This window comes from Doryrhamphus excisus, chromosome 2 (genome assembly GCF_030265055.1).
Source record: "Doryrhamphus excisus isolate RoL2022-K1 chromosome 2, RoL_Dexc_1.0, whole genome shotgun sequence".
Classification (NCBI taxonomy): Eukaryota; Metazoa; Chordata; class Actinopteri; order Syngnathiformes; family Syngnathidae; genus Doryrhamphus; species Doryrhamphus excisus.
The window spans coordinates 6,578,607-6,639,554 of NC_080467.1; the positions used below are offsets into that span (position 1 = coordinate 6,578,607).

Below are 60,948 nucleotides of genomic sequence, written 5' to 3' on the forward strand. Positions count from 1 at the left end.
GCTATTTTTGACAATTTAGGCTGATCCTTCAAGGCACACAGACTACTGTGTAGTATGGTTATATAAACGTATATACACATATGTAAACATATATAAACATATGTAAACATATATAAACATATGTAAATGTATATATACATATATAAACGTATGTAAGTGTAAACAAATGTATGTAAACGTGTATATAAACCTGTGGAAATGTGTATAAACGTATGTAAATGTATATGAACCTATATAAACATATATAAATGTATGTAAACATATATAAACACATATAAACGTATAAATATATGAACGTTATAATATAAATATATATGTTACGTTTTTGTCAAAAATCACAAAATTCAAACTCTGGCATTTTATGCAATTTTTGGGCGCTTCTGGGGCCCCTGTTGAGCGTGTGGGAGGTTTCCACTGTGTTTTTGACCAGAAAGTGCATTTGAAGCAAGTTGAAAAAAACTGAAAAAAACGATACACCCCCCCCCCCCCCCCCCTTACGTTTTTATCAAAAATCACAAAATTCAAACTCTGGCATTTTATGCCATTTTTGGGTGCTTCTGGGGCCCCCGTTGAGTGTGTGGGAGGTTTCCACTGTGTTTTTGACCAGAAAAGTGCATGAGAAACAACTTGAAAAAAACTGAAAAAAAAGATACACCCCCCCCCTTACGTTTTTGTCAAAAATCACAAAATTCAAACTCTGGCATTTTATGCCATTTTTGGGTGCTTCTGGGGCGCCTGTTGAGTGTGTGGGAGGTTTCCACTGTGTTTTTGACCAGAAAAGTGCATTAGAAGCAAGTTGAAAAAAACTGAAAAAAACGATACACCCGCCTCTTACGTTTTTGTCAAAAATCACAAAATTCAAACTGTGGCATTTTATGCCATTTTTTGATGCTTCTGGGGCCCCTGTTGAGTGTGTGGGAGGTTTCCACTGTGTTTTTGACCAGAAAAGTGCATTAGAAGCAAGTTGAAAAAAACTGAAAAAAACGATACACCCCCCCCCCCTTACGTTTTTGTCAAAAATCACAAAATTCAAACTCTGGCATTTTATGCCATTTTTGGGTGCTTCTGGGGCCCCTGTTGAGTGTGTGGGAGGTTTCCACGGTGTTTTTGACCAGAAAAGTGCATTAGAAGCAAGTTGAAAAAAACTGAAAAAAACTGAAAAAAACGATACACCCCCCCCCTTACGTTTTTGTCAAAAATCACAAAATTCAAACTCTGGCATTTTATGCCATTTTTGGGTCCTTCTGGGGCCCCTGTTGAGTGTGTGGGAGGTTTCCACGGTGTTTTTGACCAGATAAGTGCATTAGAAGCAAGTTGAAAAGAACTGAAAAAAACTGAAAAAAACTGAAAAAAACTGAAAAAAACGGAAAAAAACGATACACCCCCACCTACGTTTTTGTCAAAAATCACAAAATTCAAACTCTGGCATTTTATGCCATTTTTGGGTCCTTCTGGGGCCCCTGTTGAGTGTGTGGGAGGTTTCCACGGTGTTTTTGACCAGAAAAGTGCATTAGAAGCAAGTTGAAAAAAAACTGAAAAAAAACGATACACCCCCTCCCTTACGTTTTGGTCAAAAATCACAAAATTCAAACTCTTGCATTTTATGCCATTTTTGGGCGCTTCTGGGGCCCCTGTTGAGTGTGTGGGAGGTTTCCACTGTGTTTTTGACCAGAAAAGTGCATTAGAAGCAAGTTGAAAAAAACTGAAAAAAACGATACCCCCCCCCCCCACTACGTTTTTGTCAAAAATCACAAAATTCAAACTCTGGCATTCTATGCCATTTTTGGGTGCTTCTGGGGGCCCTGTTGAGTGTGTGGGAGGTTTCCACTGTGTTTTTGACCAGAAAAATGCATTAGAAGCAAGTTGAAAAAAAAAGAAAAAAAACGATACCCCCCCCCCCCTACGTTTTTGTCAAAAATCACAAAATTCAAACTCTGGCATTCTATGCCATTTTTGGGTGCTTCTGGGGCCCCTGTTGAGTGTGTGGGAGGTTTCCACGGTGTTTTTGACCAGAAAAGTGCATTAGAAGCAAGTTGAAAAAAACTGAAAAAAACGATACACCCCCCTCTTACGTTTTGGTCAAAAATCACAAAATTCAAACTCTTGCATTTTATGCCATTTTTGGGCGCTTCTGGGGCCCCTGTTGAGTGTGTGGGAGGTTTCCGCGGTGTTTTTGACCAGAAAAGGGCATTAGAAGCAAGTTGAAAAAAAAATGAAAAAAACGATACACCCCCCCCCCCCCTTACGTTTTTGTCAAAAATCACAAAATTCAAACTGTGGCATTTTATGCCATTTTTTGATGCTTCTGGGGCCCCTGTTGAGTGTGTGGGAGGTTTCCACTGTGTTTTTGACCAGAAAAGTGCATTAGAAGCAAGTTGAAAAAAACTGAAAAAAACGATACACCCCCCCCCCCCCCCCTTACGTTTTTGTAAAAAATCACAAAATTCAAACTGTGGCATTTGATGCCATTTTTGGGTGCTTCTGGGGGCCCTGTTGAGTGTGTGGGAGGTTTCCACTGTGTTTTTGACCAGAAAAGGGCATTAGAAGCAAGTTGAAAAAAACTGAAAAAAACGATACACCCCCCCCCCCCTTACGTTTTTGTCAAAAATCACAAAATTCAAACTCTTGCATTTTATGGTATTTTGGGCGCTTCTGGGGCCCCTGTTGAGTGTGTGGGAGGTTTCCACTGTGTTTTTGACCAGAAAAGTGCATTAGAAGCAAGTTGAAAAAAACTGAAAAAAACGATACACCCCCCCTTTACGTTTTTGTCAAAAATCACAAAATTCAAACTTTTGCATTTTATGCCATTTTTGGGCGCTTCTGGGGCCCCTGTTGAGTGTGTGGGAGGTTTCCACTGTGTTTTTGACCAGAAAAGTGCATTAGAAGCAAGTTGAAAAAAACTGAAAAAAACGATACACCCCCCCCTTACGTTTTTGTCAAAAATCACAAAATTCAAACTCTGGCATTTTATGCCATTTTTGGGCGCTTCTGGGGCCCCTGTTGAGTGTGTGGGAGGTTTCCACTGTGTTTTTGACCAGAAAAGGGCATTAGAAGCAAGTTGAAAAAAAATGAAAAAAACTGAAAAAAACTGAAAAAAACTGAAAAAAACGATACACCCCCCCCCCCCCCCCCTTACGTTTTTGTCAAAAATCACAAAATTCAAACTCTGGAATTTTATGCCATTTTTGGGTGCTTCTGGGGCCCCTGTTGAGTGTGTGGGAGGTTTCCACAGTGTTTTTGACCAGAAAAGGGCATTAGAAGCAAGTTGAAAAAAACTGAAAAAAACGATACACCCCCCCCCCCTTACGTTTTTGTCAAAAATCACAAAATTCAAACTCTGGCATTTTATGCCATTTTTGGGTGCTTCTGGGGCCCCCGTTGAGTGTGTGGGAGGTTTCCACTGTGTTTTTGACCAGAAAAGTGCATTCGAAGCAAGTTGAAAAAAAATGAAAAAAACGATACACCCCTCCCCTTACGTTTTTGTCAAAAATCACAAAATTCAAACTTTTGCATTTTATGCCATTTTTTTATGCCAGGTTTCCACAGTGTTTTTGACCAGAAAAGTGCATTCGAAGCAAGTTGAAAAAAACTGAAAAAAACGATATATCCCCCCCCTTACGTTTTTGTCAAAAATCACAAAATTCAAACTCTGGCATTTTATGCCATTTTTGGGTGCTTCTGGGGCCCCTGTTGAGTGTGTGGGAGGTGTCCACGGTGTTTTTGACCAGAAAGTACATTAGAAGCAAGTTGAAAAAAACAAAAAAAAAACGACATACAACCCCTTACGTTTTTTGTCAAAAATCACAAAATTCAAACTCTGACATTTTATGCCATTTTTGGATGCTTCTGGGGCCCCTGTTGAGTGTGCGTGAGGTTTCCCCTGTTTTGTGAACCCCCATTAGAAGCAAGTTGTAAACCCCCCCCCCCAAAAAAAAACAACGACATGAGCGAACCAAGCAGTTCAGGTCAGAACAAGTGAATCTGCAACATGTTTGTGAAACAGGAGGATCCAAACATTAGACAAAGTGATATCGCCAACTACTGGCCTGGCAGGCGTACTGCAGCCTTTTGTCTTAGTCTTCCGTGGTCACCTTACGCTGTTGTTACTCGATGGAAGTAAGCAAGCAACCACCTTCATCTCTCCATTTCACGCCCCTCCCTCCTCCGCTCGAGCAGCCCCGTTACGAGATACGAGTGGCGCTCAACGAAAGAGCGCCGCCCGACATTGGCCTTCGTCCATCTCGCTCTCATTGAGTACCACGTGAAGGAAGAAGAACAAGCCAAGTCTCGCTCGGAGGAAGATTCATGGAGGAAGTGGCACGTGTCGATCACGCAAGGCGCCGCATCATCACGACGAGCTTGCGTCCGAAAAACATCACAAGGCTGAGCTCAAGAGCGGCGTCTGTACACCTCCGAGATGTTGGCGCTCAATTCCACACATACTTCCGAGGCTGCAGTTGCCTGGCAACAGCAGCGCCGTATCGCCCTCCGCCGACGTCCACGTTTTGTTTCTGCATATTCCGCTTAGCATTCAGGCCTTACCAAGTTAAAGAGGGTGTTAAAGAGGCACCTTGGGGGGTTTGGGGGGGGGGGGGGGGGTACATTTGTTAGCCGCTATGCTTGTGCATAAGAACGGAATAAAAAATTAAAGCAATACAAAACGTATCGTAGAATGGAGGACTTCTCCATTCCTGTACGGGACTCATGTTACATTTGGGGACCACGTCACGGTGAAGGGGTCTCACACAGATAAAGGTGTTGCCTGCCTCATAGTTTTGGTCAGACTCTTTCCCGGGAGAAGTGGTTGGAATCCTCGCAAGACTCATTGTTTAGCCACTTATCCAACGAGCTAGAGATGGCTAATGCAGCCGCTGGGTGGAAAAGCCCTTGAGGCCCCTGAAGGCAGCTTCCCTGCTTCTTACCTAATCTTCCTTCAAGTCTGGCCGCTAATGCTCGCTCACACCCAAACACACAGGTAGACGAGCCATGTGGAGTAGCGAAATGGAAGCTGGAGCCTACCCCGGAAGATACCTCCAACATGGCCGCAGTGTAAACAATAGAACTTCCAGTAAGAGAAGAAGCGCTTTACCGCTGTTTCTTGCCGTCTTTCTCATAATACTACACCGGCAAGACCATCATGATGGTTCGGCGTGCCCCCCCAACCCCCCAGATTGACTTTCTAGGTACCGTCTGCTAATGTGCGTTCACGTGGGTGTCAAAAAAAGAAGAAAAGCCATCCTGATCAGACACCCTGCAAATAAAGCGTGGATTTGCCCAGCGTCAACAAGATGAGTTGCTAAGCTAGGCCGCCCTGCTGTTTGCCACACGGCACACGAACGCATCCTCCGCCGTCCCTTGACGACCACAATCACACGCCCATGTGCCTTTCATCACGTGCACCGCTTCGAGACGTCACATTATAGCGTTTATGCAATTTGTGAGGGCCGGAACGTGGGAGGGCCGGCCGTGGGAGGGCCGGCCGTGGGAGGGTCGGTGCCAAGCTTTATTTAGATCCACTTGATGTCTTCCGTGCGGAGGCTGGCCTTCACTTGTCTGAGTTTTTCCAAAAATCCAGGATGCTTTTACACGACTATCATCTCTTCTTTTAGGTTTTCAATCAACCCCAACTGACACAGACCTGCAGTAATATGCATGCCGGGCCACAAGGTGGCGACATTATTTTGTAAAGACACATCATGACCCCTAATATGGGTGTTTAAATGTGGGGGGAAAAAATGAATATTGAAACAAATGGTCCAAATGAAGCATTTCAAACATAAAAATGTCTAAATAAAGGAAAAGATAAATAAAAGGCATTCAGAAATCACATTCAACGACATTACGATGAAATGCAGTATTCTACACTGGTCACCAGGTGTCAGTAATGCTACTGTAGGTTCACTGAGACACACGGGTACCAGACTTCATCGCCGGATCAGGCTTTGAATTATTTCTATTTATATAATTTATTTTTATTTATATAATTATTTATTGGCGGCACGGTGGTCTAGTGGTTAGCGCGCAGACCTCACAGCTAGGAGACCAGGGTTCAATTCCACCCTCGGGCATCTCTGTGTGGAGTTTGCATGTGTGGTTTTCTCCGGGTACTCCGGTTTCCTCCCACATTCCAAAAACATGCTAGGTTAATTGGCCACTCCAAATTGTCCATATATGATGGACATATGACATATGATTGTGAGTGTGAATGGTTGTTTGTCTATATGTGCCCTGTGATTGGCTGGCCACCAGTCCAGGGTGTACCCCGCCTTTCGCCCAAAGCTGGGATAGGCTCCAGCACCCCCGCGACCCTCGTGAGGAAAAAGCGGTAGAAAATGAATGAATGAATAATTATTTATTATTATAACAGCCACAATAATCCCAGTAAAAGCATGGGCTACTCAACTCAACCTGAACTCTGACCTCCCGACGTCACGTCTTATTCTGGTTCTTATTTAGCCACAGTGGCACAGTCTTTCATTTAAGTCAAACTATGCACTTAACATGCAATCATGCTGAGAAACAGAAATTCATTTTAAAGGATAATCATACTGAAAAAAAATGAAAGGGGCACCAGCACAGAGCCAAGTGGCACACCATATGATGAGAAGATCATTGATGGCCATCCTTGACCATCCTGTTCAGCTGAAGCTATGCTGCAGTTGAAGTTGATCGTATACAAAATAGAAAGACAGGGGTCTAGTATAGAGCCTTGTGGCACGCCACATGCCAGAATCCTGTTCATTCTTCTTTTATCTTTTGTATTTGTCAGAATTTCAATGTGTTAATCTAATTGATTGTTTTTATTCTAATTGAAAATAGAGAAAAGTCATTCATTCATTCATTTTCACGAAGGTCGCAGGGGGTGCTAGAGCCTATCCTAGCTGTCTTCGGGCAAGGGGTACTGATGGCCAGCCAATCACAGGGCACATATAGACAAACAACCATTCACACTCACATTCATACCTATGGACAATTTGGAGTCACCAATTAACCTAGCATGTTTTTGGAATGTGGGAGGAAACCGGAGTACCCGGAGAAAACCCACGCATGCACGGGGAGAACATGCAAACTTCACACAGAGATGACCAAGGGTGGAATTGAACCCTGGTCTCCTAGCTGTGAGGTCTGCGCGCTAACCACTCAACCTCCGTGCCGCCCACATGGCCTACAATGAACGCATATCGCATGTCACGTCTTAGCTTTGGCATCGTATGTCACGTAGGACACTCGAGTTCAACTCCACCCATGTGGAGTTTACATGTTCTCCCCGTGCATGCGTGGTTTTTTTTCCCCCCCATTCCAAAAACATGTTAGCTTCATTAGCCACTCCAAATTGTCCATAGGTATGAATGTGAGTGTGAATGGTTGTTTGTCTATATGTGCCCTGTGATTGGCTGGCCACCAGTCCAGGGTGGACCCCGTCTCTCCCCCAAGACAGCTGGGATAGGCTCCAGCAGCCCCACCCTTGTGAGAATAATCGGGAGAAAATGAATGAATTAATGAATGAAGGAACTGCGTTGTAAATTGGAGAGCAAACCAGGAAGTGAGCCCAAAACGGGCATACTGGCCGACTCACGGCTTGAGACAATGGAAACAGAAACGCTAGACGTGCCAACAAAAAGGCCAAAACGCACCGTTCCAGTTCCACTTGGTGGACACCGCCTGCTAGCACCACCTCTCTACCGACTCCGTTTGGCAAAAACGAGTCCAGACGGCGCCTTTTCATTGTTATTTATCGAAATGGGTGAAAACAGCATACGGCATTTTGCTCTCATACCACGGCTGGGAAACCCGAGCGTAGAAGTGAGTCAACAGCGACATCCCGATTCAGCGACGGCGTTGCTGCCAGCTCACCCGTGAGTGAACTCTGAGTGTGCGACACACATAGAGTGTGAGACGGAGAGGAGGTGTGAGCGCCAGATGAGAAATGAAGCGGTTTGTGGCGGCGTGTGCGTCTGCGTTTCTTTGTCAGTTTGTGCAGCACGACTGGGGATTTGTCACAAGTACTCAGTTGGCCAGATGAGATTGGAACATCCTTTTTATCAAAGCACAATATATGGCAGTCCGCTGGTTCCATTTCTACCTCTCAGTACTTGTACTTGTACTTGTACCTCATGCCCTCGAGAGAGTTTTCTTCTGAAGGAGGAATCTTATAAGCATGCTTTGCGGGTTATAAATCGGTGTGTTTCATTTGTGTTGACTTGTGTGGGTTTTCTGTGCAAAACAAGTTTGGGGTGGGCAAACATTTTGATTCGGGGGGGGGGGGGGGGGGGGGCGTCTCGACATCCCGCCATGGTATAGACCAAATAATGGCTCATAAGGGTTTCATCCAAAACCATAAAATGCCAGAGTTTGAAGGCGCTGATTTTTGACAATAAAAGTAAGGGGTTAGTATGTTGGGGTTTTGTTTGTGTTTTTTTCAACTTGCTTCTAATGCACTTTTCTTGTCAAAAAAAAGGGGGGGGGGGACTCACACACACTCAACAGGGGCCCCAAAAGCATCCAAAAATGGCATATGGCATAATAAATGGCATAAATGGCATAATGGCGTATGTCGTTTTTTTGTTTTTTTTCAACTTGCTTCTATTGCACTTTTCTGGTTTAAAAAAAAAACGGGGAAAATTCACACACACTCAACAGGGGCCCCGGAAGCATCCAAAAATGGCATAAAATGCCAGAGTTTGAGGGCGGTGATTTTTGACAAAAAACATAGGGGGTTAGTATGTCGTTTTTTTTGTTTTTTTTTCAACTTCCAATGCAAGCACTGCATCTACAGCATCCATTCCTTCATTTTCTACCGCTTCTCCTCACGAGGGTCACAGGCATGCTGGAGCCTATCCCAGATGTCTTACAGATTCAGGGTTGTACTGCCAAAACATCAACTCGTATGAGCTATTTTTCTCGCCTTGCTGTCTTTCTGTTGTGGGTCGTATGTCCAAACAAAGCTACCTTGAGTTGTATCGGGCGTTCCAAGGAACAACAAATCATATCGTCATTTTTTCCACGACTGTAAGTGTCATAATGCTCACGGTGCAACGAAACCAAAACACAACACATCCACGGCAAGTTAACGCATCGCATTAATCAGAAACAAAGTTATAAACATAACATGTAACCGCAAGGCATGCTGGGTAGTTCACCTGCACCAACAATATGAACTATGGACAAGTGGATAATGTCACCCCCTCCATGTATTGGTAGGTTACTTAGTGCGACGTGTGTCGCCATGGCGACTCACAGTCAGTCAGGTTGCCAGCTACAGCTTGGATGCCAAATGTTTGGAAACGCTGGGCCTGATGTGGCCCGCAGGGCGCAGTTTGCTGATTGGGTGGTTCTTTGCGTGGATGACCTCCAGTCTTGCTGGAGGTCCTGATGCTTCTACAAGCTATGCCTCGACGAGACCCCGCCCCCTGCTCCGCACCCCCACCCTCCACCCCCCTCTGCCTTGTCCTTGTCACGGCACCCGTGGTCCCCTTTGGGAGGGCAAGATAGCGGCCCCGGGGAGAGGGGGGGGGGGGTCCACGACGAGGGCAGCCTCTCCTTGACCTCACTCAGTGTGTGTGTGTGTGTGAGACCTTCCTATGACGTGTTTTGTGCAGGGGGGGTTGAGGTCAATGAGGTGGGGGTCATATAGACAAAGTACAAAGTACATAGTTTGTCTGACTTTTCCTCTGGAGGTATCTTTCCTGTTGGGGTTGGCGGGAAGGGCGTAGGAGGAGGGGGGGGGGGGATTTGATAACGCAAGGTGACAGACACGCAAACATGCAAACACGTTTGACAGTCAAGAGTTTTGCACATCATACGTGTTGGTGGAGGTGAGAAATGAAAAGGTGCAAAGAGGATGACGCAGTTGGTACATCAGGTGGATAGATGGGAGGAGTTTGGATGATATACAGAACCTTGGAATATACGGGAATACTTTATACTCCGTATATTCCAAGCTATATCAGCGAAACCATACAAAGATGAAAAACCAAATATAATGTATAGTATTCATTCATTCATTCATTTTCTACCGCTTTTCCTCACAAGGGTCACGGGGGTGAGGCAGGGTACACCCTGGACTGGTGGCCAGCCAATCACAGGGCACATATAGACAAACAACCATTCACACTCACATTCATACCTATGGACAATTTGGAGTGGCCAATTAACCTAGCATGTTTTTGGAATGTGGGAGGAAACCGGAGTACCCGGAGAAAACCCACGCATGCACGGGGAGAGGGTAGGATGGAACACAGGTCTCCTAGCTGTGAGCTGCGGCTTTTTCGCCGCGTCCCATATATAGGCAGTCGGCCATTTTGGTATGCAGATGCCATTGGTCAGACATTGCGTTTCCTCCGGCTGCCTCCCATTAGTACCTCTCTCCGAGACACGACCTGAACCTGAAATCTGAGCCACGTTTCTCGTCCTCCCACACACTTGACCTACAACGTGCCCCCCCCCCCCCCCCCCCCTCGCTGCCCGGAGGGCCGGAGCTCACCAGTCGGCGGTCAGAGCGGCGGTGCTGAAACATAAAGTAACTTCTCATAGAGCTAACTTTTGAGGACATCCTGTAGCCTCTCAGGAGACACTTGACACCAGTTTTTAGGTGAAGCTTAATCCTGGTATTTGGTGTCAAAGGTCATCCTCATCTAGTGAAGACCCTCAAGACCCTTCCTGCCTGCTCAGGCTTCAGTATGACAATAATAATAATAATAACCAGCCTAATGAAATCAAATGTTTCCCCTAAATGTGCCGTTTCCTGTCCATTTAGCCGCAGTTGAATAGACGTGCTAATTATAGCGTGTGGGCTGGAGCATCTCTTAGCTCCTTACAGGCTTTCACAATCTACCCCCCCCCCCCGTGTCATGTCTGTGTGTGCTGGCTTAATGAGATCTCCTGTAATGTTTCAATGCGCCCCCCCACCCTCTCCAAGCGTGTGTGTGTGTGGCTGCACTTGAGACGCGGGGCAGCAGACAAAGCACCATTCATCGCCCCCCCCCCCCTCGGTCACGCCGAGGCCGCCGGCGGGCGGTGTGGCGATGGTGGCGAGGCGGCGACAATGGCGACATTGTTTGATGTCAGCGAGACAGCGCCTCGGGCTTCGGCCTCTAGCTGTGAATATCAAACATCAGCACGCTAATGGAATTTGGAGGAGATGCAACCTGATTGGCTGCCGATTTGTTGCCACACCCCCCCACGTGGCAAGGTGACATTGAAATAATGTTGAAGTTTCAACATCGCCTCATCAAATCAAGGCCGGATTCCAACGTTGGTTTAGCATCCGTTAGCTGTGGACAGTGTTGAGTCCAATTTCGGCCATTTCCACCATCAGGGTGGACTCAAACACGCCCTGCTGGTCTACAGGAAGGATGGCCCCGAATCTTCTCATGATTTGGATGGACAATCACCATGGTTTCAACACTGCCTTGCTCTTTTGGTTGTTAGCCATTGGTTGTTAGCCATTGGTTGTTAGCCGTTGGTTGTTGGCCATCGGTTGTTAGCCATCGGTTGTTGGCCATCGGTCGTTAGCCATTGGTTGTTGGCCATCGGTCGTTGGCCATCGGTTGTTGGTCATCGGTTGTTGGCCATCGGTCGTTAGCCATCGTCATCAGCCATCGGTCATCAGCCATCGGTTGTCTGCCATCAGTTGCCAGCCATCGGTTGTTAGCCATCGGTTGTTAGCCATCGGTTGTTGGCCATCGGTCGTTGGCCATCTGTTGTTAGCCATGTCGTTAGCCATCGTCATCAGCCATCGGCCATTAACCATCGGTTGCCAGCCATCGGTTGCCAGCCATCGGTTGTTAGCCATCGGTTGTTGGCCATCGGTCGTTAGCCATCGGTTGTTGGCCATCGGTCGTTAGCCATCGGTTGTCGGCCATCGGTCGTCTGCCATCGGTCGTCAGCCAATCGGTTGTTAGCCAAATCGGTTGTTAGCCAAATCGGTTGTTAGCCAAATCGGTTGTTAGCCATCAGTTGTAAGCCATCTGGTGTTAGCCATCTGTTGTTAGCCATCGGTTGTTAGCCATCGGTTGTTAGCCATCAGTTGCCATTATCCTCAGCATCTTTGATGACAAAGGAGAATTTTTATTTCCTACCTTTTTTAGAAGATGTTTCTCTTTCACTGGACGTGTCCATGAAGCAGGAAGTGGCCTGCTAACAAAATGGAAGCAAGTGAGTATTGCACATATACGTAAGTATTGCTGGAGAATTTACTTCAGCTTTGTAACATTTGCAAGTCGCCCCCCCCCCCAGCCCAGAAGTCATATTACTGGTGGCATCCTGTAGGACGTCAGGTGTGTCCGTCCACAGACAAAGTAGCACCTTGTCTCCGTCTCCATGTGCTACTCTAGCCGACCTCTCCAAGTGTGTGTTTACATGGCCTACGCTGGGAACGCGCCTTTGAGCCGCGTGCCAGCGGGCCTTTGATTGGCGAGGCGGCACGCCGCTGGGGCCCCGTTTAAAAGTCGTCCGAGGTATTTTTGATGACGACAGCGCTCTCGGCTTCAAAGCTTTTGGTGGTTAAGTCGTTTTGTCTCAACTTGTCGCAAAGCGAGAGAGAGGTTGCCTAGCAACAAGGTCGTGTCTGTCGCAGCTTGTCGCTTGGCGGGAGCACGGCAACAAAGACATCAGGTGTGACTTCCCGCCGCTCGCTCGTCTGCGGACACTTCCAGCGACCTCCATGATTGTCTGCCAGCGAGCGGGACGCTAACTGGGCCGCTTGCCCGTTTCTAATTATAGCGTGTGTTTGCCAGATTGATGCAGCTGCCAGCCACAAGGGAAGACGCTCTTCACGGTCATAAACCTGAAAGTCGGACTGAAGGAATCCCTGAGTTCCTCAAGCTTTTGCCCCCCCCCCCCCCCACCCCTTCAGCACCAGCTTCCATCTGTTAGCGTTAGCGTTGGCAGCCGGCGTGTTGCTGCTGGCAGCCGCCACCAGAAAACAGTCGGCCACAAAGACGTCATGCGTCCTCGCCCTCAAACGGCGACTGTTTCTGCAGCACGAATGATGCAAGAGCAGAGATTATAAAAACAGCCAAGAGCTGCTGTCGTATAAAGGATCTTTGACCCGTGTCAACATCATGCTTCGTCTTCATTTGGACTTGGGACTATATGAAGCATTTCGGGTATGTGGGAATGGAGGAATGAGTGTTTGACTCCATTTCAAGTTGATTTACTGGCTCAGGAGTTCCAACCCCCCCCCCTTCAGGTCCCAATAGGGCCACTGAGACAGTTCATTCAGGAAGCGCAAAGGTCATGATGTCATTTCCTCCACTGCCAGTCCAGGAAGCGGCGACACAGCTTTACAGTTTCCGCTCGGGTTGACATCAGCTTAGAAACTTTCAAAATGAAAAATATTCAAAAGGTTGTGAAAGCGCAAGCAAGGCCTTGGAGGATTTGAGTGAGCTCATGTGGCGTTGTAGTGCCAAACACGGAACCTTCTAAACATCCTGGAATATTGGCTGGGAACGTCACACGGAAGCAAGTGAAGCCCGACATTCCTGAAAGTAGCAACAGCCTATCCCAGCTGTCTTCGGGCGAGAGGCGGGGTACACCCTGGACTGGTGGCCAGCCAATCACAAGGCACATATAGACAAACAACCATTCACACTCACATTCATACCTATGGACAATTTGGAGTCGCCAATTAACCTAGCATGTTTTTGGAATGTGGGAGGAAAGCCACGCATGCACAGAGAGAACATGCAAACTCCACACAGAGATGGCCGAGGATGGAATTGAACCCTGGTCTCCGAGTTGTGAGGTCTGCACACTAACCACTCGTCCGCCGTGCCGCCCCTATCTTCCACTTCTTCAGCTTCCTAATTCCTTCGTCACACACTTTGTCAGTCTCTCTCTCGCTTTTGTTGTCGCTGTTCATCAAGCAGTTGTCCAACTTTTCCAAACCCCTCTGTGATGGTGGATTCTTGACACTGCTCCTTTGACGTGAAAGCTTTCATGAGGAGGTTGTGTGCATGAAGCGCAAAATGGCTGTTGGCGAAGATTAGAATGCAAGTAGAAATTAGCCGCACATCGTATATAGTCAGCAGGGTTACAAGTGTAAGAAAAAAAAATGATCTCAACATTTTTATAAATACAGCGGAGACGCAATTGAATGCAAATTGTCCCAGATGAACGGAATTTCGGTGCTGGTACGGGTGGAATACACTAGCATGGTGTCGACGTTTGCTGACATGAAAAGGTCAAGAGTTCGAGTTGAAACCGTTCAGTAGCTCACAGTTATCGATTTCTCGCTGAGAGGAGTGGAAGGAAAAAAAAAAACATCCGGGGACGATTCTACGGCTTTTTAACTCCCGTTCTTTTACACGGCGCCTGGCCTTGGCGTCATCAGCTTGACATCAGAAATAAGGCATCCATGAAGGCAATTAGCTGGATTCCTGCTGGTGGGCTTCCGGAATGCTCTCTAGCATAAAACTATTCCACGGTCGTGCATCGGGTTCGGCAGGGAGGTGAATCATGCAAGACTTTCAGTCGATAGAACTCGGACAGGAAGACGGGTACCGCGAGACATGCCTCGAGCATCTCGATTGGGAAGACCATGGTGTTTTTGTTTTGGTGTGGAGAAAATAAGCTCTACAGATCATCTGAAGTCCTGCCCACGGCATATACGCCAACCTTTGACCTCATCTACCTCGAGCAGGAAATCAATAGGGTCACGGGTGAGCTGGAGCCCGTCCCAAGCGGACTCGGCTGAACCTGGACTGGTTGGCAGTCTGTAAGAGCACACAGATGCAAACAAGCATCCATTGATCTGTAGTGGTTGTCCTGCTGAGGGGCGTAGAGCGCCGGAGCCCACCCCAGCTCACTTTCAGTGAACCAATCATGCTGAAGTTGTTAGCGATGGAGCTTATCACGCTTTGACTGGGCATCAGTGACGGGAATCACAAGGCGCAGCAGCTATTCTTCCGTTTCCTGTACTGCTTATTCCGCTCACGGTCGCAGAAAGTTGGAGCCTACTACGGGCAAACGACTGGAAACCCTCCACTTCTTCCCATTATCGCTGTCTTTTACGTACCGAGTACTTCAACAAAATGAAATTCATTCATTCATTTTCTACCGCTTTTTCCTCACGAGGGTCGCGGGGGTTGCTGGAGCCTATCCCAGCTGTCTTCGGGCGAGAGGTGGGGTACACCCTGGACTGGTTGCCAGCCAATCACAGGGCACATATAGACAAACAACCATTCACACTCACATTCATACCTATGGACAATTTGGAGTGGCCAATTAACCTAGCATGTTTTTGGAATGTGGGAGGAAACCGGAGTACCCGGAGAAAACCCACGCATGCACGGGGAGAACATGCAAACTCCACACAGAGATGGCCGAGGGTGGAATTGAACCCTGGTCTCCTAGCTGTGAGGTCTGCGCGCTAACCACTCGACCGGCGTGCCGCCCCCAAGTACTTCAACAAAATGAAATTACGTGTGTTAATGTTTCCAAAGTCCAAGGGGCGGTCGTGCTGAGGGCGCCCCCAATTCTGGTGAGTACACGTCGAAGTACATCTGGGAAGTATTGTGTGCATAAAGAGTGCAATGTAACGGCCGGCATGCAAATGAGGCTGCCATTGTAAGCATAATGACCTACTGCGGTGCGACAATGGTCACGCACTTGATTCACTCATAACCGAGGGGAACAATGTGGGCGTTTCTTTTGTGGCACCGCGCACCCTAAAACAAAACAAAACACACTTTCCTCCCATCACGTCTTTTCCCCTTTTTCTTTAATATTCATGACAATATGCAAAAATGGGGGTGCGACCTATTCATACGTAATGTGACCCCAGAGACCCGATGATCGGGGGTTGTTGGGTATCCCTGTCCCTGCCTGCCCCCAATCTGGTACGTGCATGAGAACAAGGCTCCTAAAACACAGGAATATAACACGTACCTGCAAGCTAGGTACCATAACTGTTTCAGAAGTCCAACATTAGAAGGACAGAAAATACAAATTGTTGTTTTTCTACCACAAATGCTCAAAATAATAATAACACAAAGACCTGAAAACAAAGCATACACTTGGAGTGTAAGGATACTTGACAATAGCAAGTTAGCAACATGCTAGGCTAATGCTAACTGGCAACTATAAGGCCTACAAGCTGGATACAATTTGGCTCCTCTGTCCAATTCTGTGTAAGGGACTAGAAAGAACGTCAATAAAGTTAATTGGTTAGCTTAAACGAGTGCAGAATGAGGACGTCTCAGTAGCGTTACACTCCAACGTGTGCAAGCAGTGCCAATTCAGGGGCCGCATCGTAAAGCAGAGTTCTTCAAGCAACAAATTCCTTCAAATTTTCACCTTTGTTGGTAGGATGCATCGCTACTCTTCTTCTCCTCATCAAATATGGCGGTGGTACACTGGTGCCCGTACCTTCTACAATACAGCTACAACGTGATAATGGTAATAGCTCAACGTGCGCAACATGAGTTTTGTCCGAAACGGCTCGAATTTTTGATTAGGATTTGATCTCGTAAATGACCTCATGTTGCCTTCATGAAACATTGCAGCTTTCCTCCCTAAATATGACATAATATTCAGTCGTAACGTCACCAGGCTTTATCCACGTAATATCTTTATTTCTGACCGTGTTAGCATCGCAACTTTGTTCCGCCTTTGTTCTGGTTCTCAGAATTGGAACATTTTGACTTTTTTGCATAAATGGCGTCTTGATCCATGTGACATAACAACTTTATTACTTTTAAATTGCCATTTTACTCTCAAAAACATGGCAAGATTTTTGTAGCAAAATAACACATTTATTCTTATGATATTCTGACTATGTTCCATAACGTATAGTCACGTAATAATACAACACCAGATGGAAAACAACATTCAAGATGTATTTATACGTCTTTTTCAACCCCACCACTTGCTCCCAAAGACCGAATTATACTTTTTGAATGTTTTGTTTTTTGTGCAAGAGGCACAACAAGGTGATGATGCAACTCCACAAGTGAAGAGAGCATGTTTGGTGCAGTTTTAAGCCCTCAAAAAGGAGTGCAATTTGTGCAGAAGGCCCTGATTTCTTCCCATTGAAATACAGGATATGCTCTACAGTAACCAGGAAGTGAAAGGATATTATGTGGCATCCTTGTTTACACATTTTGGCTACATTTGTGTTCAAGTGTAGGTTATGCTTCACAAAAAGAGTGCTTTTTTTGCTGAACTTGAACTTAACTATGTTCTACTGCAGATACTAAGGAATGGAAAACGGTAGAAACAAACTTGAGAGTCTAATCGTTCTTTTGACATGCACCATGTCAACGTAGCAATATTCTTATTAATATTAATAGTGCTTGAAAAATCTGTGAAAATCATCAAAAATGGCCGCTCCTGAGAGGGGGATTGAATGAGTTAACTCCAACTTTATTTGTGTATGATTTTGGCATAGGAGCCCAAACAGTTCTTTGAAAGAACGAGACAGCAAAATATAATAGTAATATACAGTATATAGCTTTTTAAAAACGCATGTAATATGAACATTTCTTCACATGCAGCTTTTTTTTTTGCCATTTTTGTAGGATGCATCACTACTTTACTTTAATGGACTCCCTTGTCATTAAGGAAGGGAAAAAAATATGGCAGCACAAATGTCAGCAATCTGAATAAATATGCAAAATGAATAATGCTAACATGAAGCCACTGAATTGGAACACTGTTTCTAATTCCTGGTCAAAATGCACCCATCACATTTGGTGTGCTCCCTCCTAGCACTTCAATTATATTTAAATACTTGCAAAATATACTGGATGCGGACTCCCGAGAGCCCACTGACAGATGCTACATGAGCGACAATTGGGCACGTTAGCCCTGTATATACGTACAGCATATACGTACATGGCTATGTCGTATTCAAATACACAGGTTCATACATGTCCATAAAAACAACCAGATAGTGTCAATATTGAATGCACACCAAATATCAACAGCTACATTTCATTTGCAAAATCCTTCATTCCTCATTTTTTTTTGGGGGGGGGGGGGGGGGGGGGGGGTCAACTATTCCTTTCTTGCTTTCAAGCTAAAGGCCTCCTCACAACAGCGTAAACAAGTCTACGGTGTGCACCGATGCCTTAGCGCTAATAATATGTCTCATACATCCTGTATATGTTATCGTCATGAAACAAGGCTAGACAGTCCGGGGGGGCGTCCAAAACGACGGAAATGAGGTCGCTACGGTTGCCGATTGGGAGGGCCATTTTCCGTGAAAGATAACTCCTTTCTTCTGGTAGTAGTACAAGTTAACTGGCATGCGTACTCTAGCATCCAATTGCAGTTTTATTCTTGTAGTATTCCAACTGATCTGTGATGTCGCAACTTTAGCATTCCAATGTTTTTCTAGGAAACACTCCACTTAGCCATGCCTTTTTTTTGGTCTTATCCTGACTGACATAACATCAACGCTCTATCTTCAAAGTCATCATTTCTTTTTTTTTTCATATTACCCAGTTTTATTCTGGTAAAAGATCTGACTTATTTTCGCTTAATATCGCTTTTCATGATTGGGAAGAACATCAGATACCAATATCAGCTGATTTTTATGCTATATCGGGACGATAATTATCACATATCCCAAGTATTCCATCTTTCTTCTTGAAGTACAACTTCTTTTGAGCAATATGGCTCGTGACATTCACGGCTATGTCATCGTTACGGTAATATCAAAACTTCAAACTCGGAATATTACAACTTTATATCACCGTGACTTGGAAATCATATCCTGTTTTTCATCACAGCCTCGGCGAATGATGACCTAATTCATCACATGACCACGTTCCTATTTTACATGTAGTTTCTAAAAAACGCTTCATCCCTTAAGATGGCGACCAAGTTCTGGTCTTGTCAGCGTGGCCCCCAATAGTCCTTGGGAAGAATCACATGGTAAAATACAATCTATAAATAAAAAATGAAAAGGTTGCTGTTCTAACGGAGAACACACACACACGGCTTGGGAGACAAAAACAAAAAGATTTAACAGCAGTGGGTGTCTTTTTTAATTCTCTAATGCTGCCGATCCCCCAATTTCCTCTTTTCCTATGAGGATCGGAACGCCTGGAGTGTGTGTAGTGTGTATAGTGTGTATAGTGTGTAGAGTGTGTAGAGTGTGTAGTGTGTGCGTCTCACTAGGGCTCAAGCCGCCATCTGCCGCCCTACTCTAGCCAGCCTGATCCTTATCCTGAGCCCAGCCTGGCCCAGCAGGCCGGCTGTCTCATTCGCACAAAAAGGCTTCCTGCAAAAGGAGTGGGGGCGGGGGGGTGGGACAAAGGCAGGGGGAGGAGCCACGTGGGAGTCCCGCGGCGAGACCTCCTGACCCGGGTCCATGTGGAAGGGAGGGCAGACGGCCCAGACATGCAGACAGACAGCACCGTGTCTGCTCCCTGCCTTTTATCAGCCATGGGGGCTGGCGATGGGGGGGAGGGGGGGTGGGCGTTGGACAAATGAACACAATGAAGAGACCGACACGGACACCCCTACCCTCCTCCTCCTTTAAAATCTCTCTATTCCCAACGGACAAGCTGCTGCCATCCTCCCCTACACAACCCCCCCCGGGCCCCTGTTATCCCAGCATCCATATGGGCAACACCGCCCCTAGTGGCCAAACACCATGCTGCCCCCACACCTGGCACTGCACATGAAAGGGTCCCATTAGAAGCTAGGCCATGGTGGTGAGCTTTCGGATGGTGCGGTCGTAGTACTGCGTCGTGAGCGCCTCCAGGGGGCTCCAGCGGTGGGCGTGCATCTCCACCACCTCCATGAGGAGCGAGCGGGTCAGCGGCGACTCGGCCGGGCACAGCATCTTGTCTCGCACGGCCGCCAGGAGTTCCGTCATCATTTCGGGGAGCTGCTCCTCCAGGAGACGCCCCGTGCTCTGTAGCTGTTGGACGGGAGGGGAGGGGGGAGACGGCGGGAGGAGGAAGTGTGAGACATGGTCTGGCACCTTGTTACCGTGGATACCGTCAGCGCGGCGGAGGTTCACGCCGCCTCTGGCCTGTCTCTCCGTTCTAACCTCCCCTGCTGTCTTTCCCCATGTGCTCAGAATCAGGTTTCATCTAGAACTGCTTCCTCTGCGCTATTGCATATTCCCAACCCCGGAGAGGACGGCCACGGTGGGAAACACCCGGCGTGCCGTCGGAATAACAAAGTGCGACATTACACTACAGTTGTTCATTTACATAAAACACACACTTTAATAAGCAGCTCGCTGACTGGCGTCTCGTGTGTAGTATGTGTGTAACCGTGTGTGGACGAGCGTGGCCATATGGTCTTGTGTGTAGTGAGTGTGTAGTGTATGTGTGTAGTATGCGTGTGTCGTATGCATGTGTAGTGTGTGTGTGTGTAGTATGCGTGTGTATGTGTGTGTGTAAGCATGTGCGGACAAGCGTGGCCGTGTGGTCTTGTTTGTAGTATGGGTGTGTGGTATGTGTGCGTAGTGTGCGTGTAGTATGTGTGTATTATGCGTGTGTCGTATGCGCGTGTGTAGTATGCGCGTGTGTCGTGTGCCTGTGTCGTCGTGTGTCGTGTGCGCGTGTGTAATATGTGTGTACTATGCATGTGTCTTATGCATGTGTGTAGTATGTCTTTACTATGCGCGTGTAGTATGCGTGTAGTATGCGTGTAGTATGCGTGTAGTATGCGCGTGTAGTGCGTGTAGTATGCGCGTGTAGTGCGTGTGTAACCGTGTGCGGACGTGCGTGGCGTGTCTAACCTCCATGGAGCAGCACAGCACGGCGTCCTCCTTCACGTCTTTGCTCTGCAGCAGCTACATGGGAAAAAACAAGAACAGACGCCGCGTCAATTTGAATCAAGACGTACGGGAATGTGGGAGCATGGAGTTGACGTAAAGCACAGCGAGGATGAGGGGGTGGGGGGGATTCCGAGGCCAGCACATATGCAAATATACCGTACTGCATGTAAGGAGGCTGGACATGTTAGCGTGGTTCTAATACCATCGGACATTAAAGGCAGACCTCATAGAGCTCATAGGGGCCAGGTTCTTCTAGAATGCTACCACTTGACGTAAGACTTACGTAAGCCTCCTTTTCACCTAGCAATACTATTTGCTTCATTAGTCTATTTTGGAGCCGGTCCATCAGCAGCCTCTTTGTTGCAGAAAGAGGCTTCTGTCAGCCGTACCACACCAAAACATCATCAGCAAATTCAACTCTCCTCTTTGCATGCCGCGACACGCAGTCAGGACTCATGTCACGTTCAAAGACAGCCAGACATCACAAAATCTAACACTACAGTACAAAAGGACGGCCAGGTCGGTGCGCGTCTGAAAGTCATAACTTGGCAGTGTAACGGTGGTGTGACTAATGTAGCATTCCATTCCTGCATTTAATGTCCTAACGTCTCGTGTGTTGCTTTCAGGTACTATAATTGGGTGTACAGTCCAAATGACAGCAAAACTAGGAACAGATCTTGTATACGTAAGCAGAGCACCCCCTTACAGTCTGCATTTAGCAGAACAACACGGCCTACGATAACCAGAGGAATGGGGACATCTGGCCACTCCGGAAAATGTAGACTTTGGGTTATAATAATAATAATAATAATAGACAGATAGGATATTTTGTTGGATTCTTGACGCAGCTGATTTACCCATTGGTGCTATCCGGTGCCAACTGGACCGTTCCGTACTTATTTGGAGACATATAAAGTCGTCTTCGTGTTAGCCAACTCTTCTACTCTTCAACCACTGCACACACAAGGGTGAGAAATTGTCAAAATATACACCCCATAACGGGGGTCCATCCCAATTGTCACACGGTCTTGAAATTTCTCACACAGTGTTTTAGCCCAATCACAGTAAACGCACTGGCAGGCAAGTTCGGTTACAACCATGGCCGCCATCAAGCAACCCATGATTTTGATGCTTGTTGTGCTTCAAAACAAAACAGATGGGCTTTTCTATGAGCAGAAGGCGGCCTTGAGGACGAGGTGAACCTGGTCCCAGTCGGTGGGCCCACCAATTTGGAGCACAGTATAACAATTCAAGCACTTTCCAAGCCTTTAAGCAAGGCCCATAAACAATAAATGCTCATTAGGTAACACACATTGCTGCATCACATTGTTGGCTCACTGACGGCGTCCATTGGGGAATGCACTGGAAGAAGAAAGTCAAAGAGTCTTGTAGTCTCAAGCTAGAAGCATAATGATACCCCAACTGTCACTCAAGTCCAGAAACTGCGGGAGTCACCTTCTCAGCATGTGTGGATGGACACAATGGCAGTTCTGAGAAAGGAAGTGCAAGCGAGATCGACTCCTAATGAGTTCTCGGGGGAGCCAATGGTGGCGTTTTCAAGTGTACTTTTCATCAGTTCATGTCTTTACGCTTCCTGTTTGTTTGTCTCTGACGTGTGTATTAGCTTGGCTATTAGCTTACTCTGCTCAGTAAGTACACAATCTCCTGACAAGGAGGCAGGTATAGAACTCCAGCCGGGGAACCTGGGGAATCTCTGATTCCCATTTTCAAAAGATGTTTGATCAAGAACATGAAAAGTGACAAAAAGGAAGACAGCTGTGATGTTACGGAAAAATATTCATATTCAGGTAAGGCTTTTCTGCCGAGGTCTTTGAATATGTGCTTGAGAGATCAATCACTCAGAAATAAAAACTGACATAACACTGATGGTTATGGAAGCGGGGGGGGGGGGGGGGCAAAGCGTACAATTTCCAAGCGAGAAGCAAACATGTTTCATCGTTATACTAATGACACACACGCACATGCACACGCACGGACACGCACAGGCCGCGTTGGATGTTAGAACCATGACTACTTCAACTTCAGATGGTTTCCAATAGTTGCATAGCAACAAGACCAGCCTTGTTCATCAAATATTCGCTTTTTGCCATCTATGATGAAATGTTCTATTAAAAGTTCTATTAACCCTTAAGGGGTTCCGTAAATTTCACTACACATTTGTCCCCCGGTGACACAAAATGGTAGCTTCCTAAATCTCTACCTTTCAAAATGAAGTCATATCAAACAGTAATATATAGATTTCTTACCAATGTTATAACATAACTCTACACTTGTTTTATGAAGAAAGACAGCTGGGATAGGCTCCAGCATATCGGCGACCCTGGTGAAGATAAGCAGCATAGACGGAACGTGGAGAGTTTTTAAATAAAAACACAAAAGCACATTATTGAAAGGCATTTAGTTAAATCCGTTTTGGATTATTTATTTCATTGTCTTTGTCATGTCACCAAATGATGATCAGAATGCGCTTTATCCACAACCGGCGTGAAGGAAGTATTCAATATGTTTGCATCTTCTGACATTGCCTGGCTGCTCAATCCACATAGAGAAGATGTGTGGGAGAAGATTCATGACAAATGCGGTGAGTGTATTGTTAAATAGGAGAATACGCTCCAACTAAAGGCCTTTGTTTGAAGAGCGTGCGGTGCTAGGGGGTTGCCAGATCCAGGAATCCAGCCCGGAACTATTCAATTTCAGGCAGCAGGAAGAAGCATTTTCTGGTGCTTTTTGGGATCTCCTTTCGCTGCAGTTACGAGTGTGAGTTCATGTTGAACAAGAGAGTCAGTTTGCTCTCCTTCTCAGAACCCCCCCATGTTTTAGCAGAAACAGACCTCGTCATTGAGACTGTGCCCTAAAATCAGGTGTGCAATATACGGAGATAAGTCACGTAAAACCTTCTCCGCTGCTGAAACTCTCATCCATGCCTTCATCACGTCCAGACTACTGCTACAGCATCCTCTATGGCTCGTCATCTCAACAAACCGTAGCCACACCCATGGCCCCCAGAGGCTCCGCTGGCTCCCAGTCCCATATAGCTTCAAAGCCCTTTTTAAAATGGCTTTTAAATGTTTTTATTCTGTGTGTAGCTTGTTTTTTATTTATGGAAAGTGTCTTTGACTTCCTAGAAAAGTGCAATACAAATAAAATGTATTATTATTATTCTTATTATTATTATCATTATTATTATCATTATTATTATTATTATTATTATTAATATTAAAACACCGTCTGTACCCTTGAGGTGTTAATAACACACACACACACAATTACACACACACACAGTTACGCACACATTTAAGGTGCATCCTCAGATAAAGCATCAATAGGCAGGAAAATATTTTGGAATCATAATACTACATGTATTATATAATATACTACATGTTCACCTCCACTGTCGATCATGCTTGGGGGGCCTCTAGAAAGAGGGGCATGACAACGTCTACATGCGCTCCCCTGCACTTCATGCCGCACATTAAAATGAATACCTGTCAAGTAGTGAACAAACTTCCTGCTCAGTAACCGTCCACCTGACCGCAGACCCCACAGCTTCCTCTCCCCTCCCCGTCCTCGCCAACCACGTCTGCGGTGGCGACCCTGTACGGTTTCCGTGGATACCAAGAAGTGTGTGTCAGACAGCGTGGCCTGCTGATTAGCACTAAACCGGGGTCAGGCACTTTCCTGGAAGGGATGTGCAACGCTCCGACTGCACGTACCGCCAACGAAAAGCCGCTGCGGTGTCTCGCGTCTAGACTGCGCCTGCACTCAAAAAACGGAAACTGAAATGGTGTGGTTGCGATGTACATGTCAGCTGAGTGCTTTGGTCTGAATGGAAACGTTTACAAAATGATAAATGAGACACGAAGCGTGAACAAGCTCCTGTTTGTACTGCAGAGCCACTGTAGAGCATAGTGGGGCACGTTTGACTCCTTGTTTGGTTCGGGTTAAAGGTACAGTACGGGCGTTAACGTCAACACAAGAGGTTTAAGACGGCTCCAGAGATACGTCTCGCTCCGATCGGCAAGTCAGTTCTGGGACTTTGCGGTTCAGTTGAAGTCAACTGTGAGCACAGGACGGCCCAAAGATGCTGAGCAGGGTTGACCAATCTCTGTGCATGTGCTCTTTAAAAGTACATTATACAAGCTTTTTGTGAAATCTAAGGTGGTGAAAATAGCACAATATCAAAACAATAAACCCAGTAGACGCCATTTTGGTGGGCCATTTTTCAGTGACGTAACGTAAGACGTGGCGTAGTATTTACTTCACGCATGTTCTTGACTGCTCAGTCTTTGGTCACGTCACCAAGAGAAGCACACCAAACTATGCACCAAGTATCATTTAAAAACCATTTTGGTCCACAAAACCACTTTTGTGTCGCAAAGTGGCAAAGTTCCTCCCATCACAAACTTGGGGCCATACTGATGATTCCTCACATTTAGCTTTAGACCGTAAGCACTTTCGTGCTAATCATTTTAAAGTACAACCTTTTCATCGTCATTAAACCGAATATTTTCTTGAAAAAAGGGGACTAAAGGGCCAAAAAGGGACTAAAAAGGGCCAAAAAGGGACTAAAAAGGGCCTAAAAGGGGCCTAAAAGGACCTAAAGTCTGACTGTCACGCCAAGCTAAAGTTAGCATTGTAGTTAGCATTGATTTCAGATGGTTAAACAACAAACTGCCCTTTCCGATTGCGTTCATTTTGCAGCTAAAAATACACACCTCTCGTAGGCAGGTATAGATGGGACACACAAGAACCCGGAACGGCTGTCCGGAACTGCTCCTCATGGTCCCAAACACCTCACACAGGAAGGTGATGAAACCTAACCACATCTCCACATCTGACTGCTGAATCTCCTCCCGGTGGGCGAAGTCCCGCTGTGGGTTGGCAATGGAGGTGGAGTGGGGGGGGAGAAAGAGAGAAAGATATTAATCTGTGGTAGGTGTATATTAATCATGTTACATTATCACCATGTTTCCGGCCAGAGCTGTTAGTCACCATTACCATCTGATTGGAGGATTTGGAGGTGGCTAGAAAGCTAAAAAGCAACATTTGTCCAAGGCCAGGATGACAAAACATGCAGCAATAAAAAAAATCAGGTTTGTGTCAAATACAAAAATGATTTCACAAAAAGAAAGGCAAAATACAACAAAAAACAACCCCCCCCCAATTTGCCAAGGCCCGAGGTAACACTCATCATCAATACAGTATAAAACTGTAAAGTCCATCGACTTGATCGCTATCTGTATCGGCTTATCTCACTCCTGGATGTTGAGTATCGGCATCGGCAGTATCGGACCTGATGGCAGCCTCCCTACAGAAAACTCATCCTTCACTCTTTGAATACGCCATGATACCAGCGACATGCACAGCATGTACCAGCCCGCATGTCAGTAGGCTTCACTGACTATGTACTCCTTTCTTGCTTTCGCCTTCTTCCTGTTTTATTTACAGCAATTGGAACGTGAACCCCCGCCCCCTTGCGCCAAAAGCCAGCATCATTAGCCGCTGCGCTAGCCTTACATAGGAAGCTGCATGTATAAGCATTTCTGTGTGAGAATGAATGGATGATGAAAGGCTTTGGCAAGGCCTCGTGAGGACCCCCGCTACAGGCCCCCCACCTCTACAGCAGCTTTCTCTGCTCTGAGGGACCTTGCACATGCCCTTGCTTTTTCCCTGGTATCAGGGAACCCCCTTCTGTGCAGAATACATGTACCAAGTGTTTTAATATGGCTTCACATGTTGTTGCACTGCCAGTCAAAGTAGAAATATATGAACCGGCAGCCTAACGGCTCACTCTGACATTTTGAACTAACAACTCGCACATCTTCTGCGAGGTGTTATCTGCCTCACATGACGCCAGAGGTGGGAGATGGAAGATGAGAGCAGAAAAAGAAGGCCAATGCTCATGTTGCGCCACCTCCGTAGCCAAGCTACACACTACATGATAAACCATTAGTGCGTTTGCTTTCTAATGAGCCCAGTGGTCACACAATAATGGCCCTCATATTGGGAAACAGGGAGTCTTGAAACAACATCATTAACAGAGGCCTTCATGAACCCGCATTTGACATTTACAAAAAGGGAGCTCCTAGGAATGATGAGGGCAAGGAAATACAATGAAATAATGTATTATTATTGATGGGGAAATATTAGCCAACACACCTCACTTTTCAGGAATCATTTTACCATATCTTCTCATGGGACACACCAAAGCGCTTCCCTCAATGAACCGAGGCTCCCCAGTGGCAGCAGCACTCGTGCCGCCTCAGACGTCCACCATACCCTTGTTCTATTTTGGGTCTACCCAAGCTTATTTAGACACAATAATGGCACATGCTGAAACGTAAGGGTGGGTTTCAAGCCATTTAAGCTGATTCAAGCCATTTTGAACTTAGTTCTCCTAGTGGAGATGACTTAACAGCGCCTCTGCTGGTTACAGCCAGTCACTATCACTCTCTCCGATGGTAATTATGGCCGCCCCAGGAGCTCAACCCAGATCGGGAGTCCAGAAAAGAAAAAGAAAAGAAAAGCAGTGGAGGTGACTTGGTGTGGCCACTGGCAGGTTGACGTTTGACCTTTTCAATGTCGCGTGAAGACAGCCTGGACGTGTTCGTCTTGGATGACCACCTCAAGACACTTTCCCGTCGTCCGACTCGCCGGACCGAGAGAGGGACTTGCTAGGCATGGATAGAGGGGAGGGTCGCGGGTGAGGAAAGACAGGGGGGGCACGGGTGCACAGAGCTCATGAGGGCTGCGGAGGCTGGGTAGGGGGAGAATGCTTGAGATGAAACTTTACAACAGTGGAGAAGTTGGCTGGTAAAAAAGGAGGGGGGGGTGAAATTGGGCTTATGACACCAAAAACCAAACTAAAAGAGGAAGAAGAAGCTGATCGAATGAAAGAGAATGCAGACAAAACACGAGGACCAGGATTTCCATGGAAGCTTAAACTTGTAAAATCAATGACTAAACAACAGTGGGATCTTGAAGATCAAGAAGGAATTCTGGATCCGGAATATCTAAGGCTAAGCTGTTAGGATGCATGTTCTGTGTGGGTTTTCTCCGGTTTCCTCCCACATTCCAAAAAACATGCTAGGTTAATTGGCCACTCCAAATTGTCCATAGGTATGAATGTGAGTGTGAATAGTTGTTTGTCTATATGTGCCCTGTGATTGGCCGGCGACCAGTCCAGGGTGTACCCCGCCTCTCGCCCAAAGACAGCTGGGATAGGCTCCAGCACCCCGCGACCCTTGTGAGGAAAAGCGGTCGAAAATGAATGAATGAATTTCTAGACCCAAAAATAAATACATAAATACATTTTTAGACAGGCCGTCTCCTTTTTTGGGCGAATATGGTGAAATCCTGGAGAAATAAAGATTACCTGTAACATGTTGAGAAGTAGCGACCTAAACTTGGTGCCTTCCACCATGAACAGCGCCATCTTGTCGCATAGCTTTGCAGCAGTGGCAGCGAAGCTCCGGTCTGAGACGGCCTTGCTGTAGATGGCGCCGACCACCTGACACAAAGTCTCCTCCGACCGTGCAGAGTTCTGGGCCTCCTCCATGAAGGAGGCCAGCTGCTCTTCCACGCCGCTGCTGTTGCTTCTCATGCTGTTGAGCAGCTCGACCAGGCGGTCCACACTCTGCCAGCCGGACGCCTCTGTGGGCGCATCCTCCTTAGGTAGCAGACACAAAGACGCATTCATAGTGGGCCCCAAAAAAATCAGATTTTTGTATCAACCTAAAGCTAAGTGTTTACAGATTGGCAGCAAGACTTGAGCCATGACCAATTGGTACTTTTTATTTAGCATTTTGCTTATTGATCGTTTCTATGCAAAAACAAAAAACAGACTGTGTACATATATTTATACTGTTTATTTTGTATATTTTGTATTTTTCATTCTTTTTTTAATAGATGTGTCTGCACCTACTATACCAAAACAAATTCCTAGTATGTGTTTGATCATACCTGGCAATAAACCCTTTTCTGATTCTGATTCTGTAGCAAAGCTCTTGCCCCGATTCAGAGCCGTCACTGAGGATTACTGCTTATGAATTTTCCCTTTAGCTCCTGCTGAGGGGTCCCATGCCGTCCCCTCCAAGCAGCCAAGCAGCAGTCAAAGCTGACTCACTCACCAGTTGAGTCAAAAGCAAACGCTAAAAACCAAGTGGCTGCATGACTAAAAGTGTGGCGGGTTTGAGAGACGCAAGGAGCGTGTGTACAGAACGCACTAGTCCTGATTGGCTTAATCGTGAACGACAGGAAGTAAGCAGCTTTTCGGTACCTTGTCCTTTAGTCTCCTCCTCAGCCTCTCCTTCGACGACTGAAGCAAGCTGATGTGGGGCTCCCGGGACTGCCCCTTGCTTGACGTGCTGGCCCCCCGCGGGCTCGGAGAATCTTTGCCTGTCAGATCTGAAGAAGCGTTCGTGTCGAGCGCTGACTCAGATCTGGATGAGTCACCGGGACTCTTGCGGTCTCGAGGCTCGTCCATCTGTCGGATCTGCTTGTCGCCCACTTTTACATTCTCTGTGGTCTCTTTGGTTGCTCTCGGAGGTAATCCTTTATCAGAGTTTGACAGGTTTTGCTGTCCGTGACCTTTTTGACTGGGTTGCCAACGTCGATGCTGGCTGTATCCGTGCGGGGTTCCCCCTTGGCGTGGCCCGTGCCCCCCTTGATGCTGGCGAGGCGACCGCCCAGCGCCATTGTTTCTATTGTCTCCTGCTTCTGTTGGGTTGGGTGACTGCTGTTGGGTTTGATCCCGTTGATGTTGCGGGGACGGTTGCGGGCTCTGGTTCTTCCCTCCGCCTCGCTGTTGTCTCCTGGAACATGAACATGTTTTGGTTAGCGTTGCTGTCATGCAGCATCGTGGCTGGTCAACAACCTCTAAAAGAGTGCCGAACAAAAAACAGCAACCACCACTACTCCGCCATTCACGGCATGTCGCTTACATTTGGATGCAGTTTTCCAGTCCTGCATAGTTCCGTCCTTTAGCTGCACTGCCTCTCGGCTTGACACACCACCGACATATGGTGCAGGAGATTAGGCACCTTGGCACCACAAAGGTAACCTCAGCCACCTCAACATAAGTAGAAGTATGAACAAGCACAAGCCCAGCCAGTACGCCACCTTTACTTGGGATTTATCTGTACAAATCACCGCATGAAAACACATAATAATGTCGCTTCGGGGGTTTGCATTTATCTTTTTCAAAAAATGTCTGCTCCACTGCAGAATTTCTAAAAGGTCAAAAGGTGACAAACTGAGAGGCAAACTTCTTTTAGACATCAAACAGTCTTTAGTCTGTGCAATTTTATCGCTGCGTGAGCAGGGGGTGAAGAGACTAAGTCAATGCAAATGTATGATATTTATAGCCTATTTTGTATGCATTCATTTGGTGTACGTCCTTTCCGGCACCTCGGTTCCACTCTCCTGGGGAGCTTCGGAGACAGTTCATCTTCCGGTGAGCAAACAACGGCCTCCGATATTCAGCATCTTTCTAAGACTGATGTTCGTTAGGCTAAGCTTTCCCATGCTATGGAGCGCTGAGCGAACACGCTTTCTTCGCGGTTTCAAAAGAAAGTGATGGCTACAAAGCCGCTGTCAAGGTTGCAATACTTCCACTGAGGTTTTGCTTAATCCCAATCAATCTTAATGCCGTATCTTAATGCTGACCGACAGAAATTGTTAAATCGCTTTTAATGGGGCCCAAAGAGGGCAAGCAAGGGGTCGCTCAGTGAAGACAACCTGAAAGTTGAGTAGGACAATATCAGACCGAAACACACGCGGACTAATGATTCATTTGATCTTTATGACAGCTGTTAGTAGAGGCTCAAGCCTCATAAACCTTTCCCCGAAGAGCTGGAGGCGAGGAGGTGAAAACGAGCCAGTAATAAAATGTTCATCATATTTCATTGCTCACACTCTCCTAACCGTCCATCACTACTGGCGTGACGGCAGAGGGGTAACGTGTTTGCATTAGAGAGACGATGGGGGCCGCTGATGAAGTTTTAGCTTTCAAGTGTCTACACAGAAACACGCTTGTCTGGGAAGCCATCGACAATCTAATTAAAACGGAGAAACATTCGAGGATAACGAGTCTCGTAGCATCAGTGTGGTCATCATAATGAAATCGTTTCATGTTAGCTGCTTTTTTTTTCTCCCTTCTAAAACTAGAATGGCACACAGGAGAGGCCAGACAATGTTCATTTGGCTCCGTGTTTAACTGTAGACCCTTAAAGATGCCCACCTGCTGCATATGCATGAATGTCATTAGGATTCATACATTATTCACTCAGGAAATGGTGGAAAGAAACCTAACGTTTCTGCCATGTAGGCAAAACTGAAAGAAAACTTTGCGGGTTATGAAAGAAAAAGTCTGGATAGATTCATATAGTGTTCCATCTAGCTGATAATAGCTCTTTGGTGGAAGCAACAGTAACAGTGTGTTGGTCAAAACTGAACATTTCATGCAAACATCTTCCGTGTGAATATTTCCACTGGCATGGCTCCCAGTTGGCATTCTCTTGTATGTGTTGTTTTATAGTCCTTTTATAGGACTTGTCAGGAGTCATTCTATTTTGTTAGCCAGTCTGAACAAGCGGACGACGACCGCGGCTTCTCTCGTCTGTGGATTTGGTATGTCCGTTTACAGTGCCACGCACTGTATATGCGTGCCATATAGCTTTCCACCAGAGATCCGTTTCCGTGTGAACATGACTCTTTACTGATTCGACGCAGTGGGGGCAGCAAAAAAACAAGAAAAACAAAGCAAAAGTGCTCTAACCGGGGCATACGCTAACCGAGGTTTCACCGTATTCGATTTGATGTTGTCAGGCTCATACACAACATTGTCATTCGTGCTCCAGGATGGCACACTTAAAAACATAGCAAAAAAGATACTTTGATGTTCAGTACAAATGTAAACGTTAACAGGAAATGACTACAGGAGCTACCCATTGTAGATGCCATATTGAATACATTCTTTACATTCACCCACATTCAATATTCATTCTATATCCAAACGGCTGATATTGTTTCTTATCACATACTGCAGTATTAATTGGCCCTGTACCCAAGAAACCGCCCATGAATGATACGGGAAAAGGCCGAAATGATACTGTGTCAAAGCCCAGGGCAGTGATACTGATAAAATATAGAGTTTAACCATGTCCAGTATCAGCCCCCGTAGCTGTCCACTCAGAGCGCGCTGCTCTGGTATCGTGCCCGTGAAACAACCAATCAGAGAACAGCGCACGAGCGTGAACACACCGCGTTTGTTTTGCTGCCAAAACTTGATTAATGGAACTTTAATTGTCAGACATTGATAAGACTGTTGATAAAATATTATTGTTGAAATATTTTTGCAATTATTGTTTTTACACTGTTTAGATATAATACATGTTATAAACTGAACATTTTCTGGAAACAAAATGGTCTTTTGATTAAATAGTACGTGATAATAAGCTCATGATTAAATAGTATGTGATAATAAGATCATCACATGGTTTGTCTGGTATCAGGCCCAGTATCATGATACCAGCCCGGTACCAGAGAAACCATGTGATAACCTATAAATACCCCTTTTACAGTGTGGGTGGGGCTCCAGCCAGGTATAAAAAGTATTTCTGGACAGAAGTACGGTGAACTGGTCGCAGTGATCTAGCGCTCTAGCAGCAGGAGAGGAATAAGTCGGGAGAGGCAAGCAAAGAAGGAAGAAAGAGGATGAATATTAATTAATATCATTTAAACGACATGCATAGACGATAAGAAGGCAACTTGAAGAAAGGTGAAATGAATTATGGATCATGGGATGCATACTGGCGATCAATCAGCGCCTGGATACAGAACTCATGCGTGGACACATCGGGCCATCGGTCGAGCCAGACAGATTGATTGGCACAGGGAGAGGATGGGGGCGGCGATGGGGGGGTGCACCGCCGGCAGACAGTCGATAAGTGGGTCTAAGTTTCACACGGACCACAGCGGGCTGCTTTCATGGAGTGTGGGGAGGCGGGGCTAGCCTGCCTGGCTGAGCATTTGCATTCCGGGCGGAGCCAATGAAAGGATACAGACCTCCACAGTGTATCCCACCAGGCAGGATCATGCACATGATTATGTACCGTGAATGAAACATTCAATTCTAATAATAAGGTTGTTGACAGTCTTTTGAAGGAGGGTGACTCCTTCAAAAACTTGCTCGAAGTCAAAGAAATGGGACATTTTGGCCCGGGTCAGGATCTGGAACACCCAACAGTGACCTATGGCCTCAATCAAGCAAGAGCTTCAAGACAGGAAGTGGCGAATCGTTGGAGACTACCCCAAGGTATTCCACTGGACATCGTCCAAACATTTGCCAACCAAAATGTCCAATATAAGAAAGAGTAGAAAGCGGCATCATTTTGGCAGTGCATCACATGACATGCACGTTTTCAAATAAATCCCACAGGGAATGGCCGACAGGAGGCATGACAAGCTGTTCGCTGTTCAACATGTATGTACCACTAGGTTGGGATTTAACATCCAGTGGCAGGGATGCAATACGGAGAAGAACTCTTAGAAATGTGGGTGCGAGAAAGGAGCATATTGAGTGGTACTTTGTACCCCCCCCCCCCCCTTGGCTGTGGGAACAGCAAGCTGCACATTCCAGTAAATCACAGCTAATTTCAGCCCTGCTCGACGTGCCTTCTAAAGTAGAAACACATGTCGTATCGCCCCCTTGCCTTCTCCTTCCCAGCCAGGCAGCATTCAGGTGGCCGTGTCACGGCACGTTATGGAACACAAAGCATATCATCTTCTCGTACGGTTCCGCTCACTAGTAGTGATCAGGTTGGAGCACATCAGAAGAGAAAAACACAATACACAGTAATATATATATAAACAGAATTAATATACAGAGTGTGCTTTCACTCACACAAACTCACATTCGTTTCAACACTTGCATACTCCCTCGTTTATCACGGTTAGTTGAATTTCCACCAAATAGGATTCCTTCATCATCAACTGAATATTTTCACAGTTAAAACCTGTTTCATATTTTTTTTAAACAATTATTAGTGGCATCTAGACCCTTTACTTTCGTATTATAGCAAGTGATGTCGGGGGTTGAGAGTTGTTATGGGCTATGGCTGCAACAGTTATTATGATGATGATTACGTTATGATTATTGTGCTTGTTGTAGGATCATTTAGACCTGCAATAAAATCCAGTCGTTTAAGTTTGGTGCTTTGGTGGTCACCTAATGGCCAATGTAAACATTTGCAGGTTTGTAGTCTTATCTGTATGTATATAGGTATTTGTGTGTATTTTGGATGTGTATGCCATTTTATTTCGGCAAAGAATATGCACAATTTACGTAATCATAATAGGCCATAGTGAACCATGACCATATCAATTAATTCATGCTTGAAAAGCGATGCTTGAAGCGGGATGCAGCGAGGGACGGCTGTATAGTCCATCCAGTGCAGGCAGCTTGAGGTTGACCTCTGATTTGTTCATCTGTAGAAACTATTTTAACAGCAGCAAAATAACCCGACAATAAAACATTTCAAACGTCTACAGTCTGAAGGATTTGGGAACGTTATTGACATTTCTTTATTGGTTTGCCCAACAACACAATTGACTTTAATGACCTTCGAGAGGATGACTTGTTGTTGCCATTTCTAAATTCCAGAAGTCAGTGAAGGCACCTTCAGGAACAGCGTGTTCTGACAAAGCCCACCACCCTCTTGGAGGGGCAGGGCTAAGCTAATGATTGTGTAGATTGCATAGATTTCAACCAATATTTGGTGCTGTTCCCTGTGCCAACCCTGCTCTTAATCCAGCGCCGTGGACACAATAGTTCTGGTCCACAGAAATCATTTACCTTGATAGGACAGAAAAAGACAGACGAAAGCCAGTTTGTCCGTTTGGTACAAAAGTTCATTTCTCTAACCACAAATACGTCCCAAATATTTTCTCCTTTCCTTGTCTCTTAGCAACTGGAGAACAATTTTCCAGTGACATCAGGGCATGCAGCGAGAGAAGCAGCCTGCTTCACTTTAAGAAGCTGGTTTCAATGAAGTCACAAATTCGATTTGACTGTGTATACAATAGGAGCAGATGTGCCAGCGCTAACTTTAGGGGGCGGACTGAAAACTTTCAATGTTGCTAAGCATGAAAAGTCAAGTCACTACGATTGCGAGGCAAAAACCTTGAATGTCTCCGCTTTCTTTTTCCCTCCCTTCTTTGTGCTTGTCTGCGCTCAAGTGCGGAGCCTGCATTCCTGTGTTGACATTATCTGTTAAGGCCCAAGGATTGGCTGTTTGACATCTGACATCACCACATTAAAACCTTCCCTCTCGCTCAGCCAGACGTGTGTGTGTGTGTGTGTCGACTTCCATGCGTCATTACCGGCGGTCATTCCTCCTGCGTCGGAAGAGCTTTTTGGTGTGTGCGATCTCAGCCTCATTAGGAAGGGGTGGGAAGACCTGTTAGGAAGCAATAATAGAGACAGCGGCTGTCAAGACCAGCAATGTGCAGCACATCACCAGATGAAACATTCTACAGCAGTAAAAGTGCATGAGAACATGCGTGTTACACGTCGAACCCAGGGACTTGTTGGGGCTGCTTGGAACCCATCCATTTATTGGACTTCTGAAGGGCTTGAGAAGAGCCGATAAAATGGATTCGTTTTAACAGTGACCTTTACAGCGGAGTTTGGTCACTCTTGTGGCTTTTCCAAAATATATATTCAGGAAAAAATAGGAAGCATCTTTGACTTTATTTGTTGTTGCCTAAATGAAGCATGTTCAAGCATATCAATGAAGTCAAATAAACAGTTGTACCTCAGTTAAGCTCCGTCCCACATCTTTGCTAAGGTTTTGCCTCGGTTTGCATTCGCCTGCTTGGTTAGTGTGCAATATGGCGCACAGAAACTGGCATATTTGTGCTTGGATTGTTTACGGCGCCATCTTGGACCACACATCGAGACGAAATCTCACCATACTTAGTTCACCCCTCACAACGGCAGCCTGCAAGTCATTCATTCATTTTCTACCGCTTTTCCTCACAAGGGTGCGGGGGGTGCTGGAGCCTATCCCAGCTGTCTTCGGGCAATAGGCGGAGTACACCCTGGACTGGTCGCCAGCCAATCACAGAGCACATATAGACAAACAACCATTCACACTCACATTCATACGTATGGACAATTTGGAGTGGCCAATTAACCTAGCATGTTTTTGGAATGTGGGAGGAAACCGGAATACCCGGAGAAAACCCATGCATGCACGGGGAGAACATGCAAACTCCACACAGAGATGGCCGAGGGTGGAATTGAACGCCTGCAAGTCAGTTTATATAGGCTTACTTATACACAAGCTCGCAACAATCGGCGACATCCCCTGAACTGAACCCCCACCGGGCACGGAAAAAGTCAAAACCCCCTGTGGGTAAGGCATCCCCACAAACAGTGGACCCTCAGCATCATTGATTGTGACGAACTGTAAATAAGCTACTATGAATACAAAGAAGGTTGCGGTTGCCGGCAACATTTCAAAGATGCTAGAGCCCACTGATGAATTCAAGACATACGCGAAGACATGGCGTCCATTTTGCCAGGATGTAGCGGAAGTACATAATCAATAGGACACCAAGTAGCACCCATTCATTCATTCATTCTCTACCGCTTTTTCCTCACAAGGGTCGCGGGGGTGCTGGAGCCTATCCCAGCTGTCTTCGGGCGAGAGGCGGAGTACACCCTGGACTGGTCGCCAGCCAATCACAGGGCACGTATAGACAAACAACCATTCACACTCACATTCATACCTATGGACAATTTGGAGTGGCCAATTAACCTAGCATGTTTTTGGAAAGAGGGAGGAAACCAGAGTTCCCGGAGAAAACATGCAAGGGGAGAACATGCAAATTCCACACAGAGATGGCCGAGGGTGGAATCAAACCCTGGTCCTCCTAGCTGCGCGCTAACCACTCGACCGCCGTGCCGCCCCACCCATGAATAACATTGTGAAAGTTGTACCGGTTTTTAACGAAGGAGACGACAAAGCATGGAAGGTGATCCAAAGATCCAAGCTGATGTGGATCACGTCAGCGGACGCTAGCGAGGGACAATGCGAGGATGCTGTGTATGGAACTAATGAGTATGCTAAAGAATTTAAAGCAAGCAGAGGCTGGTTCCAAAACGCTGAGAAAATAACGGCCATACGCAGCATTGTCGTCACAAGTGCAGACAAGCGTGCAAACCTGGGTAAAAGGGAGGTTAAACGTTCAGCTGTCCATTCATTTGTCACAATTTGTCTATAAAATGTGTTTTGTGTTAAAATTGTTGAGATGAATCGGACTGACATTATTTTCTTAGGTCTGGAAGCCATGAGCTGCGATAAAGGAGGTATGACTGAACCTGACGGCTGACTGACAGGTACACCATGATGTGCGACTCTTCCACCTCCAGATGCGTGTGGTCTCCTAATCATGGATGAGCTGGGAAACGAGCGCTGCCAATTAAACTGAACACTTCCAGCGGCAATGTGTGTCGTTACCATGGTTACCAGACGGCCTGCCACCAGTGCCAGTTCACAAGACTAAAGCAGTTCTACTTCTTCCTGGTGGGCCTACAGTATATAATTATATGGGTGACATGTCTTCAATAACCATGCGGTGGAAAATAAAATAAGTTGTCTTCTTTGCTGATGGGAGATGAGCTGTGGTCTAGCTCAGCTACAGTCCTGGATTTTATGGCCTCCCTTAAGCCTTGTCATCTTTATTGCGGCGCTTCTCAAAAGCAAGGGTCAGCGTCAAGATGGCTTTTCTGGAGGTCAAGCGTGGCTGCACCATCATCATTCTCATTCAGAGAGCCTTGATGATCGGGGCAAGTGTCGACTCATCACATTGTGGCCTCTTGAGGTGCAGTGCGGGCCCCGCATTAGGTACACACCCCCCTCATACCGTCCGATACAAGCTATGCATTTAAATATCTGCTTCACAAAAGATATCGACGCTCAGCTGCAAATATGAATATTCTCTCCAGAGGTAGCAGTCAGGCCACCTCAGACCCCGTAAAACCCGACCAGGAAGTGGCAACAAGACCTGGTGCACAGCCATCAAAAAGACTTGAGATTTTGGTCTGTGTGGAGAAGAGTGCACTGAATAACAAAAGCGAACATTAGGAGAGACGAAAGAGGCTATTGGGTACTTTTGAACAAGGCGTACAAGCGGGGTGCTAATGGGAATGAAGAGGGTGGTGATGAGAGTAGAAAGCCCCTTCACCCGATGGTTTGTCAGAAAAGCACCAGTGCACATTCAGACAGAAAATAAAAGTGCATTACCAATTACCAATTGGAGAGGAGGACAAGTGGCTGGTTCGGGTGCACGTGGATAGCAGGAATGTTTTCCAGGATTGTTTTTGGAGTTGGAGGTCGCTGTGCTCTTGGATGATCAGACAGCCGTACATCACACGGGGCTTAATTTGCCGCACAGTGGACAAGTGGTTGAAATGTAGACCACAAGGTCAGGAGATAGGAAGACCTGATTCCACCCTCGGGCATCTCTGTGTGGAGTTTGCATGTTCTCTCCGTGCGTGTGTGGCATTTCTCCGGGGACTCCGCTCCCCCCATTCCAAAAACATAGCTGTCCCATTGAAATGGGACGCACAAATCATAAAATACCTTGGGGTTAACAAACTATACAATGCCAATTACGTTAAGGTTGACGAAGCTATTTGCAGCAATAATCAAAGATGGGAAGTCCTTGTACTGGATTTTAGCTGGGATAGAGACCGTGAAGATGAATCTGTTCCCAAGGCTTCTCCGTCTATTCCAAGCACTACCAATTAATATTCCAGAAAAACAGTTTGAACAACACATCACATGACTGTATAGAGTAGATTGATCTATATCGACATTTTTGCATGTGGATCAAACCCTAAGCTTCATGGTTGTATCATGTACTCGCATGTGTTCGTGTCAATGACAGGATGTTGGCATACGGAGCCGCAAGTATTCCTAGAAAAATCATGTATTCCTAGAGTATTCCTAGAAAATCATGGAGACTAAACCATGCAACTCTAGGGGAACAATATAGAATTCATTTTGAAAAGGCAATCAAAAATCGAGCAACATGGAGATATCTCAAGCATACTGAGAAAGTTCTTGACCTCAACGCCATTGCTAATCCCTTCATTTGAATGATGCCACTGTGGAAGCAAAGCAAGGAAGCGGGCAACCCGGTATAGAAATGGAGACTGACACTAAAGACAGTAAAGTGCATCGTCTTCCCGTCCCTTCAAGTGCATCACAACGCTGAACCACGCGGCGTCAGCTCGCCATTGCTTCCTTCTTGGAACTCTGGCTTATTTGTGTTGCCGGGGGACTGGGCCAAAAGCGATAAATACCAAACGTGCCCAGGAGTGGCATTACAGGACAGGTTGTTGAGAGTAGCGGAGCAGTGACAACATGGGTGATTGTACGTTTAAGGCAGGGAGCACATAAAAGCTGGAGGGAGACACTAAAAAACAACAAAGGAGAAAAGACCAAGAACGGAGGAAAGGCAGCGACTCTAAACGTTGGCACGATGAAAGGAAAGGGTGGGATGGCCAACCTGATGGAGAGAAGGAAAATGTAAACTGTGTGTCCAAGACCAGATGGAAAGGCAGCATAGGTGCATAGAAGCATAGGTGTGATATCCTGAAAGACCAGAATGGAAACCAGGAGCCTGAAACTCAGCCTGTGGACCGTTTGGGAGTTGGAGACCATATTTTGGGGCTCCTGACTTGACAAGTTTAGTGCATGTTGTCCCACAGACGATAAGAGGCCCTTTGGCTTGCTTCAAGGAGGCGGGTCTTTAACTGGGCAAGCAGTAACAACATACGTATACTGTAACTGGAAACTACTACTACTATGAGAAATAAGAAATAAAACACATTAACTCCTTTTACAAGTACAGGTGTATGAAGTTAAATCAGGCCAAACCTCACAAACACACCAAAAAATTGTCCGGTGACTTTTGGCACTCCAAACAATCCACACATATTCACACTGCAGTAAAGGAAGTAAACAATACCTCTTTCCAAAAGTCTAGACCAGCCGTCCTCAATTTAGGATGACTTACAGCATTTCTATGAGCAGCTGGCAGAAAGACCAGTCTACAGAGATGGACATATTCAGGCATTTCACTTCTGTAAAGTACCATCACACCAAACTCACCTCACACATTGACTGCGTCCTATTAGTTACACAAGAGCAATTTGTTTGCAAAATGGTGCTTTTACACGTCTGGTGGCACGCTAGCCAGATGGACCTGTAAGGATATTTCAGGATCTGAATAAACGGGGCATCAAGGTGACCGTAACAACGAGGGAGGACGCCATGACCGCAGTGAAGGGGCGATTAAGGGAGCTGCTGCCATGGAAACGGAGTTGATAGGCCCAACTTCCCGATGGGCGAAGGAAAGGCTCACGGAGTTCGGAAGAAACCAACAATCATAAAGTTATGAAGTTTGGACAAGTAGAACAGCTGATTATATTCATATTCAGATACTACCTTGATGCCAGTTTGAAAGTATTGGTTGTGACAGATGTACCCACTCATGTCTGATGCCCATGACATATCAAGTCTGGTAAACCTTATTAGACGCACTCATATTTATGACTTTATGACTTTTTCTGGATGATCTGCAGTCATCTGCAGTTTGCCAAGGCTGAGAAACCATTTGGAAATGTTTGGTTTCTAATCAGCATATAAGATTAATCTAAGGAAAACACTAATCCTAACATTTAACTACCACCCAACCAAGGCCATACAACTTGTGAATGTGACTTGAAATGGGACGCACAAATCATAAAATACCGTGGGGTTAACAAACTATACAATGCCAATTACGTTAAGGTTGACGAAGCTATTTGCAACAATATTCAAAGATGGGAAGTCCTTGTACTGGATTTTAGCGAGGATAGAGACCGTGAAGATGAATCTGCTCCCAAGGCTTCTCCGTCTATTCCAAGCGCTACCAATTAATATTCCAGAAAAACAGTTTGAACAACAGAATAAAGTGATCTTGAGGTTTGTGTGGCATAACCAAAAGCAAGGGTCAAATTTGAAACATTGCAATTGAGTAAAGACAAAGGGGGCGTGGGCCTTCCAGATCTTAGAAAATATTTCCATGCTGCACAGATGAGAGTGGTTCTATATTGGTGTGACGTACATTTTGATCAAAATGGAAAAACTTGGAATGGACCATTAATGGAAGAGGAATTGAAAGTGCCATTGCAGACGACAAGAAAGGGAGACGGGTATGACCGTGCCGATGATGTGACCAGTTTTAACTAGAACTACGCTTCAGTCTAATACGGAAAATTAAATCAGAGGATGAACTTTGTTCTCACATAGCTCAATCCGTACCACAAAATTTGGTGCACACCTTCAGGCTACTGACAAGCACACGTCTGTAAATTCTAAGCAACATGGCCGCCCATAGAGCAAAAATAGTATGTGCTCAGAAGTCATTGCCCATTTCTCTAATAATTATACAACTTTGCAAATATCTGAATTACATGTATGCAAGCATGCCTTCTCATCCTGACAACTTTGAACATGACCTGCAGGAAGTGGGTCCTTAGAGTCCTTAGTCTTCACATGACTGTATAAAGTATATCGATCTATATTGACATTTTTGCTTGTGGATCAAACCCTAATTTAGACTGTCTGAAACGGTATTCATGGAATTTCTGCTAAGAGGCAAAGATGCGAGGTGCTGACATCCACGTCTCATTTCATATCCGTGATCAGAGGCCGGTGCTCCAGTAGCGCTGACAGATAGACAGGTACATGAAAGAACCCGGCGGTATGGCTACAGGAGGAGATGGAGCCATTGTTGGATCAAAGTGCCAGGGAGGGGAGACAGGTGGGGGGGGGGGGGGGGGGGGGGGGGTGTAGCACCCTATAGAAATGGAATCATGTGACACCCAACGCTGAAGCAGAAGCAGCTTTCTCGCACTCAGCCTCTGTTCCCGCCTCCGCTGCCAACGAGACTTGATCAGATGCGCTCGTCTGTGCCGTCTGACGCCGACAGCCACCTCATCATCCTGACACAATCAAAGCTCTGTGTTAGTGTGTTCTGCGTGAAATGAAGAAGATAAAAAGAGGGGCACGTTCCATATGTAGATACATGGCATATACTGGGAATCCATCCCACGTGGCACGAGTCTGTGCTGCACGCTGTGACACGCATGCCAGGCCAGCAGTCGGAGGTGGAAGACATCTGAGTAAAGGTGACAAGTAGAGCTACACAAGGCAAAATGATAAATGGGAGTGAGACATAAAGAAAAAGACATTTAATGCCAACGACCATTAAACGGAAATAGGCTGCTCATCAGCTAAGACCAGCTAAAAAAGCTAACTATAAAAACCAAAAGTGTTTTTTTTTTTTTTTTTAAGAACTCTGATTATGCTTTCATGGCTCTTTTAGCTGAAAAGGGCCCTGCTGTAAGCCCAAGATCCTTCTCCACATGACGTAAACCCAAGCAGAGGTATGATGAGGCTCAGGTTGGACACTGCAGAAGTGGTCAGTCCATAGTCAGCATAGTGCGGGATCAGGAGCTGGGACAATGGCAGGAAGAGACCACAGGGTGGTGGCTACCGGTCACCGTGACACCCCCTTCCCTCTTTGCTGGATGTTGTTCCGCTGCCCACCAATGAAGGACGTCAAGCGGAGCGGAGGGAGGATGACGAGAGTGGAAGTCAAATACCAAGAGCAAAAAGAAGTGAGGTGTTTTTCATGGGGCGGCTAAGAGGTAATGCTGCGAGCGGAATGCAGTTGACAGCTGGCAGACACACACTGCCACAAAGAGTCTAACCCGCCCCCCCCGAGGGCCCTTCTGAATACAAGTCCTGCTCTGCGGCACGTACGCGTCCAGACGGAGAGGCCGAGTAGTCTGCCACGTATCTTAGCTCCGGGCTCTTGCTTTGTTCCTCCCCGTCGGATGGCTTTGTTCACGAGCCAGAGACCGGATATCTCCTCCATGACTGGCTGCTGTCTCCGCTCCTCGCCCCCTGGTCTCACCTCCTCACCTTCCCTTTCTGGTGCCTGACGTTCTGTAAGGCATTGTAATGCTTGCCCTGACAGGACGGTACAGGCAGAACGAGGCTGGTCATTCAAAACAAGTACAGTAGGTGTCTGGACAACCTATACCTCAATGTATATGACAGTATAAACAATGAACCTGGACAGCATTTTTTTTCCATCTTAAGAACATACGGGAGCCAGGCAACGACCACATCCAGAATCGACTACTGCAACAGTATTCTTCACGGTACAACATCCAAAACCCTCAAGAGACTACAAAATATTCAGAACTCAGCTGCTCGCCTCCTCACCTCCACCCGCTCCCGTGAACACATTACCCCGGTCCTTAAAAACCTCCACTGGCTTCCCGTCCCCCAATGTAGCCATTTCAAAATCCTTCTCATCATCTACAAAGATCTCCACAGTTTGACCCCTCCATACCTTACAGACCTCCTCCATCCACACAATCCCCCGCGTCCCCTTCGCTCCTCAGACTCCAACCTCCTGGCACTCCCCTGTAAGACCAAGCTCCGAACCTGGAGAGACAGGTTCTCCATTGCTGACCCCACCCGCTGGAACTCTTTGCCCCATTCATTCCGTGCTTGCCCCGACCTTCACACCTTCAAAAAACAACTCAAAACCCACCTGTTTAAATTCGTTTTTAATGTCTAACTTTTTATACCTGACTGCTGCGCCCCACCCCGCCTCGCTTTTAGTCTTGTTTTAGCTCTGAATTAATGTTTGGATATTGTATTTTAATGCATCGTTTACTCTGTTTTTATTCAACGCTGTTTTTATTTATTTTTTTCTCTACTGTAAAGTGTCTTTGAGTACTCTGAAAAGCACTATACAAATAAAATGTATTATTATTATTATTATTATTATTATATCTTTTCTAAGGACAATACTACAATAATGAAGCTTGGATATACTTCTGATGGGTCAGTATAAAATTTGTATTGCTGCATATAGGAAAATGATTCCGTTTCAAGGGGACATGTGGTGCTTCTTCCACTTTTCTGAGCTATGAAAGTAGTTATAGAATGTTGTATTGTGGTGTTACACCATGCTAAAGGTTCAGATCATGACTTTGGACCATTTGGAACAAGTGAGCCCTGAAAGAACTTTGGGATGGCTCAAAACGCTCGGTGTGAAAAGGCGTGGTAAAACTGCCCCTTGGTGATGTCACAGAGGAGCGGACTTCCTTATATGGTTCATAGTTAGGAAGCACTTTGGGAGGTGGGCGTGGCCGGAGGCGGGCCGTGGATGAAATAATTGAAAATAGAGCGTTTTGTCAGGAAGCAGAAACCCAAGGAAATACAGCTGGAATGGGTGCAGATTGTTGAAGATCTAAAAGGTTTTCTGTGCAACTGCTCTATAATGAGTCCATCACTCAATACAGAGGGTGGAGCTTTAACTGTTCCCTCTCCATGAATGTCCTGTCTGGTTGGATGACTCCATATGCATTTAACAGATGTTGAAATGTCCTATTAACTAAATGATGCTGCTGTTTAGGGTTGGGCATTGGTTGAATTGCAACTATTCCGGTTCCCATTCTGATTCCTTGCTTCGAATCCGGCTCCTGATGATCCTTGATTCAGAATACTGAAAGAGGCCGGGTCATAAAAATATGCATGGTTTAAATGAGGGCACTAATCGTAGTTCTTTTGGAATGAAATGTATGAAATTGGACGTGATGTTTTTAATGATATTAACTAGTAAACAGAATGTAGCGCATAGCGTTCTTATTCACGTCAAAGAGACGTGAATAAACATCCTGAAACCCTCTGTTACACTGGAATGAGACAGACGTCATTTATTGTTTGATTTCCCTGAGGCAGCGTACCGAGGGCGGGGCGCTATGCTATTTCTCCACCATGAATCTGGAGGTATTTAATCATGTTGGACTGACATGTATACATATATACATTTATACATATGCATTTCTTTTCAAGTTATGACAAACTTTGTAGCCGGCTTGTTCTTTGTTGGTGTTCACAGCTATTTCTTGTGATACAAATCTAAATCTAAACGTCCGAATGTTCCCGGGAGAATGGGAAAGTTAGTGCCGGTTCCAATCGATGCTCAAGACTCGATGCTCAAGCCTAATGCTGACAGCTGTCAACTTACTGTTGATGACATACTCAGTGAACATAAGAATATTAAGGTCATCTTGAGCCCATCCTTCATTCGTGGCCTACATGAATAACTGGAATAACTTTATGTTCTTGGCACAAAGAGGAATGACCGTCCCCATGCATGCGGGCCAGTCTTGGATCAAGCTCTACAACATACTGGCCCCACAAGCCAAGAGAGGGTGGAAAACAAGGAAGGCACCATAACAAATGGAAGACGCTCAGGCTCAAGACAAAGGGAAGGAAGAAAGGTAACCTTGTGTAAAACCTTGCTAACATATGTGGAACGCACACTGTGGGTTCATTGATTTAGGATCCATACACACGGATCTCCACAAGCTGAACTAGACTAGTTTTACACGCATATCACCACGTGGGGGCAGTAGTTAGCTCACTATGCCGCAGATTAAAGTCACTTCAATGGTTAGCCACTAGGTGTCACCAAAGTCTAAATAAAGCCAGCCTGTCCTAACAAGAAAGAAAAGCAATTTGCAGAAACTGTATCATCATACTGATTCAATATATTAAAGCAAGAAGACTGGATAGCCATTTTTTAGTCATGCTCCTATTCTGATTATGTCATCATTAAACTGCCAATTATCAGGCTGGGGGGCAAGGTTTTGTTATGTATTCTCCCAGAGGACCACCAGAGGTCACTGCCTGTGTGACATTTCTGACGTGTTGACTGCTGGGAAGTTATGATCAATACCTGCAAAGATGTTTTAGTGATGGTGACTTTCTATGTTACATCAGGATAGATAACAAGACGAAGGAGGAACCTGGCGACTTACAGAGCGCAGATGGGGCAGGAGCCTCTCGAGGTCGTTCATGTCTATGCCGTCATCTTCCTCAAATTTGCTTTTGCTCATCCTGAAAGAGAATGAGCACCATCAGGGATCATTTCAAAGCATTACCGAGAACGCATGGCAGGGCCGGCAAGACTGCAGATGTAATGGCAACATCAAGACAGGAGACCTTACCCCTCTCTGTCGATGTGTGGCAGATGCTTTGGCGGGCCTCTCAAGTGTTTCCTGTGGAAGTGGCTGAAGTCCAGCTTCTCCGGCTGTATATCCCAACCTGTACCACTGCAACAACAATCCAAAACAGTTCATTCTAAAGTCCATAGTACTAGGGATATGTTTTTTTTCCGGCCGATGCCGATACCGATTTTTTTCCATCACCCTTAGCCGATGGCCAATTTTGCTTGGGCCGATATTTGTGGCCGATACTGCTCTTGCTTCCTCAATTTATATGAAAAAAATGACAATGATAACAAATATTACAGGTCTCAAGTTTAAACAAATATTTATTGAAATGTAAACACTGAACACAGTAGGATTCAGCTTTCTTAAACAGCATTATCAATTTTAAAAGGAGTAAATATTCAACCATGTGCAAGTTTTATCTAGCATCGATGTGATGACTGCTCCTCCGCAGTGTGACATGCACCTTCCCCCTCCGCCCGCCCACCTCCACACACAAACACATCACACTGACAATTTAGTAAGATATATAACATTTAACATTTCTCTCATCATTAAAGTTAGTGTTGTGCACGCTAAAGACTTCTCATAAGCAGACATGGCTGCTCCAATTCCTTCTGTGTGTGTGTGTGTACGTGCGTGCGTGCTTGGAGATAGCGCACACTACATAACACGACACGCTGTCTGTAAATCATGCGGAGCAAAAATATATCGGCGAACCCACGCCTGTATTGGCCGATACCGATTAAAGTAAAGAATGCAAATATCGTCCCGATGTATCGGCCGATCCTTACATAGTACAACATACACAATTTCTTAATATGGAGCACGCTGGCCGCATATGATGAGCAGGACCTACCCGCACGAGTCCATGGTGTTAGCAGCCCATATGTCTGTGCCGAGGATATCGAAGGAGCCGTCTCTGTTGGCATCCTACACAGCAAACGACATGGAGGGAAAGACAGGAGGTCACAGATCATCATATAGCGTAGCTTGCTTACATACAGTATGACGCATGACACAAAGCTCAACATAAGTAAGTTAGGAAGACAAGTCATTGTTCAAAGTCTTGCAGGAGTTCAAGAGGTTAGAGAGGTGATGCCTGCTTTCGCATTGCAGGACCAAACAGTGACACGACGGATGCAGGATGTGGTGACCATGCATACCCATGCAGGAACAATGCCAGCTAGCATTCCAGGAGTGTAAAATATGTGTATGATTGCCAGCAATAACAGGAACATCACTAAACACATGTGACCCAAGTACCTTGGAGGAGCATCTCAACTGGTTGTTCCGTCCCCTGCTGCCGGATCGGGAGCCAGAACCCGGCCTGGATCCAGAACTGGGCCTGGAACCCGTGCTGCCGTTACTGCTGTGCTCCCATTCGTCCTGCACATTAGATTAGATATCACTTTATTCGTCACTCGGTGGCGAAATTGACATTTACCTGGTGACACAGTATAATGTGAGGAAGAGAGTACTACACTATACACACAATGGCTGGCTTGGAAAAATCTCTCCCCTGGGATGATGTCCAGCGGCCATCTTGGTTGAAGTTGCAGTTGTCTGTCCACTGGAGGGTAAAAACAATGCAGAGGAGGTTCTTCTTAATGAAGTTCTAAACAGGAACGTGGCCCTTAGTTTAGGACCACTTTTTAAGCTGCGAGCCTTCATGACGTCATAAAGGGAAAAACCTCCTTCCTATGCATGTGACTGGAGACAGCTTTGTAATAAATCAATAAATAACAGGCTTCACTACACGTTTTAAATAAAGGTCTGGCAACTACTCCTTCATGTTATGTTGCTGTACTTAATTAGGGTATCAGTATTGTCATATTTGACCATCTCTTGTGATTTATTTGACTTGAATCCTTATAAAATGAAGCTCTTGCCTGTGGCACCTTCCCATCATCGTCCAGGTCCAAGTCTCCATCCGCCTTGTCTCCCAGAAGCCCTTGCACCTGGTACTCCAGCACGTAGCTGTCGATGAAGCGCTCCAGCTCCTCGATCTCCTGCGAGCGTGTGCTGCCGGCCTCGGACGACGCCGATGCCACTGATGAGCTCTCCATGGCAACCGGGGGGGGGCGGTGGAGTGACCTGTGCAGGAAAGCAGAGGAAAGAAAGACAGTGTGAGCTGACTCAGCATAATACGACTGTGCATTGTATCATAACACCGGCTCAGCTCTCACCTCATAATCCGAAAACAACGAATCACCTCGCTGCTGTCAACAAGCATCCATAACTGCACCATCTCTTCTGCACCCACGACGGGCCCGACCTTCAAACTACATCCACTATTCACTCCTCCGCTACTGTCAACACTCCCCGGCGTCACCATGAACCACCTTCGCCTGCCTCTGATTATTTTTCTAACTCTTCCACCTCCCTCCTTCTGTCGGCCGTTGTGTGCGATCACCTGACCCGTGGCCGTCAGGGAATCAGCTTCTCGCCTGGTGCCTATCGCTACTAAGCTCCTTTGCATCACGGCTTGATCAGCAGCCATGCCAAGAGGCTTCATCCCCCGGAGCACGCAGAATGGTATCTGCTGAGGTCCGATGAGCCCCTGGGGAGTCCCGTGCATTGTCTGGCAGCAGGGCTGGTAACCCCCGTAATGGCAGTGACGGGCCTCAATGGAGCAGGGGTGACAGCAGGGGGCAGTGTGGGAATAAAGACTGATTCATGGTTTGTCAAGAACTGTGCGTGTCTCAATGGAAAGTTGAGCTACATCCATTGCAGAACGCCACTGTTGTACAACTCCTTCGGGAAAATTCTGAATTAAAAATATTGGGACAAAATAACAAATTGTTCATTCAAAGAAATTTGGTCAGGGGCGTTATACGGAACCCAATAATCTGTGTTTCCTTGTCATCTGGCCCACTTCTCAGTACGTCTAGTTGGGTGTCGACCTCAACTGGCATCCTTCACGTCACATGTGAACCTGAACAGCCCCCACGTCGCAGAGTTTAAGACACAAGACCTCGGTCTCCTCAGCCAAGTCTCGCCACATGCAGCAAGAGCTGCTAATACGTCTAATCTGGTCTACTACAGACGGGCTGGCCTAACAATCTCCCACGGAGGTTTTAGATGGAATCTGGCCTATTCTATTTCTGAGAGCAGGTTCACAGCAAGGGCTACCGTATCCACCCTTAAAACCAGTTTGTAAATTATGATTGGGTGCTGGCTTGATTACCTTGTAAAACACAAAACATGTATAAAACACATAGAGAAAATAGGCAGGGCTAAAAGTGTTTTATTCGAGTAAGAGGTTCAGATTTTGTGGCTAGACTATCACAGTTTTCCAAGCATAATAAATCATGCTATTTCGTGGTTGAATATGCCCTATGATGGCCTGTTTATGCATATTTCAGGAATCAAGCATTTCAAAGCATAAATATGACTAAAAGAAGTCAAATACAAAGAAGATGCATTCAAATTGGTAATGTAGTATTTGACATTGTGTGTCAGTAGCCTGGAACAACAGGCCTGTGTTGCTAGCTTACAGGTTTTTATTTCACAACAACAACATCAACATAATAATAACAAATCATAATAACATAACACTGGCAACATACAACTCAAGTCTGAACTCTGATGTCACTTCCTGTCCTCCACACATCCAGAACACATTTCCTGTGACACACACAAGCACAAGTTTGAATTATGTGCTTATTTTCTCTTATTATATCTACTAGAGTCGTGGCCAAAGGCTTTGAGAAGGACACAAATCTTCATTTTGAATGTGAAGGGTGATAAGATAAAGATAAATGACAAAGGTCCTCTGAGTCATGAACATGATTCTCTGGTTAAAATACGTAGGTGAGAATCTGGTCCAGAACAGCCATCCTGACTGAGTGAGAAGAACTGCGGAAGCTTGCTCAGGAATGCTCGCACTATGAGATGACAACTTGGGAAGATGGCCTGCTGTCAAGAAGGGTACATGCTGTAAGAAGCCAGTCCTCTCCAGGAAAAAAAACACCTAGTCCTTGGGCTCCAAGGACTAGTGTACGAGGCGTCTAGAAGAAGGCGTGTCCAGAGAAGAAAAAAAGGTCCTATGTCACGCCAACAGAAGAGCATCCTGAAATCCTTCATGTGTGGGATTGCTTAGCAGCCAAGAGAATGGCCACACTCCCAAATTTTGCCTCAGAACACACAAGAATGCTACTAAAACGATCTCTGAGTAACTTCTCCCAACCATCCAAGAACACTTTGTTGACCAATAAGGTCTTTTCCAAAGGTCTTGGGGAACAACATTGTGACAAAAAGAAGAAAATACACAGAAGCAGCAAACTCTGAACACCAATATGGGTGCCATTCTCAAAACTGCATATTGGGTAATAGAAATGTAACGTCTAGACTGCATTTAGTAGATTGTAAACAAGTAAGTGTAGTTTAGTAGTAAACAGGTTTTCTATGCCATAACTCAAATTGATTCAGTTTACAAGGAAGGAAGTCACTTATCAGGAACCAATTAACCACGATAAGTGAGGGTTGATTGAATCATTGGACTTCTTCTTCTTTCCATTTGGGCTTTTCCCTCCAGGGGTCGCCACAGCAAACCAATCTCCTCCATCCAAGCCTGTCTTCTCCTGTCTCTCTCTCTCACCAACTACCCTCATGTCCTCCTTCACAACATCCATAAAGCTTGGTCCTCCTCTACGCCTCCTACCTGGCAGCACCCTTCTATATATTCACTATCTTTCCTCTGGACGTGTCCCAACCATCTCAGTCTGGCCTGAATCGTTGAAGGTATCCAACATTTTTCATGTTACAGAAAAAAGCTGAACACTTGCTTTTGAGCACCCATGCTTATGATTAATCCAATGTCAAAGTAAATGAAAAAGCCTCTCAAGTCCAGCTTTTAAGAGGTTATAAGAGCGCCACCATGTGGTGTATTTGTTATGAAAATCATTGCACAGGCAACACACAGTGGGAGTGTGTGTTTTGGCAAATGTGTGCATGCGGTTCACAAGTGAAGACTTAAGTGACAAACAAATTCAGATAATTAGGTATGCACTGTGGGCTGAATGACCTCAATGTGAGGGGGGCAGCCTCCATATGCCACATGGGGGGCTGGGGGATCTGACATGTTTGTGTATGGGGATGCTTGCATCCATTTGCGAGGATAATGTTGCCATTGTCTCTCAATGCGGCAGTAGGGGCTCGATGGGAGAGAAGTGAGCGGAGCAAACATGCCAAACAGTGAATTTGCCTCACTCGTTGTCCACAATAATAAGCACACCTTCACAATCCAACACAAACATCCGTTCACACTTGCTAACGATGGTCCGTTTGGACTGACAGTGCTAAACGATTATACAGCATTTCACAAAGCAAAAGCTATTAGCGGTTGCGGTTAGGTAACATGACGACAAAAGAAGCAACGCGGCAAACAAAAGCTGAGCTACAATAAGACCACAACAATGAGCGCGGACTATGCTAAGCTAAATGCATTATTAGCTTTCCCAGCTCGCAAAGCTGCCCCTTGTGATTGTTCACTCTGTCATTGGCTCACTCATCCACACACCACAGCAGCACTCAAACAAGGCTTCATTTATGAAGCTTGAGTCCCCCACTGTTCAAATTTCCCACCCCCCCATCTTGCAGATGTGTTCCCTCCACTGTCTCCACTGATTTAGAAACACAGTTCCAGCCACCATCGGAACAGCCTGGGCATTTTGCGTACAAACCCGAATTAGCAAACTGATACAAAGCTAATACGACAAGCGGTCCTTTGAGCTTCTCACATGCAAACCAACAGAAAGCGCCAAAATGTCATCTTTCAAAAGAGAGCCGCAGCTTCTCTTCCGAGCAGCCAGGACAGAGGCGTGTGTGCCACACTAAACAACACGACACCACCGCTACCTGCCAGTAACTTCCATTTGTGGTTGTGTTGTTGTTGTGTTCAACTAAATTGGTCACAAAGGCTATAGTTTCAAAAAGCAAAACAACGGGGCTCGGACTTCTACCTTCAGGTTCAGGAGTGATACTGTATACTATATGCTGTATATTCTGTCTTTTTCAGGGATGAGCAAATAGTCAAAGGTCGTATACAAAACAGCAGCATTGATTACTAAGCAGCAATGAAAAAGCAGAGGAAGGATTACCCTGCATACGAATGCAGATGGTATAACAGACAAGACAACAGTCAAAGACCGTGTAAAAGGCTGCCTGCCACAATAATCACAAATTCAATTAACCGCACAACAAATAAAAACAAACTATTGTGTACTCATGCGAGAGTTAAAGACGTGCGGCTAGAGCAAAGACATCGCCCTCCTCCTCGTCTCCAAGGGTTTAGGAGCTTGTACCGACATATTAGGAAGCCATCATAAACAGCCGGCTGAATGCAGAGCCACAACAGTCCTGACTGGCTAAGGTAGTAGAACCCGCCCATTGTGTTCTACGTCCTGATTGGCTGGAGACCACGATCAATCAATCTAGCTGATTGGAAAATACGATCAGAGCAGTGATTAAGAGGGATCACTTTATCATTTCTAGTGTCCAACCGAGTAGGTTGATCATTAAAAGTCTAATAATCACTCAACATTAAAACTTGATTTGAACTGAACTTGTTGAAACACTCAAGTACAGGATCTCATATACAGGATCATAAAATGTGTTATCCTGACAGGCCTATGTTAGCGTTAGCAGAAGGGCCGGGGTTGGGCCGCTTTAGAGGGGATTTTGACAAAACATCGCAAAATCCGTTGAAATGTCAACATTATGCACGGCAACGATTGAAACTGCGATGTGTAACCTCCGAGATCATTGTATTTTTCTAGTCGCCGCTGGTTCAGATCTGACTTGGCGGGGGCGGCTCCATGTGGATTTGAAATCAATCAGTCAATCAATTGTTATGCAAGAGAAACCTGCTCCTGCTACTGTTCCTGTTCCACATGACATCTCACTTCAATCCAGACAGTCTCCATTATGTGGCTTGCTGTTGCATGTAAACATTCCTTTTCGAAGTCATTCCCCGTGCGACAAGAATCCTTGGAATGTCCAGTGTGAGAAGAAAAGTCCTACTTTTAAAGTGGATGTAGAGGAGATCATGCTCTCTTTCTTCAATAACATCGTCGTTTCTGTGCTGCAAAGAATAAATAAGGTCACCAAAATGACCCCCCCCCCCAAAAAAAAAACAAAATGTTCAGTGTTGTAAACTAGCAGCATTTCTCTCATGCATGTGTATTGGTGGTTGTAGCATTTTTAATTTGCATCATTGTAGGTTTTCTGTTTTGGATCATTTCTGCATTTGGAGAGTTTGCTAGGCCACTGCAGCAACCTGCCTCTGCACGTGTTGTCATGGTTAACTTACTTTTACACTTGCATGCAAAGTGAATGTCTCCACTTCTCTACTGGTCACCAAAGTTAATATTTTGTAATGACAGTATAATTCATAGGCAGCTGGCAATCAAGTGACCAGAACCCATCTAAACAAACCGCAAAGTCTCAGTCCTCTGGTATATTACACCATAACCACGCCCCGTACTGAACAGGAAGCTAGCGCCGAGCCGCATCCTTTAGCCGTGACTGAAGCAAACATGCCAGACCACCTTATAAACCACTAAACACGCAAATGTGGGCGCAGATGTGCACATGAAAGCATAGAGGAAGATGTGGTACTAAAACACACGCCCGTGTCTCTCGACCCACCGCTGGAACACTGACAACAATGCTGACGCAAACTTTGCGGCTAACCAACCGGCTAATGCTAACACCACTGGACAACAGCACACATTGTTTATTAAAAACGCTTTACTCGTCGTGGTAAGAAACTTCTATGATAAAATGATGCCACAGTATGATTATCCATGCAAATAATGAAGTACGACCCAGCTCCTTTGTGGCTGTCTGCTTGTTAGCACTAAGGCAACATCTTCTGCAACCGGCTTACGATGAGATTATGCTCACCCGAATTGGGGATGTGTTCTCCTGGGGAGGAACCCGGGCGCACCTCCTGATCTCAAAGCCGCCGCTTCATGTGTGTGTTTCTTCCAAAAGAAGTGGGAGATGAGCTGGGAGTTGGGACTCCAACGTAGACAGCAGACCGGGAGGAAAAGGGAATGCAGGAATGTGACGTTTAGTCCGGTTTGCTGCCACCGTTGACACGTGCAAGAGGGTGGGGGATCATGGGAAATGAAGTTTAGAGCAGCCTGCCGCCTGTTGGAAGTCAGCCATCTTTTTTTTTTACCACTTTAGTCGAGCAGTGTCGATGTCATGGGATCGAATATGACTGAAGGTACACTTTCAATTCACTATCTTAAGTACCTACCAAAACTAAAAATGTGGGTTAAAAAAACACCCATGTAAAAAATAAAATAAAAACCCTAAAAATAGATGTTATTCCAACCCGTTTATTCCTGCCGATTAAATTACGATTACTAGTTAACGATATGCTCATGGAGTATTGTATTTACAGTGTTTACGTCATGACAGCACTATTCTATAATGTTTTCTCATATTTTGAACCTCTGTTACAACTAAATAATCTACACCAGTTCCTACGCCATGAGTTTATGCAGGTACTGCATGGTTGGGGTTGTCCAAAAACACCCGACGCTCACTGGGGGGAGCAAACCACCATCCCGATGTAATCATGACCCCTGGTGGATGCTACAAAAATTGCAACCAGGCACTTGCAAAGAGGTCCAATTGAGTTACAGTGTTCCACTGTGCTTTGATTCTTCACCCTTCTTTGCATTCATCATCCTTGATGCACGTGTACGTGGAAGGAAGCACGTGGCTTGGAAGTCAAACAAGGACTTACCTGGATAGAAATTGTTGTTGCGCTGTTGCAAAGGAAACTATAACAGGATGTTATCTACAGCATCCTCTCAGTGTCCTCTCCTCATTTGGCTCTTCCTCATTTGTGTAATTGTTCACGTGACACCCACGGCCCGGGGTTAACGTGGAGTTAACACACAGCAGATCCGCCGATGTCTGACAGACATCACGTCACTTGGGAAATAAGATTATAACATTAATATTATCTGTTCCAAGGTCAAACCTTCCCCATCATAAAACCTTTGCTCACTATATAGGTGCTTTTAAAGTTGAACATTCGTTCATTTTCTATCACTTGTCTTCGCTATAGGGTCGCGGGTATGCTGGAGCCTATCCCAGCTGCCACACTCTGGACTGGTGGCCAGCCAATCACAAGTTTAACAAACATGACCTTCAATAAAAAGAACAATTAAAAAAAAACAAAACTATTTTAAAACAATATGAACTGTGATAAAGAGTAGAGAAGTGGAGCGACACCTTGCATAAAAGTGTAAAAAGAAGTTCGCAAGGGGCCACCTGCAGAGAGGTGACCGCTAATGTTTGTGAAGCGAGTCGCTCCCAGGACTCCTTTATTCTCTAATTATTAGGATTATTATGATATCAAGTGGGCGGCACAGCGGTCTGGTGGTTAGTGCGCAGACCTCACAGCTAGGAGACCAGGGTTCGGTCCCCGCCCTCGGCCATCTCTGTGTGGAGTTTGCATGTTCTCCCCGTGCATGCGTGGGTTTTCTCCGGGTACTCCGGTTTCCTCCCACATTCCAAAAACATGCTAGGTTAATTGGCCACTCCAAATTGTCCATAGGTATGAATGCGAGTGTGAATGGTTGTTTGTCTATATGTGCCCTGTGATTGGCTGGCGACCAGTCCAGGGTGTACCCCGCCTCTCGCCCGAAGACAGCTGGGATAGGCTCCAGCACCCCCCGCGACCCTCGTGAGGAAAAAGCGGTAGAAAATGAATGAATGAATGATATCAAGTTCCAGTTCTGTGGTTGTCGTCACCTTTTCCCGTGTATATTTAGTACTTAGCAGCCAAGACGGAGACGTGTGTGTTGCTTTGGTCCCTACAGTACTGCTACAATGTGTGGAAGTTAATGTATAGATGCAGCTAGTGTGGCTTTTTTTTATTCTGAATGGTTTGTTTACTTTACAGTACACTCCCACTGCAGACGCAATAAGATGTTATAATAGAAAAGCCTGGGGGGGTGGGGGGGGGTGCTCTCAGACTCTATCCTCAGCAGAGGGATGGTACCGCCAAGGCACCAATTAGCAGTTAGAGGGCCCATGATGATATTTCCGTGTGCTTGTGGCCCACGTTGCTCCATCTGCGTGTGTTATAAAAAGGCAAAAACCATAAAGATGGAGTCGGGACAGCACAGCGCTCTTAAGGTCACACAGCCCCTCCCTGCACTGTGTGCACTGTGCCTTGGCCTGCAGGACATATCTCCATCATACATATCATACACACACCATCATAATTACTTTAGACTGGCTGCATTTCATACAGCAGTCTTGCAGTTGTTGTTTTGCACTTTGGGTCAAAGTGGTGCAAGAGGAAGGTGTGTGTGTGGGTGGAAATGCCTGCAAACTACTAAATGGGCCCGAAGCCAGTTTGTTGGGTAACAAAAACATGACCGATTTCTAGCCAGCAGGTGGGGGCAGTACACAAATCATAAGACTCTTATGACCTGCCAAATTTCATTGAATGTAAAATATAGAATTGTTATATCATCATTATAAAACACGTGGCATCATACACCAATACATAAGCTGCTTTATGTGGAAACAACAACAACATTAATAATAATAATAATAATAACACAGACTGGATGAGACAGTGTCAATCAACAATGAACATTTTACCGTTTGTGTATTGGATGTTCATATCTTCTGGACTATACAAAGAAAAGCGGTGCATGCCCAAGGGGGAAATATATGTAACCATAAATTCCTAATTATTATCAACAGTGTTCCGGCGCCTGCTCGGAACCAGAGCCCCAAACCCCCGCCACCCTGCAGTCCCTCCTGCTGAGAACGAGGCCAAGCACCCGTTGAGTAGGTGGGTCTGCTGGAAGGGAGTGGGAGAGGTGGCAGGGGGGCCAGATGGAACACGGAGGGAAGTTCACCAGCAACACACGGCGTCCTGAGGCTAGGAGGGAACGGTACGGGTGGAGGGTAGGTAGAAGGGGTACCACGTGATGGGGATTGAAGGGGGCGGTCATGATATCAGGTGCAGGAGGACTTCAGGAGGGGGGATGCCTTCACCAAGCCCACTGAGTCTTATGCAACATCTTACAGTAAGTAGACATTAGCCAACAGCAGGAGGTGCCCCCCCCCCCTTGTCAGCCTGAATATTGATCTCATCTCTCTACGGTGGAACCCCGAGTTGAATCACCGTACCGAGCCGTCGACAAGACAGCCATAAATGTAAGACCACCCAGACCTGCTTTGGGAAAATGCAGTGGAATGGAAGATGGACTCTTGTTGGACTGTCTGGCCGTCAACAAGCGCCACAGTCATGGAAGGGAAATTATTGGCCATTGGTTGTAAAGCGTGGCGCTCCTCCTTCAGAACGACCCGTTCTCACGTCGTCTTCAGATTGGCTGATATTTGTCATCCTGTCATCATGTGCTCCCATCCACATCTATTGTTGGCCAACCTGCTTGCCTAATACGTGTGTGTGTGTGTGTGTGTGTGTGTATACAGTAGACATATACTGGAAGTGTGTGGTTAGTGGGAGGACTTCCACTTGGAGTGTTTAAACAGAAATTACTTCTCACTAAGTGACCCTCCCTGAACCGCGTGTGTGCGTGTGCATGTGTTTGTGTGTGTGCGCTCACTAAGCAGCATCCCACACAAGGCTGAGGTGAACGTGGTCCTGACCTCCACGTAATTGAAATGTTAACTTAATATGTCCTATATATTTGGCCTGTGAGTTGATTGTGTGTTCTTCTCTTTAAGACCAGTTAAAATATAAATAAAAAAATTATGTTTATAAAAATATTTTGGAGGAAGCAATTATTGCCAACAATCAAACTAAAATAGGCTGTTAATAATAATAATAATAATAATAATAATAATAACCTCAGGCTGCACGGCGGTCGAGTGGTTAGCGTGCAGACCTCACAGCTAGGAGACCAGGGTTCAATTCCAGCCTCGGCCATCTCTGTGTGGAGTTTGCCTGTTCTCCCCGTGCATGCATGGGTTCTCTCTGGGTACTCCGGTTTCCTCCCACATTCCGAAAACATGCTAGGTTAATTGGCGACTCCAAATTGTCCATAGGTATGAATGTGAGTGTGAATGGTTGTTTGTCTATATGTGCCCTGTGATTGGCTGGCGACCAGTCCAGGGTGTACACCGCTTCTTGCCCGAAGATAGCTGGGATAGGCTCCAGCACCCTCCGCGACCCTCGTGAGGAAAAATATATATATATAGTTCCAGGGCATTCAACTTTAGAGTGTATGCTAATTATTGCCTTGCTAAAAGCCGGAATGTAAAGGCTTGGAAGAGTTTAACTGTAAAATGAATCCATATGTATGATATGCATATGTATATGTATGATCTGATATCTGGTTGTATGGCCAAAGTGGCCCCTGCAGCAAAGACGGGAATGCTGTCCATCCCTCCCTCAGCAGGCCAGCCTCATCACATGCTAAATGTTTTTTGCTGGTGAGATGCTTCTCTCATTCAGGCTTTTGCGGACAGCGTTTATTAATAGCAGAAAAGTGTGCGGCTGCGGGCCTGCGGCGAGCTACCAAAGCAGCCAGGAGGCGCTTTTTTTTCATGACCTCTATGCCTGACCCCCCCATGAACACACCCATGCTGCACACACACACTTGTATCCATGTGCATATGCTCACACACTTGATAGTGGCTGTACTGATATATGCACGCTATTTATTATGTTTATTCTGAGACGACATCCCACTCCAATCCTTCTACAGTTCATTTAGCGTCCCACTGGCAGGCCACTACTGTGGAACTACACTGTCTAAGACACACGGCTACATGGAACCACAATAATGCATTCTAGCCATCATTATACACGCAGCAAAAGGAGATGAATTTATGGGAAACATGGCCGAGATTATAGCTGTGGTGATTTATAGGCTTTCTTTAAAGCTCCATTAATACGTCTCACATCATAATAATAATATACGTATATTGGATGTTTTTATCAGTCTTGTATTTACTCAATGTATGGCATCAAATCTATTTCATCGACATCCTTTTTCCTACGTTTTCCTTCCTACATGCCACTTTCACTGACAAAATGTCTTCCAGATTTTCAGGCACCCCATCTACCATGTTGGTAGGTGTCCCATCTACGATGTTGTCGTCCCATCTACCGTGTTGGTAGACATCCCATCTACTGTGTTGGTAGACATCCCATTTACCGTGTTGGTAGGCGTCCCATCTGCCGTGTTGGTAGGCGTCTCATCTACCGTGTTGGTAGGCGTCTCATCTACCGTGTCGGCATCCCATCTACCGCGTTGGTAGGCATTCCATCTACCGTGTCGGCATCCCATCTACCGCGTTGGTAGGCATTCCATCTACCGTGTTGGCATCCCATCTACCGTGTTGGTAGGCGTCCCATCTACCGTGTTGGCGTCCCATCTACCGTAGTGGTAGGCATGCCATCTACCGTGGTGGTGTCCCATCTACAGTGTTGGTAGGCATCCCATCTACCGTGTCAGCGTCCCATCTACCGTGGTGGTGTCCCATCTACAGTGTTGGTAGGCATCCCACCTACCGTGTTGGCAGGCGTCCCATCGACTGTGTTGGCGTCCCATCTACCATGTTGGCATCCCATCTACCGCGTTGGTAGGCGTTCCATCTACCGTGTTGGCATCCCATCTACCGTGTTGGTAGGGGTCTCATCTACTGTGTTGGCGTCCCATCTACCGTGTTGGCATCCCATCTAGCGTGTTGGTAGGCGTCCCATCTACCGTGTTGGTAGGCATCCTATCTACCGTGTTGGCATCGCATCTACTGTGTTGGTAGGCATCCCATCTACCGTGGTGGCGTCCCATCTACGAGGATGTAAACCAGGATGTAAAGGCATATGTAAACGCCGTTTTAGGAGTCTGGCGTTCCTTTATCCATCGCAGCTCAGCCTCGTTGTTGTTTTGCTGATTTTTAAAAGTGTATGAACGGCCTGGCCTTTTAAGAAGAATTGCATTGTGGGACGTCTCTCTCTGCACCGCCCACCGTTCTCTGTGCCCTGATTGGCTGCTGCCATTGTCAATCCATCTCCTGCGTCCTGCTAGCTTTGGAGTACTGCAGTAATATGTTTTGACAAGAATACAAAAATACATAAACACTTTTGAGAGTGTTTAAAGAAACAAGTAACGAAATGAAAGTGTTACTGCCTGTCTTTTTTACAGCCTTAAAACACACACGTTCACTTATTGTGGTGCTATTTTGGGAACCTTCCCCTGTGATAAAAAGGGGAACTATCCCTGTACTCTGTGTACGTCCATGTACTTTTGATAACTACATTCATCTTCAATATGACTGCAAAGCAGACGCCCCGCTTACCCTCCTCCTCCCCTCTGCCACTTTTTGGGGGGAACGAGACGGTACCGCCTGCCTGGCCTGGTCCGATTTGTCGCCCTCAAACCTGCAATTGTATTCAAGGCCAAATTTAGGGGTGGGAATGTTAGGGTGGGCTGTCTGTGTCACACAACAAAGATCCAGCTCAAGGGTGGGGCCCTCTCCCTTACATCCTCCCACCTAACCGCCTGGCATGGCCGACTTGTTTGCATGGATCTGCGTGTGTGTGTGTGTGTGTGTGTGCGCTTAGCGAGGTCCAAGCCCTCCCCACCTCCCTCTCCCTCCTCTCTGGTGACGGCAGAGATTACAAGCCTTCCCTCCTCCCTTGGGCTGCTTCATTTGGAGCGTTTCTCACAGTTTGGTCTCCTGTCTGCAACTCTGACCTTCACTGTCCCTCTCTCTTTCGCTTTTTTTCCTCCAAAATCCCCCTACCTGAGATTCCTCTAACTCCGTGGGAGTGTATTGCTGCGCTGTAACGTGGATTGTGTTTCCTTGGAGAGCCACATTCCTCAATCAGGGATGAGCAGCAACATGGTGCGTTTACTCTGGCTCAGAAACGGCGATAGACTAACTGAATGGATTGCATTTGAAGTGCTGTTAATAGTATGGTAAAAAACAAGCCAGTCAACTATCATAGAGTGGAATAAAAACAATCAAGAGATACGTATGATATATATTATTA

At 46.0% G+C, this 60,948-nt stretch overlaps 1 protein-coding gene across 2 annotated transcripts; it reads right to left on the reverse strand.

The window, feature by feature from the left end:
* Positions 1 to 17,977: 17,977 nt before the first annotated feature.
* On the reverse strand, positions 17,978 to 54,037 carry ctif (CBP80/20-dependent translation initiation factor). 2 transcript variants are annotated; one of them, XM_058064187.1, is made up of 13 exons: positions 53,841 to 54,037; positions 47,822 to 48,026; positions 47,425 to 47,502; positions 47,196 to 47,318; positions 46,789 to 46,862; positions 45,927 to 46,031; positions 45,738 to 45,816; positions 35,150 to 35,226; positions 29,046 to 29,580; positions 28,143 to 28,436; positions 25,483 to 25,638; positions 20,708 to 20,761; positions 17,978 to 19,876 (listed from the first exon to the last, which is right to left on the reverse strand). In XM_058064187.1, exons 2-13 carry the CDS (start codon positions 47,996 to 47,998, stop codon positions 19,655 to 19,657), a joined length of 1,974 nt encoding a protein of 657 aa, XP_057920170.1. In that variant the 5' UTR covers positions 47,999 to 48,026; positions 53,841 to 54,037; the 3' UTR covers positions 17,978 to 19,654. The 2 variants fall into 2 exon arrangements, with proteins under 2 accessions (XP_057920170.1, XP_057920169.1); XM_058064186.1 differs by lacking the exon at positions 47,425 to 47,502 and having other exon boundaries at positions 53,841 to 53,981.
* Positions 54,038 to 60,948: the final 6,911 nt, after the last annotated feature.

Excerpts from the sequence above, each read along its gene's own strand:
- ctif (XM_058064187.1), bottom strand. The coding sequence starts at position 47,998 with ATGGAGAGCTCATCAGTGGCATCGGCGTCGTCCGAGGCCGGCAGCACA. Across the intron at positions 47,503-47,821 it reads ATGATGGGAAGGTGCCACAG|TGGACAGACAACTGCAACTT; the intron begins GCAAGAGCTTCA and ends TTTACCCTCCAG. Across the intron at positions 29,581-35,149 it reads CGCAGGAGGAATGACCGCCG|GAGACAACAGCGAGGCGGAG; the intron begins GTAATGACGCAT and ends TTCATGTTCCAG.